The following is a 72089-nucleotide window of genomic DNA, read 5'->3' on the forward strand; positions in this document are numbered from 1 at the left end:
GGAGTTTTACATTTCTCTGTACAAGGGAGCGCGTGAGTGCAGGTTGCACTTATTCTCTGCCAACTGGGCATCGATGAATCAACACTATCCAGATACATTTCACAGAAATGTGATATTTGCTTAGCTCTTGGTTTCTATACAGCCGTGGTGGGAGGGGTTGTCCAAAGAAACCTGTTTTGACATTGGGTTGATATCTCATTTGCAGTCTTTAAGAATTTTAACAGAATTCATTTCCATGTTTTGGGAGTTATACGAAAATGAAGTTATTTTTTGAAACACACTAAATCGACCTAGAAGCCAGACTTGTCAATTTTGGTAACATTGTGTCAGCTCTACGGAAAACCTAGACAGATATAATGCAAACTAGCAGTCCAAACTGTTAAAGGGTTCATGTCAGCTCTTTACGGTTGAAGCCTCCGAGACCAGCAGGAATCATGAAATAACTATTGGAAACATGAAATAACCCCCAACCTTGGATACACTTGGGCATGTGGAGCCCTTTAGTCCTATTTGTCACCTACTGGCCAATGTTGGCATTTCAAGGGGTAACATCACTCTCTAGGAAAATACAAGAGGAAACAAACCAAATATATACATTTAGGTTTGAATCCAAAAGCACCTAGAGGCCTTATAGCTAGGAGAACCCTGCTGCAGTTATGCTTGTCTATGGAGAACCAGGTGTTCTTCTATCAGTGATGAGAACAGTTAATCTTCCGATCATGTTGGGTAAAGCCATTTAACGCAACCAAGTCTGCACCCACATGATATAGTGCCCCCGGGGTCTTGACTCAAGTGAAAGACGATCCACATAAGCTGTGTCTTTAATGTCATTGGCGACTTTTACAGTACACTTCACTTTCTGACTTGTACTATTTACCTATACTGTCTTGAAAAACTGAGGCCTAATACAGATTCAAGTTCAGTCAAAGATTCCCCTCACTTACCACACTCCCTTCACCCCAGGGAAGACAGAAAAACAACATTTGCTGAATCTAGCGGAAGGCCATCGTTTCTAGGTGTGAGCTAAGTATTCAATTCCTATGTATTTCCGCCGAGACTATTTAACCTTTAAGGAGTTCACTGTTGTTCACAGAGTGTGAAGCTGGAGGAACTCTGATTCTAGGAGGGACTTGCCCTTCTCCTAATGGCTTCATTGCCGCTCAGGTACTGAACCTTCAAAATGGATGCGTGAGTGGAGGGGAGGGAAGGGCAAGTGCTTGCTAGCTAGGCCCAAACCTGGGAAAAGGCTTACCTGGGCTTGGTGAATTTTGGTCTGAATGGCTTGGGAAGGCCCCTTGGGACGTGTGGATTCTCACGACCTCTTCCAAGAACAGGAGCGTTTTGATCATCTCTGCCATCTCTTCTCTTGCACACGTCAGGGACCTTGGACCCGTTCTTGGAGAAGAGAATTGAGGAACTTCCTCAAGTCCACGTTGGCACTCCGTATATTTCTGCCAGTATCAGCGAGGTTCAATATGTCTCCTGAATGTCTTTTGAGCCTGGTATCCTCTACAGCTGTCTCCACGCCAGTATTCTCCATTGTAGCAGAACTTCTCTCATCCATGTGTTCGCATCTCTCCTCAATCCGTGCAGCCAGCTTTTCGGCCAGCTTCTCTTCGTGACTCCCCTAAAGTCGACTTCACCAGGACTGGGCAAGTCTGAAAGTACCTCGGAGCCTCACCAGTAAGCTGATGACAGGCAGATCTTCCACTGTCTGCCCTTTCAGGTTCTGGAAACTGACCTGTGAACTCAGGTCTTTGGGCAGCAGAAGTATCTCGAACTTACACAGCTTCCCGGAACAAACACCTAAGCCAAGCTCCACAGAGGCCTGCAGCCCCTCCATCACACTGATCCACCCACAGAACTCGGCCAGGTTACCTAGGATCCAACAGCCACAACAAGCCTCGTGGAACACACCAACATTCCACCTGGAATCCAACCGGTAACTGCCATCCACAATGGCTGCTGCATCTTGTCAGTGCTGGGGGAGGGGCTGCATCCGACGAGAGGTTCCTAAAGTAAATGTGGTTCTGACCACTAGCGTCCCATGGGCCTTTCTTCTTCCCTCTTTCCTTTTGTTCAGATCTGTATGCACAGTACCAATGGAGAGAAGCGTGTCCCTTTTCAGTTGAAGGTTTCACACGTCTTTAAACTTTCTAAGAGTTCACAGTACACAGAGACCCAGTAAAGGAGACTTATGTTCCTATAATATCCGTACAACCGGAATACATATGCGTCGCATGATTTCTGCTGAAAAACCCACACTCTCAGGACATGGATCTATTGGTTTCATGGGGGCTGAATTTCCAAGAAATGAAACCAACCCCAATGTGCACTTTACTGTCTGTCTCTTTTGCTCTTAGTACACTTTGGCAGAGCTACTTGCCTTTGTTATAAGCTTCTTACAATTCTTCTCTACGTAGCGTAGAATATGGCATTCCTTCGTCCTGTTGGAATACATACAAGACTACATCACGGACTAGGAATCCATTGGATTCCAAATCGGCATTTGGGTGAGGTCACGATATGCTCTTATGAATCTATATTTACGAATATGAATGCACGCCTCTGATTTCCGAAAACAAGTGTGCTGAGTACATGCAAGCCGCAATACTGGGTCGATGCGTGCTGAATGATCCTTGACATCACCATGAGTATTTTCTTTTGAATAATCATGTTTCCCATGGTATATGTCAGCCAACCGTACCATTTTGGTGCATGTTTGTTGGTTTGATTCTTTGTTGGTCTGCTTCTCGCTTGTTTTGCAAACACGTCAGGACATGCATCTCTCCTTTCGCTTCAAACAGAGAGTCAAATAAGCTGATTCACTTAAGAGAGTGCTTCCAATCACCTATGATTTCCTGCTTCCCTCTCCAATCTTTAAGGTTTTGATGTCCTCCTTGCCTTCTTCTTGTTTCTTCTTTGCCACTCATGCTCTTCTTGCATTTCCAATAATGGTTTTCTTCTTTCCATTTCATCTTGCTGCTTTTCTATTCCGGGGAGTTTTCTCAACCTTCCTTTTAGAAGAAGTTTTGAACTGCTGAATTCTTTTATGATTTGCCGGTCTGTGGATTGCTCTAGCTCTGCCGTTATTAGAAATGGTGGTCATGTGGCATAGGCTACCCTAGGTGGCAGCCTTTGGCCATTTAGGATATGGTCTGTGTCCTGGCACTCCTCCCTGTCCTGCAATATTGCTGCCGAGTTATAAGCTGAAACCCCTCTGGAGGTTCCCTTGTGACTATGTTGTTTCCTCCAGGTGCATTTTAAATCACTGTGATATTCGTGAACTTTGTTGATTGGAATCATACAGCTACTGGTAGGTCTATTGGGATTCCACCTCCTTTGGATGCTGTGTAATTCCTGAATTCGCATAGATGATTTTTTCTTGGCTTTCAACAAGTTTCAGTCTGATATTTCTACAGATAAATTTTCAGACATATTTTATTTCTTTATCTCTTGCTTTTCCATCTGGGACTCTTATGAATTCTAGTCTTTCATGCCCTGTCTTCACCCAGGATACAACAGCAATATTTTCATTGTTTCACACTTGCTTTCCTATGTCCGAATCTGACCGAGGGATTTCTGTTCCCCTGTCTTCACAGTCATTCACGCGTCCCTCTGCATTATCTAGTCTGCTAAGGACTGAATTTTAGCCCTGATATTATCACATTCACTGAGTTTTCTGATATCTTCTGGCTCGTCTTTAGACTTTCACTTCCCCTTTTCTGGTATTCTGCCTTTTGTGATTCTGAGACCCTTATGTTCTTCAGTGTTTTCCTGACCTCCATTTTCAACACTTGGACTGCATATTGTTTTGGAGTCTAGATGTTTGAAAGCTTATCTTTTGGGCCTTCAATATCTTTGGAACTGAAAATGGTACTTCCTATTTCTTTTACTGTACTTCTTCATCTCTACTGGTCAGGTAATATCAGGTATCTAATGTAGATTTTTAGGGCTATGTTAAGTGAAAATTTTAGACTCTTATCTCTACGCAATTCCAAGGGATTTCTGTGAGGACAATTTCTCCTAGACATTGATGCCATATTCTGTTCCTGTGTGTGTTGTCTTGTATATCTCCAATTGCTGTTGTTGCTTTTGTTCTGATGAACAACCCATACTTTATCGATTAGCATAACTTCATTTTGATTACGCTTATCTCACAATTCTGAAAGTGCGCAGGACACGGCCTCTTGTGGAAATGAGGATTCTAAAGGTTCTCAGCTCTGCATTCTGCTCTATGTCATTTTGGAGTGTTTCCAAAACAGCAAACTGAGAGTGCGCTTGTGCTTTGTAGTGCCACGGGAATGTCCCAATGAAAGCAGTTCTTCCCAGTGCTTCTCTGTCTACTGAAACACCAGTGGAAGCACATCCATGGATGTCACAAATCAGGGCCTGCTGGAATGATCCCGCAGACCGACCTTGGTGTCCTCGCTGCCGTACCGTGCCGGTGCCATCCAAAATGTAGCATCCGATTTTGGGAGATAGTGCTGAAGGAAATGCTTCCTCTTCTCACGCTGTGGACTTGGACCACTCTACCTTGTCCTATCATCCTTGTGGCACGGGTGCACGAAGGCCACCACAGAGCTGTTGCGCGTCCTGTGCCTCAAACCAAACCATAATCCCAGCCCAGGTTATGTATGTAGCAGATCCTAAGGCTTTTCATTCTGATTTCAAACCCAAGGCCCCCTGGATCCCTCAGACCAGATGCACGATAGCTCTGATTCAGCCCCACACGTGCTCTATTGGCAAAATGCCCAATTGGTCCCTGGTCCTGCAGATGCACTGGGTGTGGCCATGGGACATATCGGTAATCTCAACCGCGCGACCAGTGTGGTTGATTTATCATTGGTACACTGTTCGGTTTGCTCTCTTGATTAGACCCACCACATCCCACAACACACTCCAGATCCCTGAGACTCAGCGTCTGGCAACAAACGTAGCCCTATAACTCACTTACCGATGCCCCTGTTAACTGTAATTTGGCATCTTGGATCTTGGTCTCAGAATCAACTGTGGGGATATTTTGCACTGGTTTCTTTGAGTTCTGTCAGCCAAGCATCTGCTGTGCACTCTTGTAAATCACAGCACATCACCTTCAATCTCATGTCTCCTGTCCCCTTGAGAGGGTGCGTCCAAGTTAAACAGGGTTTCACCCTTGTTGGTCAGACCCTGCACTGGTTTCCATTCCCTGCTTTGCCTTCTCCTGCTTCCAGGTGTCCTGAGGCCTCATCCTGTCTTTGGAAGTAACAGACCTCTCTTCGGCAAGTGTCCTGTGCCAAAGGCTGGGTGAGTGGAGTTTTACATTTCTCTGTACAAGGGAGCGCGTGAGTGCAGGTTGCACTTCTTCTCAGCCAACTGGGCATCGATGAATCAACACTATCCAGATACATTTCACAGAAATGTGATATTTGCTTAGCTCTTGGTTTCTATACAGCCGTGGTGGGAGGGGTTGTCCAAAGAAAACTCTTTTGACATTGTGTTGATATCTCATTTGCTGTCCCTAAGAATTTTAACAGAATTCATTTCCATGTTTTGGGATTTATACGAAAATGAAGTTATTTTTGAAACACACTAAATCGACCTAGAAGCCAGACTTGTCAATTTTGGTAACATTTTGTCAGCTCTACGGAAAACCTAGACAGATAGAATGCAAACTAGCAGTCCAAACTGTTAAAGGGGTCATGTCAGCTCTTTACGGTTGAAGCCTCCGAGACCAACAGGAACCATGAAATAACTATTGGAAACATGAAATAACCCCCAACCTTGGATACACTTGTGCATGTGGTGCCCTTTAGTCCTATTTGTCACCTACTGGCCAATGTTGGCATTTCAAGGGGTAACATCCCTCTCTAGGAAAATACAAGAGGAAACAAACCAAATATATACATTTAGGTTTGAATCCAAATGCACCTAGAGGCATTATAGCTAGGAGAACCCTGCTGCAGTTATGCTTGTCTCTGGAGAACCAGGTGTTCTTCTATCAGTGATGAGAAGAGTTAATCTTCTGATCATGTTGGGTAAAGCCATTTAACGCAACCAAGTCTGCACCCACATGATATAGTGCCCCCGGGGTCTTGATTCAAGTGAAAGACGATCCACATAAGCTGTGTCTTTAATGTCATTGGCAAATTTTATAGTACAGTTCACTTTCTGACTTGTACTATTTACCTATACTGTCTTGAAAAACTGTGGCCTAATACAGATTCAAGTTCAGTCAAAGATTCCCCTCACTTACCACACTCCCTTCACCCCAGGGAAGACATAAACACAACATCTGCTGAATCTAGCGGAAGGCCATCGTTTCTAGGTGTGAGCTATGTATTCAATTCCTATCTATTTCAGCCGAGACTATTTGACCTTTAAGGAGTTCACTGTTGTTCACAGAGTGTGAAGCTGGAGGAACTCTGATTCTAGGAGGGACTTGCCTTTCTTCTAATGGCTTCATTGCCGCTCAGGTACTGAACCTTCAAATTGGATGCGTGAGTGGAGGGGAGGAATGGGCAAGTGCTTGCAAGCTAGGACCAAACTTGGGAAAAGGCTTACCTGGGCTTGGTGAATTTTGGTCTGAATGGCTTGGGAAGGCCCCTTGGGACGTGTGGATTCTCACGACCTCTTCCTAGAACAGGAGCGTTTTGATCATCTCTGCCATCTCTTCTCTTGCACACGTCAGGGACCTTGGACCCGTTCTTGGAGAAGAGAATTGAGGAACTTCCTCAAGTCCACGTTGGCACTCCGTATGTTTCTGCCAGTATCAGCGAGGTTCAATATGTCTCCTGAATGTCTTTTGAGCCTGGTATCCTCTACAGCTGTCTCCACGCCAGTATTCTCCATTGGAGCAGAACATCTCTCATCCATGTGTTCGCATCTCTCCTCAATCCGTGCAGCCAGCTTTTCGGGAGCTTCTCTTCGTGACTCCCATAAAGTCGACTTCACCAGGACTGGGCAAGTCTGAAAGTACCTCGGAGCCTCACCAGTAAGATGATGACAGGCAGATCTTCCACTGTCTGCCCTTTCAGGTTCTGGAAACTGACCTGTGAACTCAGGTCTTTGGGCAGCAGAAGTATCTCGAACTTACACAGCTTCCCGGACCAAACACCTAAGCCAAGCTCCACAGAGGCCTGCAGCCCCTCCATCACACTGATCCACCCACAGAACTCGGCCCGGTTACCTAGGATCCAACAGCCACAACAAGCCTCGTGGAACACACCAACATTCCTCCTGGAATCCAACCGGTAACTGCCAACCCCAATGACTGCTGCATCTTGTCAGTGTTGGGGGAGGGGCTGCATCCGACGAGAGGTTCCTAAAGTAAATGTGGTTCTGCCCACTAGCGTCCCATGGGCCTTTCTTCTTCCCTCTTTCCTTTTGTTCAGATCTGTATGCACAGTACCAATGGAGAGAAGTGTGTCCCTTTTCAGTTGAAGGTTTCACACGTCTTTAAACTTTCTAAGAGTTCACAGTACACAGAGACCAAGTAAAGGAGACTTATGTTCCTATAATATCCGTACAACCGGAATACATATGCTTCGCATGATTTCTGCTGAAAAACCCACACTCTCAGGACATGGATCTATTGGTTTCATGGGGGCTGAATTTCCAAGAAATGAAACCAACCCCAATGTGCACTTTACTGTCTGTCTCTTTTGCGCTTAGTACACTTTGGCAGAGCTACTTGCCTTTGTTATAGGCTTCTTACAATTCTTCTCTACGTAGCGTAGAATATAGCATTCCTTCGACCTGTTGGAAGACATACAATACTACATCACGGACTAGGAATCCATTGGATTCCAAATCGGCATTTGGGTGAGGTCACGATATGCTCTTATGAATCTATATTTACGAATATGAATGCACGCCTCTGATTTCCGAATACAAGTGTGCTGAGTACATGCAAGCCGCAATACTGGGTCGATGCGTGCTGAATGATCCTTGACATCACCTTGAGTATTTTCTTTTGAATAATCATGTTTCCCATGGTATATGTCAGCCAACCGTACCATTTTGGTGCATGTTTGTTGGTTTGATTCTTTGTTGGTCTGCTTCTCGCTTGTTTTGCAAACACGTCAGGACATGCATCTCTCCTTTCGCTTCAAACAGAGAGTCAAATAAGCTGATTCACTTAAGAGAGTGCTTCCAATCACCTATGATTTCCTGCTTCCCTCTCCAATCTTTAAGGTTTTGATGTCCTCCTTGCCTTCTTCTTGTTTCTTCTTTGCCACTCATGCTCTTCTTGCATTTCCAATAATGGTTTTCTTCTTTCCATTTCATCTTGCTGCTTTTCTATTCCGGGGAGTATTCTCAACCTTCCTTTTAGAAGAAGTTTTGAACTGCTGAATTCTTTTATGATTTGCCGGTCTGTGGATTGCTCTAGCTCTGCCGTTATTAGAAATGGTGGTCATGTGGCATAGGCTACCCTAGGTGGCAGCCTTTGGCCATTCAGGATATGGTCTGTGTCCTGGCACTCCTCCCTGTCCTGCAATATTGCTGCCGAGTTATAAGCTGAAACCCCTCTGGAGGTTCCCTTGTGACTATGTTGTTTCCTCCAGGTGCATTTTAAATCACTGTGATATTCGTGAACTTTGTTGATTGGAATCATACAGCTGCTGGTAGGTCTATTGGGATTCCACCTCCTTTGGATGCTGTGTAATTCCTGAATTCGCATAGATGATTTTTTCTTGGCTTTCAACAAGTTTCAGTCTGATATTTCTACAGATAAATTTTCAGACATATTTTATTTCTTTATCTCTTGCTTTTCCATCTGGGACTCTTATGAATTCTAGTCTTTCATGCCCTGTCTTAACCCAGGATACAACAGCAATATTTTCATTGTTTCGCACTTGCTTTCCTATGTCCAAATCTGACCGAGGGATTTCTGTTCCCCTGTCTTCACAGTCATTCACGCGTCCCTCTGCATTATCTAGTCTGCTAAGGACTGAATTTTAGCCCTGATATTATCACATTCACTGAGTTTTCTGATATCTTCTGGCTCGTCTTTAGACTTTCACTTCCCCTTTTCTGGTATTATGCCTTTTGTGATTCTGAGACCCTTATGTTCTTCAGTGTTTTCCTGACCTCCATTTTCAACACTTGGACTGCATAGCGTTTTGCAGTCTAGATGTTTGAAAGCTTATCTCTTGGGCCTTCAATATCTTTGGAACTGATAATGGTACTTCCTATTTCTTTTACTGTACTTCTTCATCTCTACTGGTCAGGTAATATCAGGTATCTAATGTAGATTTTTAGGGCTATGTTAAGTGAAAATTTTAGACTCTTGTCTCTACGCAATTCCAAGGGATTTCTGTGAGGACAATTTCTCCTAGACATTGATGCCATATTCTGTTCCTGTGTGTGTTGTCTTGTATATCTCCAATTGCTGTTGTTGCTTTTTTTGTGATGAACAACCTTTACTATTTCGATTAGCATAACTTCATTTTGATTACGCTTATCTCACAATTCTGAAAGTGCGCAGGACACGGCCTCTTGTGGAAATGAGGATTCTAAAGGTTCTCAGCTCTGCATTCTGCTCTATGTCATTTTGGAGTGTTTCCAAAACAGCAAACTGAGAGTGCGCTTGTGCTTTGTAGTGCCACGGGAATGTCCCAATGAAAGCAGTTCTTCCCAGTGCTTCTCTGTCTACTGAAACACCAGTGGAAGCACATCCATGGATGTCACAAATCAGGGCCTGCTGGAATGATCCCGCAGACCGACCTTGGTGTCCTCGCTGCCGTACCGTGCCGGTGCCATCCAAAATGTAGCATCCGATTTTGGGAGATAGTGCTGAAGGAAATGCTTCCTCTTCTCACGCTGTGGACTTGGACCACTCTACCTTGTCCTATCATCCTTGTGGCACGGGTGCACGAAGGCCACCACAGAGCTGTTGCGCGTCCTGTGCCTCAAACCAAACCATAATCCCAGCCCAGGTTATGTATGTAGCAGATCCTAAGGCTTTTCATTCTGATTTCAAACCCAAGGCCCCCTGGATCCCTCAGACCAGATGCACGATAGCTCTGATTCAGCCCCACACGTGCTCTATTGGCAAAATGCCCAATTGGTCCCTGGTCCTGCAGATGCACTGGGTGTGGCCATGGGACATATCGGTAATCTCAACCGCGCGACCAGTGTGGTTGATTTATCATTGGTACACTGTTCGGTTTGCTCTCTTGATTAGACCCACCACATCCCACAACACACTCCAGATCCCTGAGACTCAGCGTCTGGCAACAAACGTAGCCCTATAACTCACTTACCGATGCCCCTGTTAACTGTAATTTGGCATCTTGGATCTTGGTCTCAGAATCAACTGTGGGGATATTTTGCACTGGTTTCTTTGAGTTCTGTCAGCCAAGCATCTGCTGTGCACTCTTGTAAATCACAGCACATCACCTTCAATCTCATGTCTCCTGTCCCCTTGAGAGGGTGCGTCCAAGTTAAACAGGGTTTCACCCTTGTTGGTCAGACCCTGCACTGGTTTCCATTCCCTGCTTTGCCTTCTCCTGCTTCCAGGTGTCCTGAGGCCTCATCCTGTCTTTGGAAGTAACAGACCTCTCTTCGGCAAGTGTCCTGTGCCAAAGGCTGGGTGAGTGGAGTTTTACATTTCTCTGTACAAGGGAGCGCGTGAGTGCAGGTTGCACTTCTTCTCAGCCAACTGGGCATCGATGAATCAACACTATCCAGATACATTTCACAGAAATGTGATATTTGCTTAGCTCTTGGTTTCTATACAGCCGTGGTGGGAGGGGTTGTCCAAAGAAAACTCTTTTGACATTGTGTTGATATCTCATTTGCTGTCCCTAAGAATTTTAACAGAATTCATTTCCATGTTTTGGGATTTATACGAAAATGAAGTTATTTTTGAAACACACTAAATCGACCTAGAAGCCAGACTTGTCAATTTTGGTAACATTTTGTCAGCTCTACGGAAAACCTAGACAGATAGAATGCAAACTAGCAGTCCAAACTGTTAAAGGGGTCATGTCAGCTCTTTACGGTTGAAGCCTCCGAGACCAACAGGAACCATGAATTAACTATTGGAAACATGAAATAACCCCCAACCTTGGATACACTTGTGCATGTGGTGCCCTTTAGTCCTATTTGTCACCTACTGGCCAATGTTGGCATTTCAAGGGGTAACATCCCTCTCTAGGAAAATACAAGAGGAAACAAACCAAATATATACATTTAGGTTTGAATCCAAAAGCACCTAGAGGCATTATAGCTAGGAGAACCCTGCTGCAGTTATGCTTGTCTCTGGAGAACCAGGTGTTCTTCTATCAGTGATGAGAAGAGTTAATCTTCTGATCATGTTGGGTAAAGCCATTTAACGCAACCAAGTCTGCACCCACATGATATAGTGCCCCCGGGGTCTTGATTCAAGTGAAAGACGATCCACATAAGCTGTGTCTTTAATGTCATTGGCGAATTTTATAGTACAGTTCACTTTCTGACTTGTACTATTTACCTATACTGTCTTGAAAAACTGTGGCCTAATACAGATTCAAGTTCAGTCAAAGATTCCCCTCACTTACCACACTCCCTTCACCCCAGGGAATACATAAACACAACATCTGCTGAATCTAGCGGAAGGCCATCGTTTCTAGGTGTGAGCTAAGTATTCAATTCCTATCTATTTCAGCCGAGACTATTTGACCTTTAAGGAGTTCACTGTTGTTCACAGAGTGTGAAGCTGGAGGAACTCTGATTCTAGGAGGAACTTGCCCTTCTCCTAATGGCTTCATTGCCGCTCAGGTACTGAACCTTCAAAATGGATGCGTGAGTGGAGGGGAGGGATGGGCAACTGCTTGCTAGCTAGGCCCAAACCTGGGAAAAGGCTTACCTGGGCTTGGTGAATTTTGGTCTGAATGGCTTGGGAAGGCCCCTTGGGACGTGTGGATTCTCACGACCTCTTCCAAGAACAAGAGCGTTTTGATCATCTCTGCCATCTCTTCTCTTGCACACGTCAGGGACCTTGGACCCGTTCTTGGAGAAGAGAATTGAGGAACTTCCTCAAGTCCACGTTGGCACTCCGTATGTTTCTGCCAGTATCAGCGAGGTTCAATATGTCTCCTGAATGTCTTTTGAGCCTCGTATCCTCTACAGCTGTCTCCACGCCAGTATTCTCCATTGTAGCAGAACATCTCTCATCCATGTGTTCGCATCTCTCCTCAATCCGTGCAGCCAGCTTTTCGGCCAGCTTCTCTTCGTGACTCCCCTAAAGTCGACTTCACCAGGACTGGGCAAGTCTGAAAGTACCTCGGAGCCTCACCAGTAAGCTGATGACAGGCAGATCTTCCACTGTCTGCCCTTTCAGGTTCTGGAAACTGACCTGTGAACTCAGGTCTTTGGGCAGCAGAAGTATCTCGAACTTACACAGCTTCCCGGACCAAACACCTAAGCCAAGCTCCACAGAGGCCTGCAGCCCCTCCATCACACTGATCCACCCACAGAACTCGGCCCGGTTACCTAGGATCCAACAGCCACAACAAGCCTCGTGGAACACACCAACATTCCACCTGGAATCCAACCGGTAACTGACATCCCCAATGGCTGCTGCATCTTGTCAGTGTTGGGGGAGGGGCTGCATCCGACGAGAGGTTCCTAAAGTCAATGTGGTTCTGCCCACTAGCGTCCCATGGGCCTTTCTTCTTCCCTCTTTCCTTTTGTTCAGATCTGTATGCACAGTACCAATGGAGAGAAGTGTGTCCCTTTTCAGTTGAAGGTTTCACACTTCTTTAAACTTTCTAAGAGTTCACAGTACACAGAGACCCAGTAAAGGAGACTTATGTTCCTATAATATCCGTACAACCGGAATACATATGCGTCGCATGATTTCTGCTGAAAAACCCACACTCTCAGGACATGGATCTATTGGTTTCATGGGGGCTGAATTTCCAAGAAATGAAACCAACCCCAATGTGCACTTTACTGTCTGTCTCTTTTGCGCTTAGTACACTTTGGCAGAGCTACTTGCCTTTGTTATAGGCTTCTTACAATTCTTCTCTACGTAGCGTAGAATATAGCATTCCTTCGACCTGTTGGAAGACATACAAGACTACATCACGGACTAGGAATCCATTGGATTCCAAATCGGCATTTGGGTGAGGTCACGATATGCTCTTATGAATCTATATTTACGAATATGAATGCACGCCTCTGATTTCCGAATACAAGTGTGCTGAATACATGCAAGCCGCAATACTGGGTCGATGCGTGCTGAATGATCCTTGACATCACCTTGAGTATTTTCTTTTGAATAATCATGTTTCCCATGGTATATGTCAGCCAACCGTACCATTTTGGTGCATGTTTGTTGGTTTGATTCTTTGTTGGTCTGCTTCTCGCTTGTTTTGCAAACACGTCAGGACATGCATCTCTCCTTTCGCTTCAAACAGAGAGTCAAATAAGCTGATTCACTTAAGAGAGTGCTTCCAATCACCTATGATTTCCTGCTTCCCTCTCCAATCTTTAAGGTTTTGATGTCCTCCTTGCCTTCTTCTTGTTTCTTCTTTGCCACTCATGCTCTTCTTGCATTTCCAATAATGGTTTTCTTCTTTCCATTTCATCTTGCTGCTTTTCTATTCCGGGGAGTATTCTCAACCTTCCTTTTAGAAGAAGTTTTGAACTGCTGAATTCTTTTATGATTTGCCGGTCTGTGGATTGCTCTAGCTCTGCCGTTATTAGAAATGGTGGTCATGTGGCATAGGCTACCCTAGGTGGCAGCCTTTGGCCATTCAGGATATGGTCTGTGTCCTGGCACTCCTCCCTGTCCTGCAATATTGCTGCCGAGTTATAAGCTGAAACCCCTCTGGAGGTTCCCTTGTGACTATGTTGTTTCCTCCAGGTGCATTTTAAATCACTGTGATATTCGTGAACTTTGTTGATTGGAATCATACAGCTGCTGGTAGGTCTATTGGGATTCCACCTCCTTTGGATGCTGTGTAATTCCTGAATTCGCATAGATGATTTTTTCTTGGCTTTCAACAAGTTTCAGTCTGATATTTCTACAGATAAATTTTCAGACATATTTTATTTCTTTATCTCTTGCTTTTCCATCTGGGACTCTTATGAATTCTAGTCTTTCATGCCCTGTCTTAACCCAGGATACAACAGCAATATTTTCATTGTTTCGCACTTGCTTTCCTATGTCCGAATCTGACCGAGGGATTTCTGTTCCCCTGTCTTCACAGTCATTCACGCGTCCCTCTGCATTATCTAGTCTACTAAGGACTGAATTTTAGCCCTGATATTATCACATTCACTGAGTTTTCTGATATCTTCTGGCTCGTCTTTAGACTTTCACTTCCCCTTTTCTGGTATTATGCCTTTTGTGATTCTGAGACCCTTATGTTCTTCAGTGTTTTCCTGACCTCCATTTTCAACACTTGGACTGCATAGCGTTTTGCAGTCTAGATGTTTGAAAGCTTATCTTTTGGGCCTTCAATATCTTTGGAACTGAAAATGGTACTTCCTATTTCTTTTACTGTACTTCTTCATCTCTACTGGTCAGGTAATATCAGGTATTTAATTTAGATTTTTAGGGCTATGTTAAGTGAAAATTTTAGACTCTTGTCTCTACGCAATTCCAAGGGATTTCTGTGAGGACAATTTCTCCTAGACATTGATGCCATATTCTGTTCCTGTGTGTGTTGTCTTGTATATCTCCAATTGCTGTTGTTGCATTTGTTCTGATGAACAACCCATACTTTATCGATTAGCATAACTTCATTTTGATTACGCTTATCTCACAATTCTGAAAGTGCGCAGGACACGGCCTCTTGTGGAAATGAGTATTCTAAAGGTTCTCAGCTCTGCATTCTGCTCTATGTCATTTTGGAGTGTTTCCAAAACAGCAAACTGAGAGTGCGCTTGTGCTTTGTAGTGCCACGGGAATGTCCCAATGAAAGCAGTTCTTCCCAGTGCTTCTCTGTCTACTGAAACACCAGTGGAAGCACATCCATGGATGTCACAATTCAGGGCCTGCTGGAATGATCCCGCAGACCGACCTTGGTGTCCTCGCTGCCGTACCGTGCCGGTGCCATCCAAAATGTAGCATCCGATTTTGGGAGATAGTGCTGAAGGAAATGCTTCCTCTTCTCACGCTGTGGACTTAGACCACTCTACCTTGTCCTATCATCCTTGTGGCACGGGTGCACGAAGGCCACCACAGAGCTGTTTCGCGTCCTGTGCCTCAAAACAAACCATAATCCCAGCCCAGGTTATGAATGTAGCAGATCCTAAGGCTTTTCATTCTGATTTCAAACCCAAGGCCCCCTGGATCCCTCAGACCAGATGCACGATAGCTCTGATTCAGCCCCACACGTGCTCTATTGGCAAAATGCCCAATTGGTCCCTGGTCCTGCAGATGCACTGGGTGTGGCCATGGGACATATCGGTAATCTCAACCGCGCGACCAGTGTGGTTGATTTATCATTGGTACACTGTTCGGTTTGCTCTCTTGATTAGACCCACCACATCCCACCACACACTCCAGATCCCTGAGACTCAGCGTCTGACAACAAACGTAGCCCTATAACTCACTTACCGATGCCCCTGTTAACTGTAATTTGGCATCATGGATCTTGGTCTCAGAATCAACTGTGGGGATATTTTGCACTGGTTTCTTTGAGTTCTGTCAGCCAAGCATCTGCTGTGCACTCTTGTAAATCTCAGCACATCACCTTCAGTCTCATGTCTCCTGTCCGCTTGAGAGGGTGCGTCCAAGTTAAACAGGGTTTCACCCTTGTTGGTCAGACCCTGCCCTGGTTTCCATTCCCTGCTTTGCCTTCTCCTGCTTCCAGGTGTCCTGAGGCCTCATCCTGTCTTTGGAAGTAACAGACCTCTCTTCGGCAAGTGTCCTGTGCCAAAGGCTGGGTGAGTGGAGTTTTACATTTCTCTGTACAAGGGAGCGCGTGAGTGCAGGTTGCACTTCTTCTCTGCCAACTGGGCATCGATGAATCAACACTATCCAGATACATTTCACAGAAATGTGATATTTGCTTAGCTCTTGGTTTCTATACAGCCGTGGTGGGAGGGGTTGTCCAAAGAAACCTGTTTTGACATTGTGTTGATATCTCACTTGCAGTCTTTAAGAATTTTAACAGAATTCATTTCCATGTTTTGGGAGTTATACGAAAATGAAGTTATTTTTTGAAACACACTAAATCGACCTAGAAGCCAGACTTGTCAATTTTGGTAACATTTTGTCAGCTCTACGGAAAACCTTGACAGATAGAATGCAAACTAGCAGTCCAAACTGTTAAAGGGGTCATGTCAGCTCTTTACGGTTGAAGCCTCCGAGACCAACAGGAACCATGAAATAACTATTGGAAACATGAAATAACCCCCAACCTTGGATACACTTGGGCATGTGGTGCCCTTTAATCCTATTTGTCACCTACTGGCCAATGTTGGCATTTCAAGGGGTAACATCACTCTCTAGGAAAATACAAGAGGAAACAAACCAAATATATACATTTAGGCTTGAATCCAAAAGCACCTAGAGGCATTATAGCTAGGAGAACCCTGCTGCACTTATGCTTGTCTATGGAGAACCAGGTGTTCTTCTATCAGTGATGAGAACAGTTAATCTTCTGATCATGTTGGGTAAAGCCATTTAACGCAACCAAGTCTGCACCCACATGATATAGTGCCCCCGGGGTCTTGACTCAAGTGAAAGACGATCCACATAAGCTGTGTTTTTAATGTCATTGGTGACTTTTACCGTACACTTCACTTTCTGACTTGTACTCTTTACCTATACTGTTTTAAAAAACTGTGGCCTAATACAGATTCAAGTTCAGTCAAAGATTCCCCTCACTTACCACACTCCCTTCACCCCAGGGAAGACATAAACACAACATCTGCTGAATCTAGCGGAAGGCCATCGTTTCTAGGTTTGAGCTAAGTATTCAATTCCTATCTATTTCAGCCGAGACTATTTGACCTTTAAGGAGTTCACTGTTGTTCACAGAGTGTGAAGCTGGAGGAACTCTGATTCTAGGAGGGACTTGCCCTTCTCCTAATGGCTTCATTGCCGCTCAGGTACTGAACCTTCAAAATGGATGCGTGAGTGGAGGGGAGGGATGGGCAAGTGCTTGCTAGCTAGGCCCAAACCTGGGAAAAGGCTTACCTGGGCTTGGTGAATTTTGGTCTGAATGGCTTGGGAAGGCCCCTTGGGACGTGTGGATTCTCACGACCTCTTCCAAGAACAGGAGCGTTTTGATCATCTCTGCCATCTCTTCTCTTGCACACGTCAGGGACCTTGGACCCGTTCTTGGAGAAGAGAATTGAGGAACTTCCTCAAGTCCACGTTGGCACTCCGTATGTTTATGCCAGTATCAGCGAGGTTCAATATGTCTCCTGAATGTCTTTTGAGCCTGGTATCCTCTACAGCTGTCTCCACGCCAGTATTCTCCATTGGAGCAGAACATCTCTCATCCATGTGTTCGCATCTCTCCTCAATCGGTGCAGCCAGCTTTACGGCCAGCTTCTCTTCGTGACTCCCCTAAAGTCGACTTCACCAGGACTGGGCAAGTCTGAAAGTACCTCGGAGCCTCACCAGTAAGCTGATGGCAGGCAGATCTTCCACTGTCTGCCCTTTCAGGTTCTGGAAACTGACCTGTGAACTCAGGTCTTTGGGCAGCAGAAGTATCTCGAACTTACACAGCTTCCCGGACCAAACACCTAAGCCAAGCTCCACAGAGGCCTGCAGCCCCTCCATCACACTGATCCACCCACAGAACTCGGCCCGGTTACCTAGGATCCAACAGCCACAACAAGCCTCGTGGAACACACCAACATTCCACCTGGAATCCAACCGGTAACTGCCATCCCCAATGGCTGCTGCATCTTGTCAGTGTTGGGGGAGGGGCTGCATCCGACGAGAGGTTCCTAAAGTAAATGTGGTTCTGCCCACTAGCGTCCCATGGGCCTTTCTTCTTCCCTCTTTCCTTTTGTTCAGATCTGTATGCACAGTACCAATGGAGAGAAGTGTGTCCCTTTTCAGTTGAAGGTTTCACACGTCTTTAAACTTTCTAAGAGTTCACAGTACACAGAGACCAAGTAAAGGAGACTTATGTTCCTATAATATCCGTACAACCGGAATACATATGCGTCGCATGATTTCTGCTGAAAAACCCACACTCTCAGGACATGGATCTATTGGATTCATGGGGGCTGAATTTCCAAGAAATGAAACCAACCCCAATGTGCACTTTACTGTCTGTCTCTTTTGCTCTTAGTACACTTTGGCAGAGCTACTTGCCTTTGTTATAGGCTTCTTACAATTCTTCTCTACGTAGCGTAGAATATGGCATTCCTTCGTCCTGTTGGAAGACATACAAGACTACATCACGGACTAGGAATCCATTGGATTCCAAATCGGCATTTCGGTGAGGTCACGATATGCTCTTATGAATCTATATTTACGAATATGAATGCACGCCTCTGATTTCCGAATACAAGTGTGCTGAGTACATGCAAGCCGCAATACTGGGTCGATGCGTGCTGAATGATCCTTGACATCACCTTGAGGATTTTCTTTTGAATAATCATGTTTCCCATGGTATATGTCAGCCAACCGTACCATTTTGGTGCATGTTTGTTGGTTTGATTCTTTGTTGGTCTGCTTCTCGCTTGTTTTGCAAACACGTCAGGACATGCATCTCTCCTTTCGCTTCAAACAGAGAGTCAAATAAGCTGATTCACTTAAGAGAGTGCTTCCAATCAACTATGATTTCCTGCTTCCCTCTCCAATCTTTAAGGTTTTGATGTCCTCCTTGCCTTCTTCTTGTTTCTTCTTTGCCACTCATGCTCTTCTTGCATTTCCAATAATGGTTTTCTTCTTTCCATTTCATCTTGCTGCTTTTCTATTCCGGGGAGTATTCTCAACCTTCCTTTTAGAAGAAGTTTTGAACTGCTGAATTCTTTTATGATTTGCCGGTCTGTGGATTGCTCTAGCTCTACCGTTATTAGAAATGGTGGTCATGTGGCATAGGCTACCCTAGGTGGCAGCATTTGGCCATTCAGGATATGGTCTGTGTCCTGGCACTCCTCCCTGTCCTGCAATATTGCTGCCGAGTTATAAGCTGAAACCCCTCTAGAGGTTCCCTTGTGACTATGTTGTTTCCTCCAGGTGCATTTTAACTCACTGTGATATTCGTGAACTTTGTTGATTGGAATCATACAGCTGCTTGTAGGTCTATTGGCATTCCACCTCCTTTGGATGCTGTGTAATTCCTGAATTCGCATAGATGATATTTCTTGGCTTTCAACAAGTTTCAGTCTGATATATCTACAGATAAATTTTCAGACATATTTTATTTCTTTATCTCTTGCTTTTCCATCTGGGACTCTTATGAATTCTAGTCTTTCATGCCCTGTCTTAACCCAGGATACAACAGCAATATTTTCATTGTTTCGCACTTGCTTTCCTATGTCCGAATCTGACCGAGGGATTTCTGTTCCCCTGTCTTCACAGTCATTCACGCGTCCCTCTGCATTATCTAGTCTGCTAAGGACTGAATTTTAGCCCTGATATTATCACATTCACTGAGTTTTCTGATATCTTCTGGCTCGTCTTTAGACTTTCACTTCCCCTTTTCTGGTATTATGCCTTTTGTGATTCTGAGACCCTTATGTTCTTCAGTGTTTTCCTGACCTCCATTTTCAACACTTGGACTGCATAGCGTTTTGCAGTCTAGATGTTTGAAATCTTATCTTTTGGGCCTTCAATATCTTTGGAACTGAAAATGGTACTTCCTATTTCTTTTACTGTACTTCTTCATCTCTACTGGTCAGGTAATATCAGGTATTTAATTTAGATTTTTAGGGCTATGTTAAGTGAAAATTTTAGACTCTTGTCTCTACGCAATTCCAAGGGATTTCTGTGAGGACAATTTCTCCTAGACATTGATGCCATATTCTGTTCCTGTTTGTGTTGTCTTGTATATCTCCAATTGCTGTTGTTGCTTTTGTTCTGATGAACAACCCATACTTTATCGATTAGCATAACTTCATTTTGATTACGCTTATCTCACAATTCTGAAAGTGCGCAGGACACGGCCTCTTGTGGAAATGAGTATTCTAAAGGTTCTCAGCTCTGCATTCTGCTCTATGTCATTTTGGAGTGTTTCCAAAACAGCAAACTGAGAGTGCGCTTGTGCTTTGTAGTGCCACGGGAATGTCCCAATGAAAGCAGTTCTTCCCAGTGCTTCTCTGTCTACTGAAACACCAGTGGAAGCACATCCATGGATGTCACAAATCAGGGCCTGCTGGAATGATCCCGCAGACCGACCTTGGTGTCCTCGCTGCCGTACCGTGCCGGTGCCATCCAAAATGTAGCATCCGATTTTGGGAGATAGTGCTGAAGGAAATGCTTCCTCTTCTCACGCTGTGGACTTAGACCACTCTACCTTGTCCTATCATCCTTGTGGCACGGGTGCACGAAGGCCACCACAGAGCTGTTTCGCGTCCTGTGCCTCAAAACAAACCATAATCCCAGCCCAGGTTATGAATGTAGCAGATCCTAAGGCTTTTCATTCTGATTTCAAACCCAAGGCCCCCTGGATCCCTCAGACCAGATGCACGATAGCTCTGATTCAGCCCCACACGTGCTCTATTGGCAAAATGCCCAATTGGTCCCTGGTCCTGCAGATGCACTGGGTGTGGCCATGGGACATATCGGTAATCTCAACCGCGCGACCAGTGTGGTTGATTTATCATTGGTACACTGTTCGGTTTGCTCTCTTGATTAGACCCACCACATCCCACCACACACTCCAGATCCCTGAGACTCAGCGTCTGACAACAAACGTAGCCCTATAACTCACTTACCGATGCCCCTGTTAACTGTAATTTGGCATCATGGATCTTGGTCTCAGAATCAACTGTGGGGATATTTTGCACTGGTTTCTTTGAGTTCTGTCAGCCAAGCATCTGCTGTGCACTCTTGTAAATCTCAGCACATCACCTTCAGTCTCATGTCTCCTGTCCGCTTGAGAGGGTGCGTCCAAGTTAAACAGGGTTTCACCCTTGTTGGTCAGACCCTGCCCTGGTTTCCATTCCCTGCTTTGCCTTCTCCTGCTTCCAGGTGTCCTGAGGCCTCATCCTGTCTTTGGAAGTAACAGACCTCTCTTCGGCAAGTGTCCTGTGCCAAAGGCTGGGTGAGTGGAGTTTTACATTTCTCTGTACAAGGGAGCGCGTGAGTGCAGGTTGCACTTCTTCTCTGCCAACTGGGCATCGATGAATCAACACTATCCAGATACATTTCACAGAAATGTGATATTTGCTTAGCTCTTGGTTTCTATACAGCCGTGGTGGGAGGGGTTGTCCAAAGAAACCTGTTTTGACATTGTGTTGATATCTCACTTGCAGTCTTTAAGAATTTTAACAGAATTCATTTCCATGTTTTGGGAGTTATACGAAAATGAAGTTATTTTTTGAAACACACTAAATCGACCTAGAAGCCAGACTTGTCAATTTTGGTAACATTTTGTCAGCTCTACGGAAAACCTTGACAGATAGAATGCAAACTAGCAGTCCAAACTGTTAAAGGGGTCATGTCAGCTCTTTACGGTTGAAGCCTCCGAGACCAACAGGAACCATGAAATAACTATTGGAAACATGAAATAACCCCCAACCTTGGATACACTTGGGCATGTGGTGCCCTTTAATCCTATTTGTCACCTACTGGCCAATGTTGGCATTTCAAGGGGTAACATCCCTCTCTAGGAAAATACAAGGGGAAACAAACCAAATATATACATTTAGGTTTGAATCCAAAAGCACCTAGAGGCATTATAGCTAGGAGAACCCTGCTGCACTTATGCTTGTCTATGGAGAACCAGGTGTTCTTCTATCAGTGATGAGAACAGTTAATCTTCCGATCATGTTGGATAAAGCCATTTAACGCAACCAAGTCTGCACCCACATGATATAGTGCCCCCGGGGGCTTGACTCAAGTGAAAGACGATACACATAAGCTGTGTCTTTAATGTCATTGGCGACTTTTACAGTACACTTCACTTTCTGACTTGTACTATTTACCTATACTGTCTTGAAAAACTGAGGCCTAATACAGATTCAAGTTCAGTCAAAGATTCCCCTCACTTACCACACTCCCTTCACCCCAGGGAAGACATAAACTCAACATTTGCTGAATCTAGCAGAAGGCCATCGTTTCTAGGTGTGAGCTAAGTATTCAATTCCTATCTATTTCAGCAGAGACTATTTGACCTTTAAGGAGTTCACTGTTGTTCACAGAGTGTGAAGCTGGAGGAACTCTGATTCTAGGAGGGACTTGCCCTTCTCCTAATGGCTTCATTGCCGCTCAGGTACTGAACCTTCAAATGGATGCGTGAGTGGAGGGGAGGGAAGGGCAAGTGCTTGCTAGCTAGGCCCAAACCTGGGAAAAGGCTTACCTGGGCTTGGTGAATTTTGGTCTGAATGGCTTGGGAAGGCCCCTTGGGACGTGTGGATTCTCACGACCTCTTCCAAGAACAGGAGCGTTTTGATCATCTCTGCCATCTCTTCTCTTGCACACGTCAGGGACCTTGGACCCGTTCTTGGAGAAGAGAATTGAGGAACTTCCTCAAGTCCACGTTGGCACTCCGTATGTTTCTGCCAGTATCAGCGAGGTTCAATATGTCTCCTGAATGTCTTTTGAGCCTGGTATCCTCTACAGCTGTCTCCACGCCAGTATTCTCCATTGGAGCAGAACATCTCTCATCCATGTGTTCGCATCTCTCCTCAATCCGTGCAGCCAGCTTTTCGGCCAGCTTCTCTTCGTGACTCCCCTAAAGTCGACTTCACCAGGACTGGGCAAGTCTGAAAGTACCTCGGAGCCTCACCAGTAAGGTGATGACAGGCAGATCTTCCACTGTCTGCCCTTTCAGGTTCTGGAAACTGACCTGTGAACTCATGTCTTTGGGCAGCAGAAGTATCTCGAACTTACACAGCTTCCCGGACCAAACACCTAAGCCAAGCTCCACAGAGGCCTGCAGCCCCTCCATCACACTGATCCACCCACAGAACTCGGCCCGGTTACCTAGGATCCAACAGCCACAACAAGCCTCGTGGAACACACCAACATTCCACCTGGAATTAAACGGTAACTGCCACCCCAATGCCTGCTGCATCTTGTCAGTGTTGGGGGAGGGGCTGCATCCGACGAGAGGTTCCTAAAGTAAATGTGGTTCTGCCCACTAGCGTCCCATGGGCCTTTCTTCTTCCCTCTTTCCTTTTGTTCAGATCTGTATGCACAGTACCAATGGAGAGAAGTGTGTCCCTTTTCAGTTGAAGGTTTCACACGTCTTTAAACTTTCTAAGAGTTCACAGTACACAGAGACCCAGTAAAGGAGACTTATATTCCTATAATATCCATACAACCGGAATACATATGCGTCGCATGATTTCTGCTGAAAAACCCACACTCTCAGGACATGGATCTATTGGTTTCATGGGGGCTGAATTTCCAAGAAATGAAACCAACCCCAATGTGCACTTTACAGTCTGTCTCTTTTGCTCTTAGTACACTTTGGCAGAGCTACTTGCCTTTGTTATAGGCTTCTTACAATTCTTCTATACGTAGCATAGAATATGGCATTCCTTCATCCTGTTGGAAGACATACAAGACTACATCACGGACTAGGAATCCATTGGATTCCAAATCGGCATTTGGGTGAGGTCACGATATGCTCTTATGAATCTATATTTACGAATATGAATGCACGCCTCTGATTTCCGAATACAAGTGTGCTGAGTACATGCAAGCCGCAATACTGGGTCGATACATGCTGAATGATCCTTGACATCACCTTGAGTATTTTCTTATGAATAATCATGTTTCCCATGGTATATTTCAGCCAACCGTACCATTTTGGTGCATGTTTGTTGGTTTGATTCTTTGTTGGTCTGCTTCTCGCTTGTTTTGCAAACACTTCAGGAAATGCATCTCTCCTTTCGCTTCAAACTGAGAGTCAAATAAGCAGATTCACTTAAGAGAGTGATTCCAATCACCTATGATTTCCTGCTTCCCTCTCCAATCTTTAAGGTTTTGATGTCCTCCTTGCCTTCTTCTTGTTTCTTCTTTGCCACTCATGCTCTTTTTGCATTTCCAATAATGGTTTTCTTCTTTCCATTTCATCTTGCTGCTTTTCTATTCCGGGGAGTGTTCTCAACCTTCCTTTTAGAAGAAGTTTTGAACTGCTGAATTCTTTTATGATTTGCCGGTCTGTGGATTGCTCTATCTCTGCCGTTATTAGAAATGTGGTCATGTGGCATAGGCTACCCTAGGTGGCAGCCTTTGGCCATTCAGTATATGGTCTGTGTCCTGGCACTCCTCCCTGTCCTGCAATATTGCTGCCGATTTATAAGCTGAAACCCCTCTGGAGGTTCCCTTGTGACTATGTTGTTTCCTCCAGGTGCATTTAAATCACTGTGATATTCGTGAACTTTGTTGATTGGAATCATACAGCTGCTTGTAGGTCTATTGGGATTCCACCTCCTTTGGATGCTGTGTAATTCCTGAATTCGCATAGATGATTTTTTCTTGGCTTTCAACAAGTTTCAGTCTGATATTTCTACAGATAAATTTTCAGACATATTTTATTTCTTTATCTCTTGCTTTTCCATCTGGGACTCTTATGAATTCTAGTCTTTCATGCCCTGTCTTAACCCAGGATACAACAGCAATATTTTCATTGTTTTGCACTTGCTTTCCTATGTCCGAATCTGACCGAGGGATTTCTGTTCCCCTGTCTTCACAGTCATTCACGCGTCCCTCTGCATTATCTAGTCTGCTAAGGACTGAATTTTAGCCCTGATATTATCACATCCACTGAGTTTTCTGATATCTTTTGGCTCGTCTTTAGACTTTCTCTTCCCCTTTTCTGGTATTCTGCCTTTTGTGATTCTGAGACCCTTTTGTACTTCAGTGTTTTCCTGACCTCCATTTTCAACACTTGGACTGCATAGCGTTTTGCAGTCTAGTTGTTTGAAAGCTTATCTTTTGGGCCTTCAATATCTTTGGAACTGAAAATGGTACTTCCTATTTCTTTTACTGTACTTCTTCATCTCTACTGGTCAGGTAATATCAGGTATCTAATGTAGATTTTTAGGGCTATGTTAAGTGAAAATTTTAGACTCTTGTCTCTACGCAATTCCAAGGGATTTCTGTGAGGACAATTTCTCCTAGACATTGATGCCATATTCTGTTCCTGTGTGTGTTGTCTGGTATATCTCCAATTGCTGGTGTTGCATTTGTTGGGATGAACAACCCATACTATTTCAATTAGCATAACTTCATTTGATTACGCTTATCTGACAATTCTGAAAGTGCGCAGGACACGGCCTCTTGTGGAAATGAGGATTCTAAAGGTTCTCAGCTCTGCATTCTGCTCTATGTCATTTTGGAGTGTTTCCAAAACAGCAAACTGAGAGTGCGCTTGTGCTTTGTAGTGCCACGGGAATGTCCCAATGAAAGCAGTTCTTCCCAGAGCTTCTCTGTCTACTGAAACACCAGTGGAAGCACATCCATGGATGTCACACATCAGGGCCTGCTGGAATGATCCCGCAGACCGACCTTGGTGTCCTCGCTGCCGTACCGTGCCGGTGCCATCCAAAATGTAGCATCCGATTTTGGGAGATAGTGCTGAAGGAAATGCTTCCTCTTCTCACGCTGTGGACTTGGACCACTCTACCTTGTCCTATCATCCTTGTGGCACGGGTGCACGAAGGCCACCACAGAGCTGTTGCGCATCCTGTGCCTCAAACCAAACCATAATCCCAGCCCAGGTTATGAATGTAGCAGATCCTAAGGCTTTTCATTCTGATTTCAAACCCAAGGCCCCCTGGATCCCTCAGACCAGATGCACGATAGCTCTGATTCAGCCCCACACGTGCTCTATTGGCAAAATGCCCAATTGGTCCCTGGTCCTGCAGATGCACTGGGTGTGGCCATGGGACAGATCGGTAATCTCAACCGCGCGACCAGTGTGGTTGATTTATCATTGGTACACTGTTCGGTTTGTTCTCTTGATTAGACCCACCACATCCCACAACGCACTCCAGATCCCTGAGACTCAGTGTATGCCATCAACCGTAGCCCTATACCTCACTTACCGATGGTCCTGCTAACTGTAATTTGGCATCACGGATCTTGGTCTCAGAATCAACTGTGGGGATATTTTGCGCTGGTTTCTTTTAGTTCTGTCAGCCAAGCATCTGCTGTGCACTCTTGTAAATCTCAGCACATCACCTTCAATCTCATGTCTCCTGTCCGCTTGAGAGGGTGCATCCAAGTTAAACAGGGTTTCACCCTTGTTGGTCAGACCCTGCACTGGTTTCCATTCCCTGCTTTGCCTTCTCCTGCTTCCAGGTGTCCTGAGGCCTCATCCTGTCTTTGGAAGTAACAGACCTCTCTTCGGCAAGTGTCCTGTGCCAAAGGCTGGGTGAGTGGGGTTTTACATTTCTCTGTACAAGGGAGCGCGTGAGTGCAGGTTGCACTTCTTCTCTGCCAACTGGGCATCGATGAATCAACACTATCCAGATACATTTCACAGAAATGTGATATTTGCTTAGCTCTTGGTTTCTATACAGCCGTGGTTGGAGGGGTTGTCCAAAGAAAACTGTTTTGACATTGTGTTGATATCTCATTTGCAGTCTTTAAGAATTTTAACAGAATTCATTTCCATGTTTTGGGAGTTATACGAAAATGAAGTTATTTTTTGAAACACACTAAATCGACCTAGAAGCCAGACTTGTCAATTTTGGTAACATTTTGTCAGCTCTACGGAAAACCTAGACAGATAGAATGCAAACAAGCAGTCCAAACTGTTAAAGGGGTCATGTCAGCTCTTTACGGTTGAAGCCTCCGAGACCAACAGGAACCATGAAATAACTATTGGAAACATGATATAACCCCCAACTATGGATACACTTGGGCATGTGGTGCCCTTTAGCCCTATTTGTCACCTACTGGCCAATGTTGGCATTTCAAGGGGTAACATCCCTCTCTAGGAAAATACAAGAGGAAACAAACCAAATATATACATTTAGGTTTGAATCCAAAAGCACCTAGAGGCATTATAGCTAGGAGAACCCTGCTGCAGTTATGCTTGTCTATGGAGAACCAGGTGTTCTTCTATCAGTGATGAGAACAGTTAATCTACCGATCATGTTGGGTAAAGCCATTTAACGCAACCAAGTCTGCACCCACATGATATAGTGCCCCCGGGGTCTTGACTCAAGTGAAAGACGATCCACATAAGCTGTGTCTTTAATGTCATTGACGACTTTTACAGTACACTTCACTTTCTGACTTGTACTATTTACCTATACTGTCTTGAAAACCTGAGGCCTAATACAGATTCAAGTTCAGTCAAAAATTCCCCTCACTTACCACACTCCCTTCACCCCAGGGAAGACATAAACACAACATTTGCTGAATCTAGCGGAAGGCCATCGTTTCTAGGTGTGAGCTAAGTATTCAATTCCTATCTATTTCAGCCGAGACTATTTGACCTTTAAGGAGTTCACTGTTGTTCACAGAGTGTGAAGCTGGAGGAACTCTGATTCTAGGAGGGACTTGCCCTTCTCCTAATGGCTTCATTGCCGCTCAGGTACTGAACCTTCAAAATGGATGCGTGAGTGGAGGGGAGGGAAGGGCAAGTGCTTGCTAGCTAGGACCAAACCTGGGAAAAGGCTTACCTGGGCTTGGTGAATTTTGGTCTGAATGGCTTGGGAAGGCCCCTTGGGACGTGTGGATTCTCACGACCTCTTCCAAGAACAGGAGCGTTATGATCATCTCTGCCATCTCTTCTCTTGCACACATCAGGGACCTTGGACCCGTTCTTGGAGAAGAGAATTGAGGAACTTCCTCAAGTCCACGTTGGCACTCCGTATGTTTCTGCCAGTATCAGCGAGGTTCAATATGTCTCCTGAATGTCTTTTGAGCCTGGTATCCTCTACAGCTGTCTCCACGCCAGTATTCTCCATTGTAGCAGAACATCTCTCATCCTTGTGTTCGCATCTCTCCTCAATCCGTGCAGCCAGCTTTTCGGCCAGCTTCTCTTCGTGACTCCCCTAAAGTCGACTTCACCAGGACTGGGCAAGTCTGAAAGTACCTCGGGGCCTCACCAGTAAGCTGATGACAGGCAGATCTTCCACTGTCTGCCCTTTCAGGTTCTGGAAACTGACCTGTGAACTCATGTCTTTGGGCAGCAGAAGTATCTCGAACTTACACAGCTTCCCGGACCAAACACCTAAGCCAAGCTCCACAGAGGCCTGCAGCCCCTCCATCACACTGATCCACCCACAGAACTCGGCCCGGTTACCTAGGATCCAACAGCCACAACAAGCCTCGTGGAACACACCAACATTCCACCTGGAATTAAACGGTAACTGCCACCCCAATGCCTGCTGCATCTTGTCAGTGTTGGGGGAGGGGCTGCATCCGACGAGAGGTTCCTAAAGTAAATGTGGTTCTGCCCACTAGCGTCCCATGGGCCTTTCTTCTTCCCTCTTTCCTTTTGTTCAGATCTGTATGCACAGTACCAATGGAGAGAAGTGTGTCCCTTTTCAGTTGAAGGTTTCACACGTCTTTAAACTTTCTAAGAGTTCACAGTACACAGAGACCCAGTAAAGGAGACTTATATTCCTATAATATCCATACAACCGGAATACATATGCGTCGCATGATTTCTGCTGAAAAACCCACACTCTCAGGACATGGATCTATTGGTTTCATGGGGGCTGAATTTCCAAGAAATGAAACCAACCCCAATGTGCACTTTACAGTCTGTCTCTTTTGCTCTTAGTACACTTTGGCAGAGCTACTTGCCTTTGTTATAGGCTTCTTACAATTCTTCTATACGTAGCATAGAATATGGCATTCCTTCATCCTGTTGGAAGACATACAAGACTACATCACGGACTAGGAATCCATTGGATTCCAAATCGGCATTTGGGTGAGGTCACGATATGCTCTTATGAATCTATATTTACGAATATGAATGCACGCCTCTGATTTCCGAATACAAGTGTGCTGAGTACATGCAAGCCGCAATACTGGGTCGATACATGCTGAATGATCCTTGACATCACCTTGAGTATTTTCTTATGAATAATCATGTTTCCCATGGTATATTTCAGCCAACCGTACCATTTTGGTGCATGTTTGTTGGTTTGATTCTTTGTTGGTCTGCTTCTCGCTTGTTTTGCAAACACTTCAGGAAATGCATCTCTCCTTTCGCTTCAAACTGAGAGTCAAATAAGCAGATTCACTTAAGAGAGTGATTCCAATCACCTATGATTTCCTGCTTCCCTCTCCAATCTTTAAGGTTTTGATGTCCTCCTTGCCTTCTTCTTGTTTCTTCTTTGCCACTCATGCTCTTTTTGCATTTCCAATAATGGTTTTCTTCTTTCCATTTCATCTTGCTGCTTTTCTATTCCGGGGAGTGTTCTCAACCTTCCTTTTAGAAGAAGTTTTGAACTGCTGAATTCTTTTATGATTTGCCGGTCTGTGGATTGCTCTATCTCTGCCGTTATTAGAAATGTGGTCATGTGGCATAGGCTACCCTAGGTGGCAGCCTTTGGCCATTCAGTATATGGTCTGTGTCCTGGCACTCCTCCCTGTCCTGCAATATTGCTGCCGATTTATAAGCTGAAACCCCTCTGGAGGTTCCCTTGTGACTATGTTGTTTCCTCCAGGTGCATTTAAATCACTGTGATATTCGTGAACTTTGTTGATTGGAATCATACAGCTGCTTGTAGGTCTATTGGGATTCCACCTCCTTTGGATGCTGTGTAATTCCTGAATTCGCATAGATGATTTTTTCTTGGCTTTCAACAAGTTTCAGTCTGATATTTCTACAGATAAATTTTCAGACATATTTTATTTCTTTATCTCTTGCTTTTCCATCTGGGACTCTTATGAATTCTAGTCTTTCATGCCCTGTCTTAACCCAGGATACAACAGCAATATTTTCATTGTTTTGCACTTGCTTTCCTATGTCCGAATCTGACCGAGGGATTTCTGTTCCCCTGTCTTCACAGTCATTCACGCGTCCCTCTGCATTATCTAGTCTGCTAAGGACTGAATTTTAGCCCTGATATTATCACATCCACTGAGTTTTCTGATATCTTTTGGCTCGTCTTTAGACTTTCTCTTCCCCTTTTCTGGTATTCTGCCTTTTGTGATTCTGAGACCCTTTGGTTCTTCAGTGTTTTCCTGACCTCCATTTTCAACACTTGGACTGCATAGCGTTTTGCAGTCTAGTTGTTTGAAAGCTTATCTTTTGGGCCTTCAATATCTTTGGAACTGAAAATGGTACTTCCTATTTCTTTTACTGTACTTCTTCATCTCTACTGGTCAGGTAATATCAGGTATCTAATGTAGATTTTTAGGGCTATGTTAAGTGAAAATTTTAGACTCTTGTCTCTACGCAATTCCAAGGGATTTCTGTGAGGACAATTTCTCCTAGACATTGATGCCATATTCTGTTCCTGTGTGTGTTGTCTGGTATATCTCCAATTGCTGGTGTTGCATTTGTTGGGATGAACAACCCATACTATTTCAATTAGCATAACTTCATTTGATTACGCTTATCTGACAATTCTGAAAGTGCGCAGGACACGGCCTCTTGTGGAAATGAGGATTCTAAAGGTTCTCAGCTCTGCATTCTGCTCTATGTCATTTTGGAGTGTTTCCAAAACAGCAAACTGAGAGTGCGCTTGTGCTTTGTAGTGCCACGGGAATGTCCCAATGAAAGCAGTTCTTCCCAGAGCTTCTCTGTCTACTGAAACACCAGTGGAAGCACATCCATGGATGTCACACATCAGGGCCTGCTGGAATGATCCCGCAGACCGACCTTGGTGTCCTCGCTGCCGTACCGTGCCGGTGCCATCCAAAATGTAGCATCCGATTTTGGGAGATAGTGCTGAAGGAAATGCTTCCTCTTCTCACGCTGTGGACTTGGACCACTCTACCTTGTCCTATCATCCTTGTGGCACGGGTGCACGAAGGCCACCACAGAGCTGTTGCGCATCCTGTGCCTCAAACCAAACCATAATCCCAGCCCAGGTTATGAATGTAGCAGATCCTAAGGCTTTTCATTCTGATTTCAAACCCAAGGCCCCCTGGATCCCTCAGACCAGATGCACGATAGCTCTGATTCAGCCCCACACGTGCTCTATTGGCAAAATGCCCAATTGGTCCCTGGTCCTGCAGATGCACTGGGTGTGGCCATGGGACAGATCGGTAATCTCAACCGCGCGACCAGTGTGGTTGATTTATCATTGGTACACTGTTCGGTTTGTTCTCTTGATTAGACCCACCACATCCCACAACGCACTCCAGATCCCTGAGACTCAGTGTATGCCATCAACCGTAGCCCTATACCTCACTTACCGATGGTCCTGCTAACTGTAATTTGGCATCACGGATCTTGGTCTCAGAATCAACTGTGGGGATATTTTGCGCTGGTTTCTTTTAGTTCTGTCAGCCAAGCATCTGCTGTGCACTCTTGTAAATCTCAGCACATCACCTTCAATCTCATGTCTCCTGTCCGCTTGAGAGGGTGCATCCAAGTTAAACAGGGTTTCACCCTTGTTGGTCAGACCCTGCACTGGTTTCCATTCCCTGCTTTGCCTTCTCCTGCTTCCAGGTGTCCTGAGGCCTCATCCTGTCTTTGGAAGTAACAGACCTCTCTTCGGCAAGTGTCCTGTGCCAAAGGCTGGGTGAGTGGGGTTTTACATTTCTCTGTACAAGGGAGCGCGTGAGTGCAGGTTGCACTTCTTCTCTGCCAACTGGGCATCGATGAATCAACACTATCCAGATACATTTCACAGAAATGTGATATTTGCTTAGCTCTTGGTTTCTATACAGCCGTGGTTGGAGGGGTTGTCCAAAGAAAACTGTTTTGACATTGTGTTGATATCTCATTTGCAGTCTTTAAGAATTTTAACAGAATTCATTTCCATGTTTTGGGAGTTATACGAAAATGAAGTTATTTTTTGAAACACACTAAATCGACCTAGAAGCCAGACTTGTCAATTTTGGTAACATTTTGTCAGCTCTACGGAAAACCTAGACAGATAGAATGCAAACAAGCAGTCCAAACTGTTAAAGGGGTCATGTCAGCTCTTTACGGTTGAAGCCTCCGAGACCAACAGGAACCATGAAATAACTATTGGAAACATGATATAACCCCCAACTATGGATACACTTGGGCATGTGGTGCCCTTTAGCCCTATTTGTCACCTACTGGCCAATGTTGGCATTTCAAGGGGTAACATCCCTCTCTAGGAAAATACAAGAGGAAACAAACCAAATATATACATTTAGGTTTGAATCCAAAAGCACCTAGAGGCATTATAGCTAGGAGAACCCTGCTGCAGTTATGCTTGTCTATGGAGAACCAGGTGTTCTTCTATCAGTGATGAGAACAGTTAATCTACCGATCATGTTGGGTAAAGCCATTTAACGCAACCAAGTCTGCACCCACATGATATAGTGCCCCCGGGGGCTTGACTCAAGTGAAAGACGATCCACATAAGCTGTGTCTTTAATGTCATTGACGACTTTTACAGTACACTTCACTTTCTGACTTGTACTATTTACCTATACTGTCTTGAAAACCTGAGGCCTAATACAGATTCAAGTTCAGTCAAAAATTCCCCTCACTTTCCACACTCCCTTCACCCCAGGGAAGACATAAACACAACATTTGCTGAATCTAGCGGAAGGCCATCGTTTCTAGGTGTGAGCTAAGTATTCAATTCCTATCTATTTCAGCCGAGACTATTTGACCTTTAAGGAGTTCACTGTTGTTCACAGAGTGTGAAGCTGGAGGAACTCTGATTCTAGGAGGGACTTGCCCTTCTCCTAATGGCTTCATTGCCGCTCAGGTACTGAACCTTCAAAATGGATGCGTGAGTGGAGGGGAGGGAAGGGCAAGTGCTTGCTAGCTAGGACCAAACCTGGGAAAAGGCTTACCTGGGCTTGGTGAATTTTGGTCTGAATGGCTTGGGAAGGCCCCTTGGGACGTGTGGATTCTCACGACCTCTTCCAAGAACAGGAGCGTTATGATCATCTCTGCCATCTCTTCTCTTGCACACATCAGGGACCTTGGACCCGTTCTTGGAGAAGAGAATTGAGGAACTTCCTCAAGTCCACGTTGGCACTCCGTATGTTTCTGCCAGTATCAGCGAGGTTCAATATGTCTCCTGAATGTCTTTTGAGCCTGGTATCCTCTACAGCTGTCTCCACGCCAGTATTCTCCATTGTAGCAGAACATCTCTCATCCTTGTGTTCGCATCTCTCCTCAATCCGTGCAGCCAGCTTTTCGGCCAGCTTCTCTTCGTGACTCCCCTAAAGTCGACTTCACCAGGACTGGGCAAGTCTGAAAGTACCTCGGGGCCTCACCAGTAAGCTGATGACAGGCAAATCTTCCACTGTCTGCCCTTTCAGGTTCTGGAAACTGACCTGTGAACTCAGGTCTTTGGGTAGCAGAAGTATCTCGAACTTACACAGCTTCCCGGACCAAACACCTAAGCCAAGCTCCACAGAGGCCTGCAGCCCCTCCATCACACTGATCCACCCACAGAACTCGGCCCGGTTACCTAGGATCCAACAGCCACAACAAGCCTCGTGGAACACACCTACATTCCACCTGGAATCCAACCGGTAACGGCCATCCCCAATGGCTGCTGCATCTTGTCAGTGTTGGGGGAGGGGCTGCATCCGACGAGAGGTTCCTAAAGTAAATGTGGTTCTGCCCACTAGCGTCCCATGGGCCTTTCTTCTTCCCTCTTTCCCTTTGTTCAGATCTGTATGCACAGTACCAATGGAGAGAAATGTGTCCATTTTCAGTTGAAGTTTTCGCACGTCTTTAAACTTTCTAAGAGTTCACAGTACACAGAGACCCAGTAAAGGAGACTTATGTTCATATAATATCCGTACAACCGGAATACATATGCGTCGCATGATTTCTGCTGAAAAACCCACACTCTCAGGACATGGATCTATTGGTTTCATTGGGGCTGAATTTCCAAGAAATGAAACCAATCCCAATGTGCACTTTACTGTCTGTCTCTTTTGCTCTTAGTACACTTTGGCAGAGCTACTTGCCTTTGTTATAGGCTTCTTACAATTCTTCTCTACGTAGCGTAGAATATGGCATTCCTTCATCCTGTTGGAAGACATACAAGACTTCATCACGGACAAGGAATCCATTGGATTCCAAATCGGCATTTGGGTGAGGTCACGATATGCTCTTATGAATCTATATTTACGAATATGAATGCACGCCTCTGATTTACGAATACAAGTGTGCTGAGTACATGCAAGCCGCAATACTGTGTCGATGCGTGCTGAATGATCCTTGACATCACCTTGAGTATTTTCTTTTGAATAATCATGTTTCCCATGGTATATGTCAGCCAACCGTACCATTTTGGTGCATGTTTGTTGGTTTGATTCTTTGTTGGTCTGCTTCTCGCTTGTTTTGCAAACACGTCAGGACATGCATCTCTTCTTTCGCTTCAAACAGAGAGTCAAATAAGCAGATTCACTTAAGAGAGTGCTTCCAATCACCTATGATTTCCTGCTTCCCTCTCCAATCTTTAAGATTTTGATGACCTCCTTGCCTTCTTCTTGTTTCTTCTTTGCCACTCATGCTCTTCTTGCATTTCCAATAATGGTTTTCTTCTTTCCATTTCATCTTGCTGCTTTTCTATTCCGGGGAGTGTTCTCAACCTTCCTTTTAGAAGAAGTTTTGAACTGCTGAATTCTTTTATGATTTGCCGGTCTGTGGATTGCTCTAGCTCTGCCGTTATTAGAAATGGTGGTCATGTGGCATAGGCTACCCTAGGTGGCAGCATTTGGCCATTCCGGATATGGTCTGTGTCCTGGCACTCCTCCCTGTCCTGCAATATTGCTGCCGATTTATAAGCTGAAACCCCTCTGGAGGTTCCCTTGTGACTATGTTGTTTCCTCCAGGTGCATTTTAAATCACTGTGATATTCGTGAACTTTGTTGATTGGAATCATACAGCTGCTTGTAGGTCTATTGGGATTCCACCTCCTTTGGATGCTGTGTAATTCCTGAATTTGCATAGATGATTTTTTCTTGGCTTTCAACAAGTTTCAGTCTGATATTTCTACAGATAAATTTTCAGACATATTTTATTTCTTTATCTCTTGCTTTTCCATCTGGGACTCTTATGAATTCTAGTCTTTCATGCCCTGTCTTAACCCAGGATACAACAGCAATATTTTCATTGTTTTGCACTTGCTTTCCTATGTCCGAATCTGACCGAGGGATTTCTGTTCCCCTGTCTTCACAGTCATTCACGCGTCCCTCTGCATTATCTAGTCTGCTAAGGACTGAATTTTAGCCCTGATATTATCACATCCACTGAGTTTTCTGATATTTTTTGGCTCGTCTTTAGACTTTCTCTTCCCCTTTTCTGGTATTCTGCCTTTTGTGATTCTGAGACCCTTTTGTTCTTCAGTGTTTTCCTGACCTCCATTTTCAACATTTGGACTGCATAGCGTTTTGCAGTCTAGTTGTTTGAAAGCTTATCTATTGGGCCTTCAATATCTTTGGAACTGAAAATGGTACTTCCTATTTCTTTTACTGTACTTATTCATCTCTACTGGTCAGGTAATATCAGGTATCTAATGTAGAATTTTAGGGCTATGTTAAGTGAAAATTTTAGACTCTTGTCTCTACACAATTCCAAGGGATTTCTGTGAGGACAATTTCTCCTAGACATTGATGCCATATTCTGTTCCTGTGTGTTGTCTGGTATATCTCCAATTGCTGGTGTTGCATTTGTTGTGATGAACAACCCATACTTTTTCGATTAGCATAACTTCATTTTGATTACGCTTATCTCACAATTCTGAAAGTGCGCAGGACAGGGCCTCTTGTGGAAATGAGGAGTATAAAGGTTCTCAGCTCTGCATTCTGCTCTATGTCATTTTGGAGTGTTTCCAAAACAGCAAACTGAGAGTGCGCTTGTGCTTTGTAGTGCCACGGGAATGTCCCAATGAAAGCAGTTCTTCCCAGAGTTTCTCTGTCTACTGAAACACCAGTGGAAGCACATCCATGGATGTCACACATCAGGGCCTGCTGGAATGTTTCCGCAGACCGACCTTGGTGTCCTCGCTGCCGTATCGTGCCGGTGCCATCCAAAATGTTGCATCCGATTTTGGGAGATAGTGCTGAAGGAAATGCTTCCTCTTCTCACGCTGTGGACTTGGACCACTCTACCTAGACCTATCATCCTTGTGGCACGGGTGCACGAAGGCCACCACAGAGCTGTTGCGCATCCTGTGCCTCAAACCAAACCATAATCCCAGCCCAGGTTATGAATGTAGCAGATCCTAAGGCTTTTCATTCTGATTTCAAACCCAAGGCCCCCTGGATCCCTCAGACCAGATGCACGATAGCACTGATTCAACCTCACACGTGCTCTATTGGCAAAATGCCCAATTGGTCCCTGGTCCTGCAGATGCACTGGGTGTGGCCATGGGACATATAGGTAATCTCAACCGCGCGACAAGTGTGGTTGATATATCATTGGTACACTGTTCGGTTTGCTCTCTTGATTAGACCCACCACATCCCACAACGCACTCCAGATCCCTGAGACTCAGCGTATGCCATCAAGCGTAGCCCTATACCTCACTTACCGATGCCCCTGCTAACTGTAATTTGGCATCACGGATCTTGGTCTCAGAATCAACTGTGGGGATATTTTGCGCTGGTTTCTTTGAGTTCTGTCAGCCAAGCATCTGCTGTGCACTCTTGTAAATCTCAGCACATCACCTTCAATCTCATGCCTCCTGTCCGCTTGAGAGGGTGCGTCCAAGTTAAACAGGGTTTCACCCTTGTTGGTCAGACCCTGCACTGGTTTCCATTCCCTGCTTTGCCTGCTCCTGCTTCCAGGTGTCCTGAGGCCTCATCCTGTCTTTGGAAGTAACAGACCTCTCTTCGGCAAGTGTCCTGTGCCAAAGGCTGGGTGAGTGGTGTTTTACATTTCTCTGTACAAGGGAGCGCGTGAGTGCAGGTTGCACTTATTCTCTGCCAACTGGGCATCGATGAATCAACACTATCCAGATACATTTCACAGAAATGTGATATTTGCTTAGCTCTTGGTTTCTATACAGCCGTGGTGGGTTGGGTTGTCCAAAGAAACCTGTTTTGACATTGTGTTGATATCTCATTTGCAGTCTTTAAGAATTTTAACAGAATTCATTTCCATGTTTTGGGAGTTATACGAAAATGAAGTTATTTTTTGAAACACACTAAATCGACCTAGAAGCCAGACTTGTCAATTTTGGTTACATTTTGTCAGCTCTACGGAAAACCTAGACAGATAGAATGCAAACTAGCAGTCCAAACTGTTAAAGGGGTCATGTCAGCTCTTTACTGTTGAAGCCTCCGAGACCAACAGGAACCATGAAATAACTATTGGAAACATGAAATAACCCCCAAACTTGGATACACTTGGGCATGTGGTGCCCTTTAGTCCTATTTGTCACCTACTGGCCAATGTTGGCATTTCAAGGGGTAACATCCCTCTCTAGGAAAATACAAGAGGAAACAAACCAAATATATACATTTAGGTTTGAATCCAAAAGCACCTAGAGGCATTATAGCTAGGAGAACCCTGCTGCAGTTATGCTTGTCTATGGAGAACCAGGTGTTCTTCTATCAGTGATGAGAACATTTAATCTTCCGATTATGTTGGGTAAAGCCATTTAACGCAACCCAGTCTGCACCCACATGATATAGTGCCCCCGGGGGCTTGACTCAAGTGAAAGACGATCCACATAAGCTGTGTCTTTAATGTCATTGGCGACTTTTACAGTACACTTCACTTTCTGACTTGTACTATTTACCTATACTGTCTTGAAAAACTGAGGCCTAATACAGATTCAAGTTCAGTCAAAGATTCCCCTCACTTACCACTCTCCCTTCACCCCAGGGAAGACATAAACACAACATCTGCTGAATCTAGAGGAAGGCCATCGTTTCTAGGTGTGAGCTATGTATTCAATTCCTATCTATTTTAGCCGAGACTATTTGACGTTTAAGGAGTTCACTGTTGTTCACAGAGTGTGAAGCTGGAGGAACTCTGATTCTAGGAGGGACTTGCCCTTCTCCTAATGGCTTCATTGCCGCTCAGGTACTGAACCTTCAAAATGGATGCGTGAGTGGAGGGGATGGAAGGGCAAGTGCTTGCTAGCTAGGCCCAAACCTGGGAAAAGGCTTACCTGGGCTTGGTGAATTTTGGTCTGAATGGCTTGGGAAGGCCCCTTGGGACGTGTGGATTCTCACGACCTCTTCCAAGAACAGGAGCGTTTTGATCATCTCTGCCATCTCTTCTCTTGCACACGTCAGGGACCTTGGACCCGTTCTTGGAGAAGAGAATTGAGGAACTTCCTCAAGTCCACGTTGGCACTCCGTATGTTTCTGCCAGTATCAGCGAGGTTCAATATGTCTCCTGAATGTCTTTTGAGCCTGGTATCCTCTACAGCTGTCTCCACGCCTGTATTCTCCATTGTAGCAGAACATCTCTCATCCATGTGTTCGCATCTCACGTCAATCAATGCCGCCAGCATTTCGGCCAGCTTCTCGTCGTGACTCCCCTAAAGTCGACTTCACCAGGACTGGGCAAGTCTGAAAGTACCTCGGAGCCTCACCAGTAAGCTGATGACAGGCAGATCTTCCACTGTCTGCCCTTTCAGATTCTGGAAAATGACCTGTGAACTCAGGTCTTTGGGCAGCAGAAGTATCTCGAACTTACACAGCTTCCCGGACCAAACACTTAAGCCAAGCTCCACAGAGGCCTGCAGCCCCTCCATCACACTGATCCACCCACAGATCTCGGCCCGGTTACCAAGGATCCAACAGCCACAGCAAGCCTCGTGGAACACACCAACATTCCACCTGGAATCCAACCGTAACTGCCATCCCCAATGGCTGCTGCATCTTGTCAGTGTTGGGGGAGGGGCTGCATCCGACTAGAGGTTCCTAAAGTAAATGTGGTTCTGACCACTAGCGTCCCATGGGCCTTTCTTCTTCCCTCTTTCCTTTTGTTCAGATCTGTATGCACAGAACCAATGGAGAGAAGTGTGTCCCTTTTCAGTTGAAGGTTTCACACGTCTTTAAACTTTCTAAGAGTTCACAGTACACAGAGACCCAGTAAAGGAGACTTATGTTCCTATAATATCCGTACAACCGGAATACATATGCGTCGCATGATTTCTGCTGAAAAACCCACACTCTCAGTACATGGATCTATTGGTTTCATGGGGGCTGCATTTCCAAGAAATGAAACCAACCCCAATGTGCACTTTACTGTCTGTCTCTTTTGCTCTTAGTACACTTTGGCAGAGCTACTTGCCTTTGTTATAGGCTTCTTACAATTCTTCTCTGCGTAGCGTAGAATATGGCATTCCTTCATCCTGTTGGAAGACATACAAGACTACATCACGGACTAGGAAACCATTGGATTACAAATCGGCATTTGGGTGAGGTCACGATATGCTCTTATGAATCTAAATTTACGAATATGAATGCACGACTCTGATTTCCGAATACAAGTGTGCTGAGTACATGCAAGCCGCAATACTGGGTCGATGCGTGCTGAATGATCCTTGACATCACCTTGAGTATTTTCTTTTGAATAATCATGTTTCCCATGGTATATGTCAGCCAACCGTACCATTTTGGTGCATGTTTGTTGGTTTGATTCTTTGTTGGTCTGCTTCTCGCTTGTTTTGCAAACACGTCAGGACATGCATCTCTCCTTTCGCTTCAAACAGAGAGTCAAATAAGCTGATTCACTTAAGACAGTGCTTCCAATCACCTATGATTTCCTGCTTCCCTCTCCAATCTTTAAGGTTTTGGTGTCCTCCTTGCCTTCTTCTTGTTTCTTCTTTGCCACTCATGCTCTTCTTGCATTTCCAATAATGGTTTTCTTCTTTCCATTTCATCTTGCTGCTTTTCTATTCCGGGGAGTATTCTCAACCTTCCTTTTAGAAGAAGTTTTGAACTGCTGAATTCTTTTATGATTTGCCGGTCTGTGGATTGCTCTAGCTCTGCCGTTATTAGAAATGGTGGTCATGTGGCATAGGCTACCCTAGGTGGCAGCCTTTGGCCATTCAGGTTATGGTCTGTGTCCTGGCACTCCTCCCTGTCCTGCAATATTGCTGCCGATTTATAAGTTGAAACCCCTCTGGAGTTTCCCTTGTGACTATGTTGTTACCTCCAGGTGCATTTTAAATCACTGTGATATTCGTGAACTTTGTTGACTGGAATCATACAGCTGCTGGTAGGTCTATTGGGATTCCACCTCCCTTGGATGCTGTGTAATTCCTGAATTCGCATAGATGATTTTTTCTTGGCTTTCAACAAGTTTCAGTCTGATATTTCTACAGATAAATTTTCAGACATATTTTATTTCTTTATCTCTTGCTTTTCCATCTGGGACTCTTATGAATTCTAGTCTTTCATGCCCTGTCTTAACCCAGGATACAACAGCAATATTTTCATTGTTTTGCACTTGCTTTCCTATGTCCGAATCTGACCGAGGGATTTCTGTTCCCCTGTCTTCACAGTCATTCACGCGTCCCTCTGCATTATGTAGTCTGCTAAGGACTGAATTTTAGCCCTGATATTATCACATCCACTGAGTTTTCTGATATTTTTTGGCTCGTCTTTAGACTTTCTCTTCCCCTTTTCTGGTATTCTGCCTTTTGTGTTTCTGAGACCCTTTTGTTCTTCAGTTTTTTCCTGACCTCCATTTTCAACACTTGGACTACATAGCGTTTTGCAGTCTAGTTGTTTGAAAGCTTATCTTTTGGGCCTTCAATATCTTTGGAACTGAAAATGGTACTTCCTATTTCTTTTACTGTACTTCTTCATCTCTACTGGTCAGGTAATATCAGGTATCTAATGTAGATTTTTAGGGCTATGTTAAGTGAAAATTTTAGACTCTTGTCTCTACGCAATTCCAAGGGATTTCTGTGAGGACAATTTCTCCTAGACATTGATGCCATATTCTGTTCCTGTGTGTGTTGTCTGGTATATCTCCAATTGCTGGTGTTGCATTTGTTGGGATGTACAACCCATTCTATTTCGATTAGCATAACTTCGTTTTGATTACGCTTATCTCACAATTCTGAAAGTGCGCAGGACACGGCCTCTTGTGGAAATGAGGATTCTAAAGGTTCTCAGCTCTGCATTCTGCTCTATGTCATTTTGGAGTGTTTCCAAAACAGCAAACTGAGAGTGCGCTTGTGCTTTGTAGTGCCACGGGAATGTCCCAATGAAAGCAGTTCTTCCTAGAGCTTCTCTGTCTACTGAAACACCAGTGGAAGCACATCCATGGATGTCACAAATCAGGGCCTGCTGGAATGATCCCGCAGACCGACCTTGGTGTCCTCGCTGCCGTACCGTGCCGGTGCCATCCAAAATGTAGCATCCGATTTTGGGAGATAGTGCTGAAGGAAATGCTTCCTCTTCTCACGCTGTGGACTTGGACCACTCTAGCTTGTCCTATCATCCTTGTGGCACGGGTGCACGAAGGCCACCACAGAGCTGTTGCGCATCCTGTGCCTCAAACCAAACCATAATCCCAGCCCAGGTTATGAATGTAGCGGATCCTAAGGCTTTTCATTCTGATTTCAAATCCAAGGCCCCCTGGATCCCTCAGACCAGATGCACGATAGCTCTGATTCAGCCCCACACGTGCTCTATTGGAAAAATGTCCAATTGGTCCCTGGTCCTGCAGATGCACTGGGTGTGGCCATGGGACATATCGGTCATCTCAACCGCGCTACCAGTGTGGTTGATTTATCATTGGTACAATGTTCGGTTTGCTCTCTTGATTAGACCCACCACATCCCACAACATATTCCAGATTCCTGAGACTCAGCGTATGCCATCAACCGTAGCCCTATACCTCACTTACCGATGCCCCTGCTAACTGTAATTTGGCATCACGGATCTTGGTCTCAGAATCAACTGTGGGGATATTTTGCGCTGGTTTCTTTGAGTTCTGTCAGCCAAGCATCTGCTGTGCACTCTTGTAAATCTCAGCACATCACCTTCAATCTCATGTCTCCTGTCCGCTTGAGAGTGTGCGTCCAAGTTAAACAGGGTTTCACCCTTGTTGGTCAGACCCTGCACTGGTTTCCATTCCCTGCTTTGCCTTCTCCTGCTTCCAGGTGTCCTGAGGCCTCATCCTGTCTTTGGAAGTAACAGACCTCTCTTCGGCAAGTGTCCTGTGCCAAAGGCTGGGTGAGTGGAGTTTTACATTTTTCTGTACAAGGGAGCGCGTGAGTGCAGGTTGCACTTCTTCTCTGCCAACTGGGCATCGATGAATCAACACTATCCAGATACATTTCACAGAAATGTGATATTTGCTTAGCTCTTGGTTTCTATACAGCCGTGGTGGGAGGGGTTGTCCAAAGAAAACTGTTCTGACATTGTGTTGATATCTCATTTGCAGTCTTTAAGAATTTTAACAGAATTCATTTCCATGTTTTGGGAGTTATACGAAAATGAAGTTATTTTTTGAAACACACTAAATCGACCTAGAAGCCAGACTTGTCAATTTTGGTAACATTTGGTCAGCTCTACGGAAAACCTAGACAGATAGAATGCAAACTAGCAGTCCAAACTGTTAAAGGGGTCATGTCAGCTCTTTACGGTTGAAGCCTCCGAGACCAACAGGAACCATGAAATAACTATTGGAAACATGAAATAACCCCCAACCTTGGATACACTTGGGCATGTGGTGCCCTTTAGTCCTATTTGTCACCTACTGGCCAATGTTGGAATTTCAAGGGGTAACATCCCTCTCTAGGAAAATACAAGAGGAAACAAACCAAATATATACATTTAGGTTTGAATCCAAATGCACCTAGAGGCATTATAGCTAGGAGAACCCTGCTGCAGTAATGCTTGTCTATGGAGAACCAGGTGTTCTTCTATCAGTGATGAGAACAGTTAATCTTCCGATCATGTTGGGTAAAGCCATTTAACGCAACCAAGTCTGCACCCACATGATATAGTGCCCCCGGGGCTTGACTCAAGTGAAAGACGATCCACATAAACTGTGTCTTTAATGTCATTGGCGACTTTTACAGTACACTTCACTTTCTGACTTGTACTATTTACTTAGACTGTCTTGAAAAACTGAGGCCTAATACAGATTCAAGTTCAGTCAAAGATTCCCCTCACTTACCACACTCCCTTCACCCCAGGGAAGACATAAACACAACATTTGCTGAATCTAGCGGAAGGCCATCGTTTCTAGGTGTGAGCTAAGTATTCAATTCCTATCTATTTCAGCCGAGACTATTTGACCTTTAACGAGTTCACTGTTGTTCACAGAGTGTGAAGCTGGAGGAACTCTGATTCTAGGAGGGACTTGCCCTTCTCCTAATGGCTTCATTGCCACTCAGGTACTGAACCTTCAAAATGGATGCGTGAGTGGAGGGGAGGGAAGGGCAAGTGCTTGCTAGCTAGGCCCAAACCTGGGAAAAGGCTTACCTGGGCTTGGTGAATTTTGGTCTGAATGGCTTGGGAAGGCCCCTTGGGACGTGTGGATTCTCACGACCTCTTCCAAGAACAGGAGCGTTTTGATCATCTCTGCCATCTCTTCTCTTGCACACGTCAGGGACCTTGGACCCGTTCTTGGAGAAGAGAATTGAGGAACTTCCTCAAGTCCACGTTGGCACTCCGTATGTTTCTGCCAGTATCAGCGAGGTTCAATATGTCTCCTGAATGTCTTTTGAGCCTCGTATCCTCTACAGCTGTCTCCATGCCAGTATTCTCCATTGTAGCAGAACATCTCTCATCCATGTGTTCGCATCTCTCCTCAATCCATGCAGCCAGCTTTTCGGCCAGCTTCTCTTCGTGACTCCCCTAAAGTCGACTTCACCAGGACTGGGCAAGTCTGAAAGTACCTCGGAGCCTCACCAGTAAGCTGTTGACAGGCAGATCTTCCACTGTCTGCCCTTTCAGGTTCTGGAAACTGACCTGTGAACTCAGGTCTTTGGGCAGCAGAAGTATCTCGAACTTACACAGCTTCCCGGACCAAACACCTAAGCCAAGCTCCACAGAGGCCTGCAGTCCCTCCATCACACTGATCCACCCACAGAACTCGGCCCGGTTACCTAGGATCCAACAGCCACAACAAGCCTCTTGGAACACACCAACATTCCACCTGGAATCCAACCGGTAACTGCCATCCCCAATGGCTGCTGCATCTTGTCAGTGTTGGGGGAGTGGCTGCATCCGACGAGAGGTTCCTAAAGTAAATGTGGTCTGCCCACTAGCGTCCCATGGGCCTTTCTTCTTCCCTCTTTCCTTTTGTTCAGATCTGTATGCACAGTACCAATGGAGAGAAGTGTGTCCCTTTTCAGTTGAAGGTTTCACACGTCTTTAAACTTTCTAAGAGTTCACAGTACACAGAGACCCAGTAAAGGAGACTTATGTTCCTATAATATCCGTACAACCGGAATACATATGCGTCGCATGATTTCTGCTGAAAAACCCACACTCTCAGGTCATGGATCTATTGGTTTCATGGGGGCTGAATTTCCAAGAAATGAAACCAACCCCAATGTGCACTTTACTGTCTGTCTCTTTTGCTCTTAGTACACTTTGGCAGAGCTACTTGCCTTTGTTATAGGCTTCTTACAATTCTTCTCTACGTAGCGTAGAATATGGCATTCCTTCATCCTGTTGGAAGACATACAAGACTACATCACGGACTAGGAATCCATTGGATTCCAAATCGGCATTTGGGTGAGGTCACGATATGCTCTTATGAATCTATATTTACGAATATGAATGCACGCCTCTGATTTCCGAATACAAGTGTGCTGAGTACATGCAAGCCGCAATACTGGGTCGATGCGTGCTGAAAGATCCTTGACATCACCTTGAGTATTTTATTTGAATAATCATGTTTCCCATGGTATATGTCAGCCAACCGTACCATTTTGGTGCATGTTTGTTGGTTTGATTCTTTGTTGGTCTGCTTCTCGCTTGTTTGGCAAACACGTCAGGACATGCATCTCTCCTTTTGCTTTAAACAGAGAGTCAAATAAGCTGATTCACTTAAGAGAGTGCTTCCAATCACCTATGATTTCCTGCTTCCCTCTCCAATCTTTAAGGTTTTGATGTCCTCCTTGCCTTCTTCTTGTTTCTTCTTTGCCACTCATGCTCTTCTTGCATTTCCAATAATGGTTTTCTTCTTTCCATTTCATCTTGCTGCTTTTCTATTCCGGGGAGTATTCTCAACCTTCCTTTTAGAAGAAGTTTTGAACTGCTGAATTCTTTTATGATTTGCCGGTCTGTGGATTGCTCTAGCTCTGCCGTTATTACAAATGGTGGTCATGTGGCATAGGCTACCCTAGGTGGCAGCATTTGGCCATTCAGGATATGGTCTGTGTCCTGGCACTCCTCCCTGTCCTGCAATATTGCTGCCGAGTTATAAGCTGAAACCCCTCTGGAGGTTCCCTTGTGACTATGTTGTTTCCTCCAGGTGCATTTTAAATCACTGTGATATTCGTGAAATTTGTTGATTGGAATCATACAGCTGCTTGTAGGTCTATTGGGATTCCACCTCCTTTGGATGCTGTGTAATTCCTGAATTCGCATAGATGATTTTTTCTTGGCTTTCAACAAGTTTCAGTCTGATATTTCTACAGATAAATTTTCAGACATATTTTATTTCTTTATCTCTTGCTTTTCCATCTGGGACTCTTATGAATTCTAGTCTTTCATGCCCTGTCTTAACCCAGGATACAACAGCAATATTTTCATTGTTTTGCACTTGCTTTCCTATGTCCGAATCTGACCGAGGGATTTCTGTTCCCCTGTCTTCACAGTCATTCACGCGTCCCTCTGCATTATCTAGTCTGCTAAGGACTGAATTTTAGCCCTGATATTATCACATCCACTGAGTTTTCTGATATTTTTTGGCTCGTCTTTAGACTTTCTCTTCCCCTTTTCTTGTATTCTGCCTTTTGTGATTCTGAGACCCTTTTGTTTTTCAGTGTTTTCCTGACCTCCATTTTCAACACTTGGACTGCATAGCGTTTTGCAGTCTAGTTGTTTGAAAGCTTATCTTTTGGGCCTTCAATATCTTTGGAACTGAAAATGGTACTTCCTATTTCTTTTACTGTACTTCTTCATCTCTACTGGTCAGGTAATATCAGGTATCTAATGTAGATTTTTAGGGCTATGTTAAGTGAAAATTTTAGACTCTTGTCTCTACGCAAATCCAAGGGATTTCTGTGAGGACAATTTCTCCTAGACATTGATGCCGTATTCTGTTCCTGTGTGTGTTGTCTGGTATATCTCCAATTGCTGGTGTTGCATTTGTTGAGATGAACAACCCATACTCTTTCGATTAGCATAACTTCATTTTGATTAGGCTTATCTCACAATTCTGAAAGTGGGCAGGACACGGCCTCTTGTGGAAATGAGGATTCTAAAGGTTCTCAGATCTGCATTCTGCTCTATGTCATTTTGGAGTGTTTCCAAAACAGCAAACTGAGAGTGTGCTTGTGCTTTGTAGTGCCACGGGAATGTCCCAATGAAAGCAGTTCTTCCCAGAGCTTCTCTGTCTACTGAAACACCAGTGGAAGCACATCCATGGATGTCACACATCAGGGCCTGCTGGAATGATCCCGCAGACCGACCTTGGTGTCCTCGCTGCCGTACCGTGCCGGTGCCATCCTAAATGTAGCATCCGATTTTGGGAGATAGTGCTGAAGGAAATGCTTCCTCTTCTCACGCTGTGGACTTGGACCACTCTACCTTGTCCTATCATCCTTGTGGCACGGGTGCACGAAGGCCACCACAGAGCTGTTGCGCATCCTGTGCCTCAAACCAAGCCAAAATCCAAGCCCAGGTTATGAATGTAGCAGATCCTAAGGCTTTTCATTCTGATTTCAAACCCAAGGCCCCCTGGATCCCTCAGACCAGATGCACGATAGCTCTGATTCAGCCCCACACGTGCTCTATTGGCAAAATGCCCAATTGGTCCCTGGTCCTGCAGATGCACTGGTTGTGGCCATGGGACATATCGGTAATCTCAACCACGCGACCAGTGTGGTTGATTTATCATTGGTACACTGTTCGGTTTGCTCTCTTGATTAGACCCACCACATCCCACAACGCACTCCAGATCCCTGAGACTCAGCGTATGCCATCAACCGTAGCCCTATACCTCACTTACCGATGCTCCTGCTAACTGTAATTTGGCATCACTGATCTTGGTCTCAGAATCAACTGTGGGGATATTTTGCGCTGGTTTCTTTGAGTTCTGTCAGCCAAGCATCTGCTGTGCACTCTTGTAAATCTCAGCACATCACCTTCAATCTCATGTCTCCTGTCCGCTTGAAAGTGTGCGTCCAAGTTAAACAGGATATCAATTTTTGGTCAAACCCTGCCCTGGTTTCCATTCCCTGCTTTGCCTTCTCCTGCTTCCAGGTGTCCTGAGGCCTCATCCTGTCTTTGGAAGTAACAGACCTCTCTTCGGCAAGTGTCCTGTGCCAAAGGCTGGGTGAGTGGAGTTTTACATTTTTCTGTACAAGGGAGCGCGTGAGTGCAGGTTGCACTTCATCTCTGCCAACTGGGCATCGATGAATCAACACTATCCAGATACATTTCACAGAAATGTGATATTTGCTTAGCTCTTGGTTTCTATACAGCCGTGGTGGGAGGGGTTGTCCAAAGAAAACTGTTCTGACATTGTGTTGATATCTCATTTGCAGTCTTTAAGAATTTTAACAGAATTCATTTCCATGTTTTGGGAGTTATACGAAAATGAAGTTATTTTTTGAAACACACTAAATCGACCTAGAAGCCAGACTTGTCAATTTTGGTAACATTTGGTCAGCTCTACGGAAAACCTAGACAGATAGAATGCAAACTAGCAGTCCAAACTGTTAAAGGGGTCATGTCAGCTCTTTACGGTTGAAGCCTCCGAGACCAACAGGAACCATGAAATAACTATTGGAAACATGAAATAACCCCCAACCTTGGATACACTTGGGCATGTGGTGCCCTTTAGTCCTATTTGTCACCTACTGGCCAATGTTGGAATTTCAAGGGGTAACATCCCTCTCTAGGAAAATACAAGAGGAAACAAACCAAATATATACATTTAGGTTTGAATCCAAATGCACCTAGAGGCATTATAGCTAGGAGAACCCTGCTGCAGTTATGCTTGTCTATGGAGAACCAGGTGTTCTTCTATCAGTGATGAGAACAGTTAATCTTCCGATCATGTTGGGTAAAGCCATTTAACGCAACCAAGTCTGCACCCACATGATATAGTGCCCCCGGGGCTTGACTCAAGTGAAAGACGATCCACATAAGCTGTGTCTTAAATGTCATTGGCGACTTTTACAGTACACTTCACTTTCTGACTTGTACTATTTACTTAGACTGTCTTGAAAAACTGAGGCCTAATACAGATTCAAGTTCAGTCAAAGATTCCCCTCACTTACCACACTCCCTTCACCCCAGGGAAGACATAAACACAACATTTGCTGAATCTAGCGGAAGGCCATCGTTTCTAGGTGTGAGCTAAGTATTCAATTCCTATCTATTTCAGCCGAGACTATTTGACCTTTAAGGAGTTCACTGTTGTTCACAGAGTGTGAAGCTGGAGGAACTCTGATTCTAGGAGGGACTTGCCCTTCTCCTAATGGCTTCATTGCCACTCAGGTACTGAACCTTCAAAATGGATGCGTGAGTGGAGGGGAGGGAAGGGCAAGTGCTTGCTAGCTAGGCCCAAACCTGGGAAAAGGCTTACCTGGGCTTGGTGAATTTTGGTCTGAATGGCTTGGGAAGGCCCCTTGGGACGTGTGGATTCTCACGACCTCTTCCAAGAACAGGAGCGTTTTGATCATCTCTGCCATCTCTTCTCTTGCACACGTCAGGGACCTTGGACCCGTTCTTGGAGAAGAGAATTGAGGAACTTCCTCAAGTCCACGTTGGCACTCCGTATGTTTCTGCCAGTATCAGCGAGGTTCAATATGTCTCCTGAATGTCTTTTGAGCCTGGTATCCTCTACAGCTGTCTCCACGCCAGTATTCTCCATTGTAGCAGAACATCTCTCATCCATGTGTTCGCATCTCTCCTCAATCCGTGCAGCCAGCTTTTCGGCCAGCTTCTCTTCGTGACTCCCCTAAAGTCGACTTCACCAGGACTGGGCAAGTCTGAAAGTACCTCGGAGCCTCACCAGTAAGCTGATGACAGGCAGATCTTCCACTGTCTGCCCTTTCAGGTTCTGGAAACTGACCTGTGAACTCAGGTCTTTGGGCAGCAGAAGTATCTCGAACTTACACAGCTTCCCGGAACAAACACCTAAGCCAAGCTCCACAGAGGCCTGCAGCCCCTCCATCACACTGATCCACCCACAGAACTCGGCCCGGTTACCTAGGATCCAACAGCCACAACAAGCCTCGTGGAACACACCAACATTCCACCTGGAATCCAACCGGTAACTGCCATCCCCAATGGCTGCTGCATCTTGTCAGTGTTGGGGGAGGGGCTGCATCCGACGAGAGGTTCCTAAAGTCAATGTGGTTCTGCCCACTAGCGTCCCATGGGCCTTTCTTCTTCCCTCTTTCCTTTTGTTCAGATCTGTATGCACAGTACCAATGGAGAGAAGTGTGTCCCTTTTCAGTTGAAGGTTTCACACGTCTTTAAACTTTCTAAGAGTTCACAGTACACAGAGACCCAGTAAAGGAGACTTATGTTCCTATAATATCCGTACAACCGGAATACATATGCGTCGCATGATTTCTGCTGAAAAACCCACACTCTCAGGACATGGATCTATTGGTTTCATGGGGGCTGAATTTCCAAGAAATGAAACCAACCCCAATGTGCACTTTACTGTCTGTCTCTTTTGCTCTTAGTACACTTTGGCAGAGCTACTTGCCTTTGTTATAGGCTTCTTACAATTCTTCTCTACGTAGCGTAGAATATGGCATTCCTTCTTTATGTTGGAAGACATACAAGACTACATCACAGACTAGGAATCCAGTGGATTCCAAATCGGCATTTGGGTGAGGTCACGATATGCTCTTATGAATCTATATTTACGAATATGAATGCACGCCTCTGATTTCCGAATACAAGTGTGCTGAGTACATGCAAGCCGCAATACTGGGTCGATGCGTGCTGAATGATCCTTGACATCACCTTGAGTATTTTCTTTTGAATAATCATGTTTCCCATGGTATATGTCAGCCAACCGTACCATTTTGGTGCATGTTTGTTGGTTTGATTCTTTGTTGGTCTGCTTCTCGCTTGTTTTGCAAACACGTCAGGGCATGCATCTCTCCTTTCGCTTCAAACAGAGAGTCAAATAAGCTGATTCACTTAAGAGAGTGCTTCCAATCACCTATGATTTCCTGCTTCCCTCTCCAATCTTTAAGGTTTTGATGTCCTCCTTGCCTTCTTCTTGTTTCTTCTTTGCCACTCATGCTCTTCTTGCATTTCCAATAATGGTTTTCTTCTTTCCATTTCATCTTGCTGCTTTTCTATTCCGGGGAGTATTCTCAACCTTCCTTTTAGAAGAAGTTTTGAACTGCTGAATTCTTTTATGATTTGCCGGTCTGTGGATTGCTCTAGCTCTGCCGTTATTAGAAATGGTGGTCATGTGGCATAGGCTACCCCAGGTGGCAGCATTTGGCCATTCAGGATATGGTCTGTGTCCTGGCACTCCTCCCTGTCCTGCAATATTGCTGCCGAGTTATAAGCTGAAACCCCTCTGGAGGTTCCCTTGTGACTATGTTGTTTCCTCCAGGTGCATTTTAAATCACTGTGATATTCGTGAACTTTGTTGATTGGAATCATACAGCTGCTGATAGGTCTATTGGGATTCCACCTCCTTTGGATGCTGTGTAATTCCTGAATTCGCATAGATGATTTTTTCTTGGCTTTCAACAAGTTTCAGTCTGATATTTCTACAGATAAATTTTCAGACATATTTTATTTCTTTATCTCTTGCTTTTCCATCTGGGACTCTTATGAATTCTATTCTTTCATGCCCTGTCTTAACCCAGGATACAACAGCAATATTTTCATTGTTTTGCACTTGCTTTCCTATGTCCGAATCTGACCGAGGGATTTCTGTTCCCCTGTCTTCACAGTCATTCACGCGTCCCTCTGCATTATCTAGTCTGCTAAGGACTGAATTTTAGCCCTGATATTATCACATCCACTGAGTTTTCTGATATTTTTTGGCTCGTCTTTAGACTTTCTCTTCCCCTTTTCTGGTATTCTGCCTTTTGTGATTCTGAGACCCTTTTGTTTTTCAGTGTTTTCCTGACCTCCATTTTCAACACTTGGACTGCATAGAGTTTTGCAGTCTAGTTGTTTGAAAGCTTATCTTTTGGGACTTCAATATCTTTGGAACTGAAAATGGTACTTCCTATTTCTTTTACTGTACTTCTTCATCTCTACTGGTCAGGTAATATCAGGTATCTAATGTAGATTTTTAGGGCTATGTTAAGTGAAAATTTTAGACTCTTGTCTCTACGCAATTCCAAGGGATTTCTGTGAGGACAATTTCTCTTAGACATTGATGCCGTATTCTGTTCCTGTGTGTGTTGTCTGGTATATCTCCAATTGCTGGTGTTGCATTTGTTGAGATGAACAACCCATACTCTTTCGATTAGCATAACTTCATTTTGATTAGGCTTATCTCACAATTCTGAAAGTGTGCAGGACACGGCCTCTTGTGGAAATGAGGATTCTAAAAGTTCTCAGCTCTGCATTCTGCTCTATGTCATTTTGGAATGTTTCCAAAACAGCAAACTGAGAGTGCGCTTGTGCTTTGTAGTGCCACGGGAATGTCCCAATGAAAGCAGTTCTTCCCAGAGCTTCTCTGTCTACTGAAACACCAGTGGAAGCACATCCATGGATGTCACACATCAGGGCCTGCTGGAATGATCCCGCAGATCGACCTTGGTGTCCTCGCTGCCGTACCGTGCCGGTGCCATCCTAAATGTAGCATCCGATTTTGGGAGATAGTGCTGAGGGAAATGCTTCCTCTTCTCACGCTGTGGACTTGGACCACTCTACCTTGTCCTATCATCCTTGTGGCACGGGTGCACGAAGGCCACCACAGAGCTGTTGCGCATCCTGTGCCTCAAACCAAGCCAAAATCCCAGCCCAGGTTATGAATGTAGCAGATCCTAAGGCTTTTCATTCTGATTTCAAACCCAAGGCCCCCTGGATCCCTCAGACTAGATGCACGATAGCTCTGATTCAGCCCCACACGTGCTCTATTGGCAAAATGCCCAATTGGTCCCTGGTCCTGCAGATGCACTGGTTGTGGCCATGGGACATATCGGTAATCTCAACCACGCGACCAGTGTGGTTGATTTATCATTGGTACACTGTTCGGTTTGCTCTCTTGATTAGACCCACCACATCCCACAACGCACTCCAGATCCCTGAGACTCAGCGTATGCCATCAACCGTAGCCCTATACCTCACTTACCGATGCTCCTGCTAACTGTAATTTGGCATCACGGATCTTGGTCTCAGAATCAACTGTGGGGATATTTTGCGCTGGTTTCTTTGAGTTCTGTCAGCCAAGCATCTGCTGTGCACTCTTGTAAACCTCAGCACATCACCTTCAATCTCATGTCTCCTGTCCGCTTGAGAGGGTGCGTCCAAGTTAAACAGGATATCAATTTTTGGTCAAACCCTGCCCTGGTTTCCATTCCCTGCTTTGCCTTCTCCTGCTTCCAGGTGTCCTGAGGCCTCATCCTGTCTTTGGAAGTAACAGACCTCTCTTCGGCAAGTGTCCTGTGCCAAAGGCTGGGTGAGTGGAGTTTTACATTTTTCTGTACAAGGGAGCGCGTGAGTGCAGGTTGCACTTCTTCTCTGCCAACTGGGCATCGATGAATCAACACTATCCAGATACATTTCACAGAAATGTGATATTTGCTTAGCTCTTGGTTTCTATACAGCCGTGGTGGGAGGGGTTGTCCAAAGAAAACTGTTCTGACATTGTGTTGATATCTCATTTGCAGTCTTTAAGAATTTTAACAGAATTCATTTCCATGTTTTGGGAGTTATACGAAAATGAAGTTATTTTTTGAAACACACTAAATCGACCTAGAAGCCAGACTTGTCAATTTTGGTAACATTTGGTCAGCTCTACGGAAAACCTAGACAGATAGAATGCAAACTAGCAGTCCAAACTGTTAAAGGGGTCATGTCAGCTCTTTACGGTTGAAGCCTCCGAGACCAACAGGAACCATGAAATAACTATTGGAAACATGAAATAACCCCCAACCTTGGATACAATTGGGCATGTGGTGCCCTTTAGTCCTATTTGTCACCTACTGGCCAATGTTGGAATTTCAAGGGGTAACATCCCTCTCTAGGAAAATACAAGAGGAAACAAACCAAATATATACATTTAGGTTTGAATCCAAAAGCACCTAGAGGCATTATAGCGAGGAGAACCCTGCTGCAGTAATGCTTGTCTATGGAGAACCAGGTGTTCTTCTATCAGTGATGAGAACAGTTAATCTTCCGATCATGTTGGGTAAAGCCATTTAACGCAACCAAGTCTGCACCCACATGATATAGTGCCCCCGGGGGCTTGACTCAAGTGAACGACGATCCACATAAGCTGTATCTTTAATGTCATTGGCGACTTTTACAGTACACTTCACTTTCTGACTTGTACTATTTACTTAGACTGTCTTGAAAAACTGAGGCCTAATACAGATTCAAGTTCAGTCAAAGATTCCCCTCACTTACCACACTCCCTTCACCCCAGGGAAGACATAAACACAACATTTGCTGAATCTAGCGGAAGGCCATCGTTTCTAGGTGTGAGCTAAGTATTCAATTCCTATCTATTTCAGCCGAGACTATTTGACCTTTAAGGAGTTCACTGTTGTTCACAGAGTGTGAAGCTGGAGGAACTCTGATTCTAGGAGGGACTTGCCCTTCTCCTAATGGCTTCATTGCCACTCAGGTACTGAACCTTCAAAATGGATGCGTGAGTGGAGGGGAGGGAAGGGCAAGTGCTTGCTAGCTAGGCCCAAACCTGGGAAAAGGCTTACCTGGGCTTGGTGAATTTTGGTCTGAATGGCTTGGGAAGGCCCCTTGGGACGTGTGGATTCTCACGACCTCTTCCAAGAACAGGAGCGTTTTGATCATCTCTGCCATCTCTTCTCTTGCACACGTCAGGGACCTTGGACCCGTTCTTGGAGAAGAGAATTGAGGAACTTCCTCAAGTCCACGTTGGCACTCCGTATGTTTCTGCCAGTATCAGCGAGGTTCAATATGTCTCCTGAATGTCTTTTGAGCCTGGTATCCTCTACAGCTGTCTCCACGCCAGTATTCTCCATTGTAGCAGAACATCTCTCATCCATGTGTTCGCATCTCTCCTCAATCCGTGCAGCCAGCTTTTCGGCCAGCTTCTCTTCGTGACTCCCCTAAAGTCGACTTCACCAGGACTGGGCAAGTCTGAAAGTACCTCGGAGCCTCACCAGTAAGCTGATGACAGGCAGATCTTCCACTGTCTGCCCTTTCAGGTTCTGGAAACTGACCTGTGAACTCAGGTCTTTGGGCAGCAGAAGTATCTCGAACTTACACAGCTTCCCGGAACAAACACCTAAGCCAAGCTCCACAGAGGCCTGCAGTCCCTCCATCACACTGATCCACCCACAGAACTCGGCCCGGTTACCTAGGATCCAACAGCCACAACAAGCCTCTTGGAACACACCAACATTCCACCTGGAATCCAACCGGTAACTGCCATCCCCAATGGCTGCTGCATCTTGTCAGTGTTGGGGGAGGGGCTGCATCCGACGAGAGGTTCCTAAAGTAAATGTGGTCTGCCCACTAGCGTCCCATGGGCCTTTCTTCTTCCCTCTTTCCTTTTGTTCAGATCTGTATGCACAGTACCAATGGAGAGAAGTGTGTCCCTTTTCAGTTGAAGGTTTCACACGTCTTTAAACTTTCTAAGAGTTCACAGTACACAGAGACCCAGTAAAGGAGACTTATGTTCCTATAATATCCGTACAACCGGAATACATATGCGTCGCATGATTTCTGCTGAAAAACCCACACTCTCAGGACATGGATCTATTGGTTTCATGGGGGCTGAATTTCCAAGAAATGAAACCAACCCCAATGTGCACTTTACTGTCTGTCTCTTTTGCTCTTAGTACACTTTGGCAGAGCTACTTGCCTTTGTTATAGGCTTCTTACAATTCTTCTCTACGTAGCGTAGAATATGGCATTCCTTCATCGTGTTGGAAGACATACAAGACTACATCACGGACTAGGAATCCATTGGATTCCAAATCGGCATTTGGGTGAGGTCACGATATGCTCTTATGAATCTATATTTACGAATATGAATGCACGCCTCTGATTTCCGAATACAAGTGTGCTGAGTACATGCAAGCCGCAATACTGGGTCGATGCGTGCTGAATGATCCTTGACATCACCTTGAGTATTTTCTTTTGAATAATCATGTTTCCCATGGTATATGTCAGCCAACCGTACCATTTTGGTGCATGTTTGTTGGTTTGATTCTTTGTTGGTCTGCTTCTCGCTTGTTTTGCAAACACGTCAGGACATGCATCTCTCCTTTCGCTTCAAACAGAGAGTCAAATAAGCTGATTCACTTAAGAGAGTGCTTCCAATCACCTATGATTTCCTGCTTCCCTCTCCAATCTTTAAGGTTTTGATGTCCTCCTTCCCTTCTTCTTGTTTCTTCTTTGCCACTCATGCTCTTCTTGCATTTCCAATAATGGTTTTCTTCTTTCCATTTCATCTTGCTGCTTTTCTATTCCGGGGAGTATTCTCAACCTTCCTTTTAGAAGAAGTTTTGAACTGCTGAATTCTTTTATGATTTGCCGGTCTGTGGATTGATCTAGCTCTGCCGTTATTAGAAATGATGGTCATGTGGCATAGGCTACCCTAGGTGGCAGCATTTGGCCATTCAGAATATGGTCTGTGTCCTGGCACTCCTCCCTGTCCTGCAATATTGCTGCCGAGTTATAAGCTGAAACCCCTCTGGAGGTTCCCTTGTGACTATGTTGTTTCCTCCAGGTGCATTTTAAATCACTGTGATATTCGTGAACTTTGTTGATTGGAATCATACAGCTGCTGGTAGGTCTATTGGGATTCCACCTCCTTTGGATGCTGTGTAATTCCTGAATTCGCATAGATGATTTTTTCTTGGCTTTCAACAAGTTTCAGTCTGATATTTCTACAGATAAATTTTCAGACATATTTTATTTCTTTATCTCTTGCTTTTCCATCTGGGACTCTTATGAATTATAGTCTTTCATTCCGTGTCTTAACCCAGGATACAACAGCAATATTTTCATTGTTTTGCACTTGCTTTCCTATGTCCGAATCTGACCGAGGGATTTCTGTTCCCCTGTCTTCACAGTCATTCACGCTTCCTTCTGCATTATCTAGCCTGCAAAGGACTGAATTTTAGCCCTGATATTATCACATCCACTGAGTTTTCTGATATCTTTTGGCTCGTCTTTAGACTTTCTCTTCCCCTTTTCTGGTATTCTGCCTTTTGTGATTCTGAGACCCTTTTGTTCTTCAGTGTTTTCCTGACCTCCATTTTCAACACTTGGACTGCATAGCGTTTTGCAGTCTAGTTGTTAGAAAGCTTATCTTTTGGGCCTTCAATATCTTTGGAACTGAAAATGGTACTTCCTATTTCTTTTACTGTACTTCTTCATCTCTACTGGTCAGGTAATATCAGGTATCTAATGTAGATTTTTAGGGCTATGTTAAGTGAAAATTTAGACTCTTGTCTCTACGCAATTCCAAGGGATTTCTGTGGGGACAATTTCTCCTAGACATTGATGCCATATTCTGTTCCTGTGTGTGTTGTCTGGTATATCTCCAATTGCTGGTGTTGCATTTGTTGTGATGAACAACACATACTATTTCGATTAGCATAACTTCATTTTGATTACGCTTATCTCACAATTCTGAAAGTGCGCAGGACACGGCCTCTTCTGGAAATGAGGATTCTAAAGGTTCTCAGCTCTGCATTCTGCTCTATGTCATTTTGGAGTGTTTCCAAACCAGCAAACTGAGAGTGCGCTTGTGCTTTGTAGTGCCACGGGAATGTCCCAATGAAAGCAGTTCTTCCCAGAGCTTCTCTGTCTACTGAAACACCATTGGAAGCACATCCATGGATGTCACACATCAGGGCCTGCTGGAATGATCCCGCAGACCGACCTTGGTGTCCTCGCTGCCGTACCGTGCCGGTGCCATCCACAATGTAGCATCTGATTTTGGGAGATTGTGCTGAAGGAAATGCTTCCTCTTCTCACGCTGTGGACTTGGACCACTCTAACTTGTCCTATCATCCTTGTGGCACGGGTGCACGAAGGCCACCACAGAGCTGTTGCGCATCCTGTGCCTCAAACCAAACCATAATCCCAGCCCAGGTTATGAATGTAGCAGATCCTAAGGCTTTTCATTCTGATTTCAAACCCAAGGCCCCCTGGATCCCTCAGATCAGATGCACGATAGCTCTGATTCAGCCCCACATGTGCTCTATTGGCAAAATGCCCAATTGGTCCCTGGTCCTGCAGATGCACTGGGTGTGGCCATGGGACATATCGGTAATCTCAACCGCGCGACCAGTGTGGTTGATTTATCATTGGTACACTGCTCGGTTTGCTCTCTTGATTAGATCCACCACATCCCACAACGCACTCCAGATCCCTGAGACTCAGCGTATGCCATCAACCGTAGCCCTATACCTCACTTACCGATGCCCCTGCTAACTGTAATTTGGCATCACGGATCTTGGTCTCAGAATCAACTGTGGGGATATTTTGCGCTGGTTTCTTTGAGTTCTGTCAGCCAAGCATCTGCTGTGCACTCTTGTAAATCTCAGCACATCACCTTCAATCTCATGTCTCCTGTCCGCTTGAGAGGGTGCGTCCAAGTTAAACAGGGTTTCACAATTGTTGGTCAGACCCTGCCCTGGTTTCCATTCCCTGCTTTGCCTTCTCCTGCTTCCAGGTGTCCTGAGGCCTCATCCTGTCTTTGGAAGTAACAGACCTCTCTTCGGCAAGTGTCCTGTGCCAAAGGCTGGGTGAGTGAAGTTTTACATTTCTCTGTACAAGGGAGCGCGTGAGTGCAGGTTGCACTTCTTCTCTGCCAAATGGGCATCGATGAATCAACACTATCCAGATACATTTCACAGAAATGTGATATTTGCTTAGCTCTTGGTTTCTATACAGCCGTGCTGGGAGGGGTTGTCCAAAGAAACGTCTTTTGACATTGTGTTGATTACTCATTTGCAGTCTTTAAGAATTTTAAAAGAATTCATTTCCATGTTTTGGGAGTTATACGAAAATGAAGTTATTATTTGAAACACACTAAATCGACCTAGAAGCCAGACTTGTCAATTTTGGTAACATTATGTCAGCTCTACGGAAAACCTAGACAGATAAAATGCAAACTAGCAGTCCAAACTGTTAAAGGGGTCATGTCAGCTCTTTATGGTTGAAGCCTCCGAGACCAACAGGAACCATGAAATAACTATTGGAAACATGAAATAACCCCCAACCTTGGATACACTTGGGCATGTGGTTCCCTTTAGTCCTATTTGTCACCTACTGGCCAATGTTGGAATTTCAAGGGGTAACATCCCTCTCTAGGAAAATACAAGAGGAAACAAACCAAATATATACATTTAGGTTTGAATCCAAAAGCAACTAGAGGCATTATAGCTAGGAGAACCCTGCTGCACTTATGCTTGTCTATGGAGAACCAGGTGTTCTTCTATCAGTGATGAGAAGAGTTAATCTTCCGATCATGTTGGGTAAAGCCATTTAACGCAACCAAGTCTGCACCCACATGATATAGAGCCCCCGGGGGCTTGACTCAAGTGAAAGACGATCCACATAAGCTATGTCTTTAATGTCAATGGCGACTTTTACAGTACACTTCACTTTCTGACTTGTACTATTTACCTATACTCTCTTGAAAAACTGAGGCCTAATACAGATTCAAGTTCAGTCAAAGATTCCCCTCACTTACCACACTCCCTTCACCCCAGGGAAGACATAAACACAACATTTGCTGAATCTAGCGGAAGGCCATCGTTTCTAGGTGTGAGCTAAGTATTCAATTCCTATCTATTTCAGCAGAGACTATTTGACCTTTAAGGAGTTCACTGTTGTTCACAGAGTGTGAAGCTGGAGGAACTCTGATTCTAGGAGGGACTTGCCATTCTCCTAATGGCTTCATTGCCGCTCAGGTACTGAACCTTCAAAATGGATGCGTGAGTGGAGGGGAGGGAAGGGCATGTGCTTCCTAGCTAGGCCCAAACCTGGGAAAAGGCTTACCTGGGCTTGGTGAATTTTGGTCTGAATGGCTTGGGAAGGCCCCTTGGGACGTGTGGATTCTCACGACCTCTTCCAAGAACAGGAGCGTTTTGATCATCTCTGCCATCTCTTCTCTTGCACACGTCAGGGACCTTGGACCCGTTCTTGGAGAAGAGAATTGAGGAACTTCCTCAAGTCCACGTTGGCACTCCGTATGTTTCTGCCAGTATCAGCGAGGTTCAATATGTCTCCTGAATGTCTTTTGAGCCTGGTATCCTCTACAGCTGTCTCCACGCCAGTATTCTCCATTGTAGCAGAACATCTCTCATCCATGTGTTCGCATCTCTCCTCAATCCATGCAGCCAGCTTTTCGGCCAGCTTCTCTTCGTGACTCCCCTAAAGTCGACTTCACCAGGACTGGGCAAGTCTGAAAGTACCTCGGAGCCTCACCAGTAAGCTGATGACAGGCAGATCTTCCACTGTCTGCCCTTTCAGGTTCTGGAAACTGACCTGTGAACTCAGGTCTTTGGGCAGCAGAAGTATCTCGAACTTACACAGCTTCCCGGACCAAACACCTAAGCCAAGCTCCACAGAGGCCTGCAGCCCCTCCATCACACTGATCCACCCACAGAACTCGGCCCGGTTACCTAGGATCCAACAGCCACAACAAGCCTCGTGGAACACACCAACATTCCACCTGGAATCCAACCGGTAACTGCAATCCCCAATGGCTGCTGCAGCTTGTCAGTGTTGGGGGAGGGGCTGCATCCGACGAGAGGTTCCTAAAGTCAATGTGGTTCTGCCCACTAGCGTCCCATGGGCCTTTCTTCTTCCCTCTTTCCTTTTGTTCAGATCTGTATGCACAGTACCAATGGAGAGAAGTGTGTCCCTTTTCAGTTGAAGGTTTCACACGTCTTTAAACTTTCTAAGAGTTCACAGTACACAGAGACCCAGTAAAGGAGACTTATGTTCCTATAATATCCGTACAACCGGAATACATATGCGTCGCATGATTTCTGCTGAAAAACCCACACTCTCAGGACATGGATCTATTGGTTTCATGGGGGCTGAATTTCCAAGAAATGAAACCAACCCCAATGTGCACTTTACTGTCTGTCTCTTTTGCTCTTAGTACACTTTGGCAGAGCTACTTGCCTTTGTTATAGGCTTCTTACAATTCTTCTCTACGTAGCGTAGAATATGGCATTCCTTCATCCTGTTGGAAGACATACAAGACTACATCACGGACTAGGAATCCATTGGATACCAAATCGGCATTTGGGTGAAGTCACAATATGCTGTTATGAATCTATATTTACTAATATGAATGCACGCCTCTGTTTTCCGAATACAAGTGTGCTGAGTACATGCAAGCCACAATACTGGGTCGATGCGTGCTGAATGATCCTTGACATCACCTTGAGTATTTTCTTTTGAATAATCATGTTTCCCATGGTATATGTCAGCCAACCGTACCATTTTGGTGCATGTTTGTTGGTTTGATTCTTTGTTGGTCTGCTTCTCGCTTGTTTTGCAAACACGTCAGGACATGCATCTATCCTTTCGCTTCAAACAGAGAGTCAAATAAGCTGATTCACTTAAGAGAGTGCTTCCAATCACCTATGATTTCCTGCTTCCCTCTCCAATCTTTAAGGTTTTGATGTCCTCCTTGCCTTCTTCTTGTTTCTTCTTTGCCACTCATGCTCTTCTTGCATTTCCAATAATGGTTTTCTTCTTTCCATTTCATCTTGCTGCTTTTCTATTCCGGGGAGTATTCTCAACCTTCCTTTTAGAAGAAGTTTTGAACTGCTGAATTCTTTTATGATTTGCCGGTCTGTGGATTGCTCTAGCTCTGCCGTTATTACAAATGGTGGTCATGTGGCATAGGCTACCCTAGGTGGCAGCATTTGGCCATTCAGGATATGGTCTGTGTCCTGGCACTCCTCCCTGTCCTGCAATATTGCTGCCGAGTTATAAGCTGAAACCCCTCTGGAGGATCCCTTGTGACTATGTTGTTTCCTCCAGGTGCATTTTAAATCACTGTGATATTCGTGAACTTTGTTGATTGGAATCATACAGCTGCTTGTAGGTCTATTGGGATTCCACCTCCTTTGGATGCTGTGTAATTCCTGAATTCGCATAGATGATTTTTTCTTGGCTTTCAACAAGTTTCAGTCTGATATTTCTACAGATAAATTTTCAGACATATTTTATTTCTTTATCTCTTGCTTTTCCATCTGGGACTCTTATGAATTCTAGTCTTTCATGCCCTGTCTTAACCCAGGATACAACAGCAATATTTTCATTGTTTTGCACTTGCTTTCCTATGTCCGAATCTGACCGAGGGATTTCTGTTCCCCTGTCTTCACAGTCATTCACGCGTCCCTCTGCATTATCTAGTCTGCTAAGGACTGAATTTTAGCCCTGATATTATCACATCCACTGAGTTTTCTGATATCTTTTGGCTCGTCTTTAGACTTTCTCTTCCCCTTTTCTGGTATTCTGCCTTTTGTGATTCTGAGACCCTTTTGTTCTTCAGTGTTTTCCTGACCTCCATTTTCAACACTTGGACTGCATAGCGTTTTGCAGTCTAATTGTTTGAAAGCTTATCTTTTGGGCCTTCAATATCTTTGGAACTGAAAATGGTACTTCCTATTTCTTTTACTGTACTTCTTCATCTCTACTGGTCAGGTAATATCAGGTATCTAATGTAGATTTTTAGGGCTATGTTAAGTGAAAATTTTAGACTCTTGTCTCTACGCAATTCCAAGGGATTTCTCTGAGGACAATTTCTCCTAGACATTGATGCCATATTCTGTTCCTGTGTGTGTTGTCTGGTATATCTCCAATTGCTGTTGTTGCATTTGTTGTGATAAACAACCAATACTATTTCGATTAGCATAACTTCATTTTGATTACGCTTATCTCACAATTCTGAAAGTGCACAGGACACGGCCTCTTGTGGAAATGAGGATTCTAAAGGTTCTCAGCTCTGCATTCTGCTCTATGTCAATTTGGAGTGTTTCCAAAACAGCAAACTGAGAGTGCGCTTGTGCTTTGTAGTGCCACGGGAAAGTCCCAATGAAAGCAGTTCTTCCCAGAGCTTCTCTGTCTACTGAAACACCAGTGGAAGCACATCCATGGATGTCACAAATAAGGGCCTGCTGGAATGATCCCGCAGACCGACCTTGGTGTCCTCGCTGCCGTACCGTGCCGGTGCCATCCAAAATGTAGCATCCGATTTTGGGAGATAGTACTGAAGGAAATGCTTCCTTTTCTCACGCTGTGGACTTGGACCACTCTACCGTGTCCTATCATCCTTGTGGCACGGGTGCACGAAGGCCACCACAGAGCTGTTGCCCATCCTGTGCCTCAAACCAAACCATAATCCCAGCCCAGGTTATGAATGTAGCAAATCCTAAGGCTTTTCATTCTGATTTCAAACCCAAGGCCCCCTGTATCCCTCAGACCAGATGCACAATAGCTCTGATTCAGCCCCACACGTGCTCTATTGGCAAAATGCCCAATTGGTCCCTGGTCCTGCAGATGCACTCGGTGTGGCCATGGGACATATCGGTAATCTCAACCACGCGACAGGTGTGGTTGATTTATCATTGGTACACTGTTCGGTTTGCTCTCTTGATTAGACCCACCACATCCCACAACGCACTCCAGATCCCTGAGACTCAGCGTATGCCATCAACTGTAGCTCTATACCTCACTTACCGATGCCCATGCTAACTGTAATTTGGCATCACGTTTCTTGGTCTCAGAATCAACTGTGGGGATATTTTGCGCTGGTTTCTTTGAGTTCTGTCAGCCAAGCATCTGCTGTGCACTCTTGTAAATCTCATCACATCACCTTCAATCTCATGTCTCCTGTCCGCTTGAGAGTGTGCATCCATGTTAAACAGGGTTTCACCCTTGTTGGTCAGATCCTGCCCTGGTTTCCATTCCCTGCTTTGTCTGCTCCTGCTTCCAGGTGTCCTGAGGCCTCATCCTGTCTTTGGAAGTAACAGACCTCTCTTCGGCAAGTGTCCTGTGCCAAAGGCTGGGTGAGTGGAATTTTACATTTCTCTGTACAAGGGAGCGCGTGAGTGCAGGTTGCACTTCTTCTCTGCCAACTGGGCATCGATGAATCAACACTATCCAGATACATTTCACAGAAATGTGATATTTGCTAAGCTCTTGGTTTCTATACAACCGTGGTGGGAGGGGTTTTCCAAAGAAACCTGTTATGACATTTTGTTGATATCTCTTTTGCTGTCTTTAATAATTTTAACAGAATTCATTTACATATTTTGGGAGTTATACGAAAATGAAGATATTTTTTGAATCAAACTAAATCGACCTAGAAGCCAGACTTGTCAATTTTGGTAACATTTTGTAAGCTCTACGGAAAACCTAGACAGATAGAATGCAAACTAGCAGTCCAAACTGTTAAAGGGGTCATGTCAGCTCTTTACGGTTGAAGCCTCTGAGACCAACAGGAACCATGAAATAACTATTGGAAACATGAAATAACCCCCAACCTTGGATACAATTGGGCATGTGGTGCCCTTTAGTCCTATTTGTCACCTACTGGCCAATGTTGGCATTTCAATGGGTAACATCCCTCTGTAGGAAAATACAAGAGGAAACAAACCAAATATATACATTTAGGTTTGAATCCAAAAGCACCTAGAGGCATTATAGCTAGGAGAACCCTGCTGCTGTAATGCTTGTCTATGGAGAACCAGATGTTCTTCTATCAGTGATGAGAACAGTTAATCTTCCAATCATGTTGGGTAAAGCCATTTAACGCAACCAAGTCTGCACCCACATGATATAGTGCCCCCGGGGGCTTGACTCAAGTGAAAGACGAGCCACATAAGCTGTGTCTTTAATGTCATTGGCGACTTTTACAGTACACTTCACTTTCTGACTTGTACTATTTACCTATACTGTCTTGAAAAACTGAGGCCTAATACAGATTCAAGTTCAGTCAAAGATTCCCCTCACTTACCACACTCCCTTCACCCCAGGGAAGACATAAACACAACATTTGCTGAATCTAGCGGAAGGCCATCGTTTCTAGGTGTGAGCTAAGTATTCTATTCCTTTCTATTTCAGCCGAGACTATTTGACCTTTAAGGAGTTCACTGTTGTTCACAGAGTGTGAAGCTGGAGGAACTCTGATTCTAGGAGGGACTTGCCCTTCTCCTAATGGCTTCATTACCGCTCAGGTACTGAACATTCAAAATGGATGCGTGAGTGGAGGGGAGGGAAGGGCAAGTGCTTGCTAGCTAGGCCCAAACCTGGGAAAAGGCTTACCTGGGCTTGGTGAATTTTGGTCTGAATGGCTTGGGAAGGCCCATTGGGACGTGTGGATTCTCACGACCTCTTCCAAGAACAGGAGCGTTTTGATCATTTCTGCCATCTCTTCTCTTGCACACGTCAGGGACCTTGGACCCGTTCTTGGAGAAGAGAATTGAGGAACTTCCTCAAGTCCACGTTGGCACTCCGTATGTTTCTGCCAGTATCAGCGAGGTTCAATATGTCTCCTGAATGTCTTTTGAGCCTGGTATCCTCTACAGCTGTCTCCACGCCAGTATTCTCCATTGTAGCAGAACATCTCTCATCCATGTGTTCGCATCTCTCCTCAATGCGTGCAGCCAGCTTTTCGGCCAGCTTCTCTTCGTGACTCCCCTAAAGTCGACTTCACCAGGACTGGGCAAGTCTGAAAGTACCTCGGAGCCTCACCAGTAAGCTGATGACAGGCAGATCTTCCACTGTCTGCCCTTTCAGGTTCTGGAAACTGACCTGTGAACTCAGGTCTTTGGGCAGCAGAAGTATCTCGAACTTACACAGCTTCCCGGACCAAACACCTAAGCCAAGTTCCACAGAGGCCTGCAGCCCCTCCATCACACTGATCCACCCACAGAACTCGGCCCGGTTACCTAGGATCCAACAGCCACAACAAGCCTCGTGGAACACACCAACATTCCACCTGGAATCCAACCGGTAACTGCCATCCCCAATGGCTGCTGCATCTTGTCAGTGTTGGGGGAGGGGCTGCATCCGACGAGAGGTTCCTAAAGTCAATGTGGTTCTGCCCACTAGCGTCCCATGGGCCTTTCTTCTTCCCTCTTTCCTTTTGTTCAGATCTGTATGCACAGTACCAATGGAGAGAAGTGTGTCCCTTTTCAGTTGAAGGTTTCACACGTCTTTAAACTTTCTAAGAGTTCACAGTACACAGAGACCCAGTAAAGGAGACTTATGTTCCAGTAATATCCGTACAACCGGAATACATATGCGTCGCATGATTTCTGCTGAAAAACCCACACTCTCAGGACATGGATCTATTGGTTTCATGGGGGCTGAATTTCAAAGAAATGAAACCAACCCCAATGTGCACGTTACTGTCTGTCTCTTTTGCTCTTAGTACACTTTGGCAGAGCTACTTGCCTTTGTTATAGGCTTCTTACAATTCTTCTCTACGTAGCGTGTAATATGGCATTCCTTCATTCTTTTGGAATACATAAAAGACTACATCACGGAATAGGAAACCATTGGATTCCAAATCGGCATTTGGGTGAGGTCACGATATGCTCTTATGAATCTATATTTACGAATATGAATGCACGCCTCTGATTTCCGAATACAAGTGTGCTGAGTACATGCAAGCCGCAATACTGGGTCGATGCGTGCTGAATGATCCTTGACATCACCTTGAGTATTTTCTTTTGAATAATCATGTTTCCCATGGTATATGTCAGCCAACCGTACCATTTTGGTGCATGTTTGTTGGTTTGATTCTTTGTTGGTCTGCTTCTCGCTTGTTTTGCAAACTCGTCAGGACATGCATCTCTCCTTTCGCTTCAAACAGAGAGTCAAATAAGCTGATTCACTTAAGAGAGTGCTTCCAATCACCTATGATTTCCTGCTTCCCTCTCCAATCTTTAAGGTTTTGATGTCCTCCTTGCCTTCTTCTTGTTTCTTCTTTGCCACTCATGCTCTTCTTCATTTCAAATAATGGTTTTCTTCTTTCCATTTCATCTTGCTGCTTTTCTATTCCGGGGAGTATTCTCAACCTTCCATTTAGAAGTTTTGAACTGCTGAATTCTTTTATGATTTGCCGGTCTGTGGATTGCTCTAGCTCTGCTGTTATTAGAAATGGTGGTCATGTGGCATAGGCTACCCTAGGTGGCAGCCTTTGGCCATTCAGGATATGGTCTGTGTCCTGGCACTCCTCCCTGTCCTGCAATATTGCTGCCGAGTTATAAGCTGAAACCCCTCTGGAGGTTCCCTTGTGACTATGTTGTTTCCTCCAGGTGCATTTTAAATCACTGTGATATTCGTGAACTTTGTTGATTGGAATCATACAGCTGCTGGTAGGTCTATTGGGATTCCACCTCCTTTGGATGCTGTGTAATTCCTGAATTCGCATAGATGATTTTTTCTTGGCTTTCAACAAGTTTCAGTCTGATATTTCTACAGATAAATTTTCAGACATATTTTATTTCTTTATCTCTTGCTTTTCCATCTGGGACTCTTATGAATTCTAGTCTTTCATGCCCTGTCTTAACCCAGGATACAACAGCAATATTTTCATTGTTTTGCACTTGCTTTCCTATGTCCGAATCTGACCGAGGGATTTCTGTTCCCCTGTCTTCACAGTCATTCACGCGTCCCTCTGCATTATCTAGTCTGCTAAGGACTGAATTTTAGCCCTGATATTATCACATCCACTGAGTTTTCTGATATCTTTTGGCTCGTCTTTAGACTTTCACTTCCACTTTTCTGGTATTCTGCCTTTTGTGATTCTGAGACCCTTTTGTTCTTCAGTGTATTCCTGACCTCCATTTTCAACATTTGGACTGCATAGCGTTTTGCAGTCTAGTTGTTTGAAAGCTAATCTTTTGGGCCTTCAATATCTTTGGAACTGAAAATGGTACTTCCTATTTCTTTTACTGTACTTCTTCATCTCTACTGGTCAGGTAATATCAGGTATCTAATGTAGATTTTTAGGGCTATGTTAAGTGAAAATTTTAGACTCTTGTCTCTACGCAATTCCAAGGGTTTTCTGTGAGGACAATTTCTCCTAGACATTGATGCCATATTCTGTTCCTGTGTGTGTTGTCTGGTATATCTCCAATTGCTGGTGTTGCATTTGTTGTGATGAACAACCCATACTATTTCGATTAGCATAACTTCATTTTGATTACGCTTATCTCACAATTCTGAAAGTGCGCAGGACACGGCCTCTTGTGGAAATGAGGATTCTAAAGGTTCTCAGCTCTGCATTCTGCTCTATGTCATTTTGGAGTGTTTCCAATACAGCAAACTGAGAGTGCGCTTGTGCTTTGTAGTGCCACGGGAATGTCCCAATGAAAGCAGTTCTTCCCAGAGCTTCTCTGTCTACTGAAACACCAGTGGAAGCACATCCATGGATGTCACACATCAGGGCCTGCTGGAATGATCCCGCAGACCGACCTTGTTGTCCTCTCTGCCGTACCGTGCCGGTGCCATCCAAAATGTAGCATCCGATTTTGGGAGATAGTGCTGAAGGAAATGCTTCCTCTTCTCACGCTGTGGACTTGGACCACTCTACCTTGTCCTATCATCCTTGTGGCACGGGTGCACGAAGGCCACCACAGAGCTGTTGCGCATCCTGTGCCTCAAACCAAACAATAATCCCAGCCCAGGTTATGAATGTAGCAGATCCTGAGGCTTTTCATTCTGATTTCAAACCCAAGGCCCCCTGGATCCCTCAGACCAGATGCACGATAGCTCTGATTCAGCCCCACACGTGCTCTATTGGCAAAATGCCCAATTGGTCCCTGGTCCTGCAGATGCACTGGGTGTGGCCATGGGACATATCGGTAATCTCAACCGCGCGACCAGTGTGGTTGATTTATCATTGGTACACTGTTCGGTTTGCTCTCTTGATTAGACCCACCACATCCCACAACGCACTCCAGAACCCTGAGACTCAGCGTATGCCATCAACCGTAGCCCTATACCTCACTTACCGATGCCCCTGCTAACTGTAAGTTGGCATCACGGATCTTGGTCTCAGAATCAACTGTGGGGATATTTTGCGCTGGTTTCTTTGAGTTCTGTCAGCCAAGCATCTGCTGTGCACTCTTGTAAATCTCAGCACATCACCTTCAATCTCATTTCTCCTGTCCGCTTGAGAGGGTGTGTCCAAGTTAAACAGGGTTTCACACTTGTTGGTCAGACCCTGCACTGGTTTCCATTCCCTGCTTTGCCTTCTCCTGCTTCCAGGTGTCCTGAGGCCTCATCCTGTCTTTGGAAGTAACAGACCTCTCTTCGGCAATTGTCCTGTGCCAAAGGCTGGGTGAGTGGAGTTTTACATTTCTCTGTACAAGGGAGCACGTGAGTGCAGGTTGCACTTCTTCTCTGCCAACTGGGCATCGATGAATTAACACTATCCAGATGCATTTCACAGAAATGTGATATTTGCTTAGCTCTTGGTTTCTATACAGCCGTGGTGGGAGGGGATGTCCAAAGAAAACTGTTTTGACATTGTGTTGATATCTCATTTGCAGTCTTTAAGAATTTTAACAGAATTCATTTCCATGTTTTGGAAGTTATACGAAAATGAAGTTATTTTTTGAAACACACTAAATGGACATAGAAGCCAGACTTGTCAATTTTGGTAACATATTGTCAGCTCTACGGAAAACCTAGACAGATAGAATGCAAACTAGCAGTCCAAACTATTAAAGGGGTCATGTCAGCTCTTTACGGTTGAAGCCACTGAGACCAACAGGAACCATGAAATAAATATTGGAAACATGAAATAACCCCCAACCTTGGATACACTTGGGCATGTGGTGCCTTTTAGTCCTATTTGTCACCTACTGGCCAATGTTGGCATTTCAAGGGGTAACATCCCTCTCTAGGAAAATACAAGAGGAAACAAACAAAATATATATATTTAGGTTTGAATCCAAAAGCACCTAGAGGCATTATAGCTAGGAGAACCCTGCTGCAGTTATGCTTGTCTATGGAGAAGCAGGTGTTCTTCTATCAGTGATGAGAACAGTAAATCTTCCGATCATGTTGGGTAAAGACATTTAACGCAACCAAGTCTGCACCCACATGATATTGTGCCCCCGGGGGCTTGACTCAATTGAAAGACGATCCACATAAGCTGTGTCTTTAATGTCATTGGCGACTTTTACAGTACACTTCACTTTCTGACTTGTACTATTCACCTATACTGTCTTGAGAAACTGAGGCCTAATACAGATTCAAGTTCAGTCAAAGATTCCCCTCACTTACCACACTCCCTTCACCCCAGGGAAGACATAAACACAACATTTGCTGAATCTAGCGGAAGGCCATCGTTTCTAGGTGTGAGCTAAGTATTCAATTCCTATCTATTTCAGCCGAGACTATTTGACCTTTAAGGAGTTCACTGTTGTTCACAGAGTGTGAAGCTGGAGGAACTCTGGTTCTAGGAGGGACTTGCCCTTCTCCTAATGGCTTCATTGCCGCTCAGGTACTGAACCTTCAAAATGGATGCGTGAGTGGAGGGGAGGGAAGGGCAAGTGCTTGCTAGCTAGGCCCAAACCTGGGAAAAGGCTTACCTGGGCTTGGTGAATTTTGGTCTGAATGGCTTGGAAAGGCCCATTGGGACGTGTGGATTCTCACGACCTCTTCCAAGAACAGGAGCGTTTTGATCATCTCTGCCATCTCTTCTCTTGCACACGTCAGGAACCTTGGACCCGTTCTTGGAGAAGAGAATTGAGGAACTTCCTCAAGTCCACGTTGGCACTCCGTATGTTTCTGCCAGTATCAGCGAGGTTCAATATGTCTCCTGAATGTCTTTTGAGCCTGGTATCCTCTACAGCTGTCTCCACGCCAGTATTCTCCATTGTAGCAGAACATCTCTCATCCATGTGTTCGCATCTCTCCTCAATGCGTGCAGCCAGCTTTTCGGCCAGCTTCTCTTCGTGACTCCCCTAAAGTCGACTTCACCAGGACTGGGCAAGTCTGAAAGTACCTCGGAGCCTCACCAGTAAGCTGATGACAGGCAGATCTTCCACTGTCTGCCCTTTCAGTTTCTGGAAACTGACCTGTGAACTCAGGTCTTTGGGCAGCAGAAGTATCTCGAACTTACACAGCTTCCCGGAACAAACACCTAAGCCATGCTCCACAGAGGCCTGCAGCCCCTCAATCACACTGATCCACCCACAGAACTCGGCCCGGTTACCTAGGATCCAACAGCCACAACAAGCCTCGTGGAACACACCAACATTCCACCTGGAATCCAACCGGTAACTGCCATCCCCAATGGCTGCTGCATCTTGTCAGTGTTGGGGGAGGTGCTGCATCCGACGAGAGGTTCCTAAAGTAAATGTGGTTCTGCCCACTAGCGTCCCATGGGCCTTTCTTCTTCCCTCTTTCCTTTTGTTCAGATCTGTATGCACAGTACCAATGGAGAGAAGTGTGTCCCTTTTCAGTTGAAGGTTTCACACGTCTTTAAACTTTCTAAGAGTTCACAGTACACAGAGACCCAGTAAAGGAGACTTATGTTCCTATAATATCCGTACAACCGGAATACATATGCGTCGCATGATTTCTGCTGAAAAACCCACACTCTCAGGACATGGATCTATTGGTTTCATGGGGGCTGAAATTCCAAGAAATGAAACCAACCCCAATGTGCACTTTACTGTCTGTCTCTTTTGCTCTTAGTACACTTTTGCAGAGCTATTTGCCTTTGTTATAGGCTTCTTACAATTCTTCTCTACGTAGCGTAGAATATGGCATTCCTTCATCCTGTTGGAAGTCATACAAGACTACATCACGGACTAGGAATCCAGTGGATTCCAAATCGGCATTTGGGTGAGGTCACGATATGCTCTTATGAATCTATATTTACGAATATGAATGCACGCCTCTGATTTCCGAATACAAGTGTGCTGAGTACATGCAAGCCGCAATACTGGGTCGATGCGTGCTGAATGATCCTTGACATCACCTTGAGTATTTTCTTTTGAATAATCATGTTTCCCATGGTATATGTCAGCCAACCGTACCATTTTGGTGCATGTTTGTTGGTTTGATTCTTTGTTGGTCTGCTTCTCGCTTGTTTTGCAAACACGTCAGGACATGCATCTCTCCTTTCGCTTCAAACAGAGAGTCAAATAAGCTGATTCACTTAAGAGAGTGCTTCCAATCACCTATGATTTCCTGCTTCCCTCTCCAATCTTTAAGGTTTTGATGTCCTCCTTGCCTTCTTCTTGTTTCTTCTTTGCCACTCATGCTCTTCTTGCATTTCCAATAATGGTTTTCTTCTTTCCATTTCATCTTGCTGCTTTTCTATTCCGGGGAGTATTCTCAACCTTCCTTTTAGAAGAAGTTTTGCACTGCTGAATTCTTTTATGATTTGCCGGTCTGTGGATTGCTCTAGCTCTGCCGTTATTAGAAATGGTGGTCATGTGGCATAGGCTACCCTAGGTGGCAGCCTTTGGCCATTCAGGATATGGTCTGTGTCCTGGCACTCCTCCCTCTCCTGCAATATTGCTGCCGAGTTATAAGCTGAAACCCCTCTGGAGGTTCCCTTGTGACTATGTTGTTTCCTCCAGGTGCATTTTAAATCACTGTGATATTCGTGACCTTTGTTGATTGGAATCATACAGCTGCTGGTAGGTCTA

The sequence above is a fragment of the Vicugna pacos genome, unplaced genomic scaffold, assembly GCF_048564905.1.
Source record: "Vicugna pacos unplaced genomic scaffold, VicPac4 scaffold_20, whole genome shotgun sequence".
Classification (NCBI taxonomy): domain Eukaryota; kingdom Metazoa; phylum Chordata; class Mammalia; order Artiodactyla; family Camelidae; genus Vicugna; species Vicugna pacos.